This window comes from Nicotiana tabacum, chromosome 7 (assembly GCF_000715075.1).
Source record: "Nicotiana tabacum cultivar K326 chromosome 7, ASM71507v2, whole genome shotgun sequence".
Lineage (NCBI taxonomy): Eukaryota > Viridiplantae > Streptophyta > Magnoliopsida > Solanales > Solanaceae > Nicotiana > Nicotiana tabacum.
This window is the reverse complement of record NC_134086.1, coordinates 166,484,065-166,556,153: the sequence shown is the minus strand read 5'-3', so window position 1 is coordinate 166,556,153 and position 72,089 is coordinate 166,484,065. Positions and strand designations below refer to the sequence as shown.

Sequence of the window (72,089 nt, the reverse complement as noted above, 5' to 3'; positions counted from 1 at the left end):
ATTTGGAGTCTGGTCCTAGCCTCGTCACTACTTTGCCGAGGTTAGTCTGGACTCTTACCAGCACTTGGGGTCGGTTGTGCTGATATTACACTCTGTGCTCTTTTGCACAGATCCAGGTCTTGGACAACAGCAGTAGCACGGGAGCCAGCCTTCAGTCCAGTGAGACACCGAGGTAGCCTTGCAGGCGTCCGCAGGACCGACGTCTCCTCTATCTTTTATTTCAGTCTGTTTTTTCATGTTTCCGAGACAAACAGTTTATATTTTTCTTTTAAATGGTTGTATTTAGTACTCCTAAAAGTTCGTGAGTAATGTGACACTAGTCTTGGGTAGAGGCATATGTTGATTTCCGCATTATTGTTCAGTTTCTTTAATTTACGTCTTCAGCTTATTTATTTAATTCCGCCATTTTCATGCTATCACTGACAATTGTTAAAAGAAGTAATTTGTTAATGAAGTAGCAGTTAAGAATTGGCTTGCCTAGCTCACATTAGTAGGCGTCATCACGACTCCCGAGGGTGGAAAATTCGGGTCGTGACAACAAAATTTACAAGTGCATCATTTTGGGGCTGCATGATTCCTTCTGCATCCTCGTCATTGAAAGATAAAGTTCCTTCCGGTACGTAATTTCGAGTCTGTTTCTCCCTCGTGATTGATACTTTGGTGCGCTTTAACATTGGACCTTAAAGAACATCGACCCCTCCGATAATCATATAAATAGTGTGTTGAGGTTCTTCTTGCTCGTTTTGTTGACTGGAATCCCTGTTTCTAAAATAATTCTTGGCTAGGTCATTCATAAACTCCCGAAGATGGCCGTTGTTGAATAACCGAGCTACTTCTTCTCTCAATTGTCGACAGTTTTCCGTTCTGTGGCCATGGGTGCCATGATATTTGCACATTTGGTTGGGATCTCTTCGGGCTAGATCGATCTGTAGAGGTCGAGGCCATCTGGTATCTTTGATGTGTTTGATAGCTGACAATATGGCGGATGCATCAACATTAAAGTTGTATTCTGATAATCGATGTGCTTCTTTGGTTCCAATAGGCTTGTCGAAGTTGTTCTTGCTCATGAGCCCTCAAGAGCTCTAGCCTCGATCACTTCTCTTTTCATTTCGTACAGGATTTCGCCTAGATTCGATGCTCCTACAATCTCCACTATATGGCTGATATCGATCTCTGTTCGTCCTCGGTTCTCGGTCAATATCCCTCTTGATTCTATTGACAGGTCTAATAGGATAAACGGACCCAGAAGGAGCCCCAAGTTGATCGTCTTCGATTGATACCGATTATGCACATCGGCCCAAGTAACAGCCGGGTACTCTATCAAATTTTGCTTCAACTGCTATGAAGCCACCGAGCTTCGAACATTGAGTCCTTGGGCGAAAGATTGAACAATCCAATCATCGACGACCGGTGGCAGGTCCATCCGTTCCATTTGGAAACGAGACCCAAATTCTCGGAGTATTTTGTTATCTTTCTGCCTTACCTTGAAAAGGTTTGATTTTCTGGTTTTAACCTTGATGGCTCCGGCATGTGCCTTTTTGAAGGAATCTGCAAACATAGCAAATGAGTCAATAAAATTAGGTGGTAAATTGTGGTATCATATCATAGTCTCCTTTGACAGGGTCTCTCCGAATCTTTTTAGCAAGACTGATTCGATCTCCTCATCCTCTAGATCATTCCCTTTGATAGCACATGTGTAAGAGGTGACATGCTTGTTCAGATCGCCGTTGTATTTAGGAATCTCGGGAATTCGGATCTTCGAGATCGGCTTGGGATCCGCGCTCGGGGGGAAGGCTTTTGCACGAACTTTTTGGTATCCAAACCCTTCAATATCGGTGGTGCCCCTGGATTTGATCGACCCTCGAGTTATAAGTTTCCACTTTCTTATCGTTTGCCTCGATCTTCTTTTCCCCTAACTCGATTCGTTTTGTCAACTCTTCGAGCATTTTTATGATTGCAGGGTCAATCCCCGATTCTTTCTCGTTCGATTTCCTTGAAGCTGATTCAACCCTGTGGACAACTTCCTGGAATGGCTCGTGCTCGATCCTTCCTAGTGGGCGATTCTAGTTTTGGAGCTGGGCTATCGCTGCCGGTTGAGCCTACAACATTTTGAAGATTACCCGCAGACTGATCCTGCCCTCTTCACCACTATGTATGCTTTGAGCGGCTGATCAAACATCCCTACGGATGCTTCCCTCGGGATCGACGATCAAATTTGCATTGATGGCTATGTGTGAGCTGATGTCAACTGGATCTATAGCCGGAACTCCACCGAGATCAACCACGGGTATGTCATTCCCTGGTGCTATGTTATCATTCTTGCCGTGGTGGCCGAAATCATTGTCAACGTGAAGGGGCTCCGACTGTGAGTTCGACAATTTGGTCCTGGAATCAAAGATACTCCAAAGAACAAGCGTAAAATAGTATGTGTTATGAAAGTTTGTACAAAATAATCACTATTATCCTTAGCCCCACGGTGGGCGCCAAACTATTTACCCTAAAATCGAATAACAATTGAATTTATACATGGTTTTAAGGATACGTGATATAACTTGGTACAAATTAAGAGAACAGATTAATATTGAAATTGACGATAAAAGAATAAATGCAAATCACACGAAAGAATAACCTTGGCCCTCGAGTTCGATCACCCTTGAACCAAAGATGTTTCAACGACGTATTGCTTTATATTGCGTAAATGTGATGATTTTACAAATGATCAGACCCCCTTTAGGGAAGTCCTACTCTTGATACAGTTCTATATGAAGTAAGAAATCTCATGATTAGCTAATTAATCGGCCCATCCTTGATGCATGCCGAGATTTTCGCCATGATCTATAACCGATCGTGGATATCTCATCCTTTTTATTTGGCTTGGCAAATTTCCCTCGATCTCGTCTGATCTCTATTTAGTTTGGTCCTGGGGTCGATATAACCTCGCACCTTGGTTCGGTATAATTCGAGGTCGAACCTTAACCTATCATATTCCAGTCTCGATTAGTCACATAAGAGGCGAGCTCGATTTTGACCGTATATAATAATGAATGAGTTCATTATTGAGATGGTCACTCAACTATTCAAAATTAGCTAGCAAAGTCATGTTTCCTTTGTTTATAATAGAAAAACTTAATTGTTCTACAACACTCACAAGGTCACTCAACAAGATTTCTCAAACTTTTGGTGGCCAAAAATATTTTCTACCCATTAAATTTATAAACCTTTATTTTTTTCTAATACTTTCTTAATATTATAATTTTTTTCTCTTTTACTCTCTCTCTCTTTCTTATATATATATATATATATATATATATATATATATATGTTATATACTTACCTATAGAATAATTAAATCTTTAATATAAAGTAAAAAAATGAGAAAATAATATTCATGCCTATATAATGTTGGAACAAAATAATTAAGCAAAATTTTCAAGCACATATAATGTATATTATAAACATACCTCTATCCTAAATAATTATATTTTTATAACATACATGAACTATGTCCTTTAAAAGCTTTTATTCTCTTTCATTCTTAATTATGTATATAAAATTTTGCATTTTTGTTGTTATTATCAAAATTATTGATACAAAAATTTATTCTAATTAAATTTCTTACTGTGCTCAAATACTTTATTTATCAATTTCATGTGCTTAAATTCTTATTTTACAGCTCAAACAAAAATTTTAATATAATATTTGTATGGCTTCTTAAAAATTACTCATTGTAACATGGTACATGCGCAATACGTGTATGTTAAGACTAGTTAGATAATAATAATTTAAATAGAGAGTAAAGGGATTGAGTTAATTCAGTAGCATTTGACAGATTGGGCCTAATCTATATAAATATATATAGCTGCGCATAGTTGAGGTGACTCTCTATGACCAGCATTCCCATTTTTCGTTATCTCCTTTTTTTGACATTTTTCCTTTCATATGGTTCAAAATTCTCTTTTTACTGTCAACAGACTTTACATATTCCCACTGCTTTCAGCAATTGATATGATTTTTATTTGTAATAACCAGTTGAAGCCTCTATTAATTAGAATGTCACTCCCACTACGTTTCAGCAATCGAGAAGCATTTATTTGCCTTGAAGTTTAATAATTTATAAGTTACACATATTGAAACTCTATTTAGAATGTCAAAAGCATAAAGTGATAAACTCATTATAATTTCATAGACTGTCAATATGCTTGTGTTCAATATTCTTTGTTTTCATTCCTTTTGGGTTTTAATGTGTTTCTTATTCCTCCTTTCACTCCCTTTTGGATTTCACATACCGTAAAACATGACAAGAGCAAGTTCTCCACTTATCCCCCTTCTCTCTCTTTTAATATAATATATTCTATCTTTAATTTAATGTTTTTCCTTTGAATTCTATATCGAATCATGATTCATGCTGACGATATTTAGTTAGTTAGATGTCTATTATCATTATTATGGATTTCTTTTATTTTTATGATTTCCTTGGGCTTTTAGTGATAGTCGTACTGTATAGAATCTATATTTATATTTATATATATAATAAAGTTGGGAATAATAGTGATGACTTGGCACCTCTCTTAGGCCAAGAAATCTATTTATCTTTTTTCTCCTTTTTTACTTTTTTTTAATATCAAATTCAATTGTTTAGGCCTCTTTAATGACTTAATTCCATGTTCTAGCAACCTTAAGTATGCAAAACTGTACCAGTTATTATTTTCAGTTTTCTAATCATTAAATTGAATTGATTGTTGTAATAAAAGAAAAAGAACTGATTGATCCCTCATGTCTCTTATGTTACCAATTTGGCTATCTAATTCCTTTCAAGTATATATATATTGTGGAGTATGTTGTTTACAAATCTCAATCATTAGATTCATAAAAGATGGAGTATGCTGTTTACAAATCTCTTTTTCTTCACCTCTTGTGTTCTCCGTAGCTCTTTTTCTCGGGTTTGTTTTGCTCTAATAAACATGAATTTTTTTTTAGTTGTGTTTCCTGAATAATTTTGTATTGTTTCTCTTTATTTTAAATTTTACTTCGTGATTGCGCATTCTTCGGTCCTCAAGCACATCATTAGATTCATAAAAGATGGAGTACGCTGTTTACAAATCTCTTTTTTTTTCTCTTTTAGACGAGCCACCATTTCATATTGGTATTTTCTTGAAGCATAAATTTGGCATTGAGATAATATTGCTTGTGCTCTCAAGATTCTTAGAAAATATTATCTGAATGTAGGTGAAGCAAAAGCAGACAAGCAGATTTACAACATAAAGGTATGTTTGATAGATAGCTTGCATGCGAAAAACTTTCATCACTATGTTCTAAAAATCAGAAATGCATGTTATCTGAATTAACATTTTTTTCTATTTTTCTTTTAATTAACATTTTTTAGTCTACACGTTACAAAACTAATTTACGTATACTTTTGTAGATTTTTGAAGAATTTAGAATGTGCCTGTTTTTAGAAGTTTATAACAGTACTAAGAAAAGCTAAAGGTTACTTGAAATAATCTTCTGAAATAAATTACATATATATAAGTGTTTTTAAGAAATCAAACACGTGATGATTAATTTTGAGAATAAAATTTTGATAGGTAGTGTCATATTAAATGTGTCGCCAACTTTACGTTAAACATCTTATAATATGAATGTTCTTTGCTCATATACTATTTTGTATATCTATAATAACAGTTCTTCGTTTAAATTTAGTTAAAACAAATTTAGTTTTCAAACCAAGCAATATAGTTAATAGTTATTGAAGAACTTGCTCCAATCCAAACACAATTAAAGTGTATAAGTTTAAATATACATGTATAGAATTACATGTGCCTCCAGAAAATAATAATGTTGTTTTCATTTAGCTAACTCAATAAATAAAGAAATATATCCTTTAATGTTTTCAAATGACTTATTATGATTTATAAATACTTATGTTGGAATATCTTATAAAAATTACTATTATTATTATCGTGACCTAATATTGAAATAAAACACAAAAATACTTTTATCATAATTCTTTACAAATTTATCAAATAAAATAAATTAAAAATTAATTCTTTTGGTCTTTGAGAATATGTGATACAAAATTGATAGCGGAAATATAAAGTTTAAAGAATAACTAATGTTAAATAAATATTTGACAATAATTAACTTAATATTAAAAAATATACCGAGTTTATAGTACATATTTCCTTCTACTATTTTATTTCTAATTGCTTCAAATTTCTATTTTTTACCAATTTGAATCTTAATTTGAATTTCTTTCACCGCTAATCTTCTTATGAAAAAATATTATTTACCTTAAGGATTTTGTCAATGGAACAAATAGTTCTATTATACAATAAATTTGAAAAATATTTGAACTGGAGCATCTAATGAGTTCTATTATGTTGATTAATTTTTGGATATTAAAGTTCTATATAATTTTATATATCTTAAACAAATTATCTAATAGTTTTATGTGTTATTTTAACATTGCGTACTTATTGATACGGGTAAAATTATCTTTTCTTATAAAAAGCAACTTGTGAACGTTACTGAGTTAAAACAAAATTCAGGAAACTGTTAGAAGAATAAAGAAAGATATTAAATAGTAAAGAATCAGAAATATTCCGAGTCCACAATTTTCTTGTGCGTCCTTAAGGAATTTTAACCCCCTCACACGTTGCCAAGGTAATGGATTAAATCCTCCCAGGATAAAACGGAATAAACCTTCCTGCAACATTGGCAATACAAACTGCAGGATACCAACGAACTCAAAGAACGGAGCAAAATCACACTTACGAATTTGAGAGAGAGAGAGACTGCGAATTAGGATGCAGTATATTCAGAAAGAAAGAAGTTCTAGTGTCTTTTTCGTATTTGGAAGATGCAGCCTTGCCTCATAATTTATAGGCAAATATCAGAAGAGGTGTCTGGAAAGGTGCCTTTTCAGAAAATACGCGGCCTGCCGCGGTTCTACCGCGATCGCGGCCGAACCGCGGCCAGAGAGCTTCTCTGAATCTGACTGCCGCGATTCTACCGCGGTCGCGGCAGAACCGCGGTCGCGGCAGAACCGCGGCCAGTGAGGCCCTCTGAACCTTCAGCAGTGATTTGGCATTTAATTAATTATTAAATAATTAAATAAATTTTGTCCAAAAATAAAGCCGAAGCCGAGCGAGCGACGACGACGGCGCGAGGGTTCATTCTCTTCCCAAATCCGAATCTGAATCCGAAGCCGAAGCCGAAGCCGAAGCCGAAGCCGAAGCCGAGCCGAGCGAGCGACGACGGCGCGAGGGTTCATTCTCTTCAACTCCTTTTAAGAGCTTTAAGAAGTGAATCTATATATAAGCACATAAATGTGATTGTCCCTCACCAATGAGGGACAAAGTGCAAGACAAAAGTTCACTTCTTCAAATTTTCATTTTCCCTCCATTTTATTTCCCTCCATTTCCAATTCACACTTCTTCTCTTTTAAAGCCTAATGGCTTAAAGTCCAACAATCCCCCACATGAATGGGAATGGCTGTATCAAGAAAGATCATAGATGAAAGCTATGTGATTTTGCAAGTAAGGATTAATTGCATCTGGATAAGTAGGTTTCCCTTTGAACTTTCCGTAGTGAACATATGTCGGATATACTCGGTCAATAGGTAGATTTGATATCTTTGAACCGTCGAACTTTTAGTGTATACCTAGACAGCCATATGTCACACAACCAACCCTTAACCGTCTTTTGGTTCTCATTGTTGTGTTCGTTTTAGCCATGAACACTGCCTGGTTTCATAAGTGCGTAGAGAATTGGCCTTACAGAATTCTCATTAAAGCGGCTTCTTCTTCTCACTTACATAGGTGATTCCTAAACGTGTAATCCTTTAGATTGACATTATTTGATAAATACTTCATCAAACTTAGGTAATCATTAAAGAACGTGTAAAGTTCTATCCTTGTTACTGAACATTGTCTTCATCACGAGAATGGACCAAAGATTTTGTTTTGACAATGTTGAACCGGTCAATCACAACTTTGTTTGAGCTCCTTGAACCTAGATCTCGGAATATCCAAAATTTTAGGTAGAGTTACCGCCATGTTGACTTGTCATCGGCCATAGTCCCATTCCCTTAGATGATTTCTCAACTCCCTCTCTAGTTAAGCCTTTTGTAAGTGGATCCGCAACATTATCCTTTGATCTTGCATAATCAATAGTGATAATTCCACTAGAAAGTAGTTGTCTAACGGTATTATGTCTTCGTCGTATATGACGAGACTTTCCGTTATACATAACGCTCCATGCCCGTCCTATTGCAGCCTCACTATCGCAATGTATGCAAATAGGAGCTAAAGGTTTTGGCCAGAACGGAATGTCTTCTAAAAATTCCGAAGCCATTCAGCTTCTTCACCGGCTTTATCCAATGCTATAAACTCTGATTCCATTGTAGAGCGAGCGATACATGTCTGTTTGGAAGACTTCCAAGATACTGCTCCTCCACCAACAGTAAACACGTATCCACTTGTGGACTTTGTTTCTGATGAGCCGGTTATCCAATTAGCATCACTATATCCTTCAATAACCGCAGGATAGTTATTGTAGTGCAAAGCGTAGTCTTAGGTATACTCCAAATATCCCAGAACTCGTTTCATAGCCACCCAGTGATGCTTGTTGGGATTACTTGTGAATCGACTAAGTTTACGTATTGCACAAGCTATATCAGGTCGGGTACAGTTCATGATGTACATTAGACTTTCCAACACACGAGCATACTCCAATTGAGACGTACTTTCGCCTTTATTCTTCATAAGATGATGGTTTAAGTCAATTGGAGTCTTTGCACTTCTAAATTCCAAATGTTTGAATTTTTCAAGTACCATTTTCACGTAATGTGATTGAGACAAAGCTAGACCTTGAGGAGTCCTCTGGATTTTAATTCCTAGAATTACATCGGCAACTCCTAAGTCTTTCATATCAAACTTACTAGCAAGCATACGCTTAGTAGCTTGAATGTCGGCAATGTCTTTGCTCATTATTAGCATATCATCAACATATAAGCAAACAATGACTACATGATTTTGAACGTTCTTAATGTAAACACACTTATCACATTCATTAATCTTAAAACCATTTGACAACATTGTTTGGTCAAATTTCGCATGCCATTGTTTGGGTGCTTGTTTTAATCCATAAAGAGACTTAACAAGTCTACACACCTTCTTTTCTTCTCCCGGAACCACAAACCCTTCAGGTTGGTTCATGTAAATTTCTTCCTCAAGATCACCATTTAAGAAGGCTGTTTTTACATCCATTTGATGGATTTGAAGACCATACAAGGCGGCTAACGCTATTAGCATCCGAATAGATGTAATTCTTGTTACCGGCGAGTATGTGTCAAAATAGTCAAGACCTTCTCGTTGTCTAAAACCTTTGACAACAAGTCTTGCCTTGTATTTGTCAATAGTACCATCGTCTTTCATTTTCTTCTTGAAAATCCATTTAGAACCCAACGTTTTATTACCCGGAGAAAGATCAACCAACTCCCAGGTATGGTTGCTCAATATGGATTCTATTTCACTATTGACAGCTTCTTTCCAATATTGTGCTTCTGAGGAAGACATTGCTTCCTTGAAGGTACGAGGCTCATTTTCTAACAGAAAAGTCAGAAAATCTGGACCGAATGAAGTAGATATCCTTTGACGTTTACTTCTTCTTGGATTTTCTTCATTAGACATATCATCTGTTATTTCCTCCCGAGGTCGTTTTGACTTTTGGCAGGTCACTTCACTTTCCTTTTTATACGGATAAATAGTTTCAAAGAATTCAGCATTATCTGATTCTATTATCGTATTAATGTGAATCTCAGGATTTTCTGATTTATGAACCAGAAAACGATATGCCTTGCTATTGGTTACATATCCAATAAACACACAATCAACCGTTTTTGGACCTATCTTAACTCTTTTAGGTTTAGGAACTTGTACCTTAGCTAAACACCCCCACACTTTGAAGTATTTCAAGCTAGGCTTCCTTCCTTTCCACTTTTCATAAGGAATGGATTGTGTTTTACTATGAGGTACACGATTGATTATCCGGTTAGCTGTAAGTATAGCTTCCCCCCACAAGTTCGGTGGTAAGCCAGAACTTATTAGCAATGCATTCATCATCTCCTTCAATGTTCGATTCTTCCTCTCCGCAATTCCATTAGATTGTGGAGAGTAAGGGGCAGTTGTTTGGTGAATAATGCCATTTTCCAAACAAATTTCTTCAAAAGGAGATTCATATTCGCCACCCCTATCACTTCTTATCATTTTGATCTTTTTGTTTAATTGCGTTTCAACTTCACTCTTGTATTGTTTGAAAGCATTAATTGCCTCATCTTTACTACTAAGTAAATAAACATAGCAGTATCTCGTGCTATCGTCAATAAAAGTAATAAAATACTTTTTCCCACCGCGTGATGTTGTTGACTTCATGTCGCAAATATCTGTGTGAATTAAGTCTAAAGGATTTGAATTCCTTTCAACGGACTTATAAGGATGCTTAGCATACTTTGATTCCACACATATTTGACATTTGGAATTAATGCAATCAAATTTTGGCAATACTTCTAGATTTATCATCTTCCGCAATGTTTTGAAGTTTACGTGACCTAAACGCGAATGCCATAAAGTGTTTGACTCAAGTAAGTAAGAAGAAATATTCACTTTATTGATAGGAACTGCTATTACATTTAGCTTAAAAAGGCCCTCATTTAGGTAACCTTTTCCTACATATACATCGTTCTTACTAAGTACAACACTATTAGAAACAAAAATACATTTGAATCCATTCTTGACAAGAAGTGAGGTAGACACAAGATTCTTGCGAATTTCTGGAACATGGAGGACTTGATTTAGAGTCACTATTTTTCCCGACGTCATCTTCAACGCAATCTTGCCAACTCCTTCAATTTTGGCCGTAGATGAATTTCCCATGAAGATTGTCTCGTCGGGTCCTGCGGGGGCATAAGAAGAAAATAACTCCTTGTTAGCACAAACATGGCGGGTGGCTCCAGAATCTATCCACCATTCTTTTGGATTTCCTACCAAATTGCATTCAGACAACATGGCACATAAGTCTTCCATTTCATCTTCAACCATGTTAGCTTGATTCTTTTTCTTCTTATCATTCTTGGGCGCACGACAATTCACGGCCTTATGCCCAGATCTTCCACAGTTGTGGCAATTACCCTTGAACTTTTTCCTGCTTGGGTAATTCTTTGGTCCGGAAGCCTTCTTCCTCTTCTTATTTTGTGGCGCCTCCTCAACAACGTTTGCCCCCATTATTGTCGAGTTTCCACGTGACTTCTTTTCAGCATTTTTGTTGTCTTCTTCTATCCTCAGACGAACAATCAAGTCTTCTAGTGTCATCTCCTTCCGCTTGTGTTTAAGATAGTTCTTAAAATCCTTCCACAACGGAGGTAACTTTTCAATGAAAGCAGCAACTTGAAAGGCCTCATTTATGACCATACCTTCAATAATAAATTCATAATTAATAATAAGATAAATCTTATTAATAAAATTATTGATTCGGGTCATACCTTCAGCAAGGAGGTCATGCACAATGACTTGTAATTCTTGGACTTGAGTTATGACGGACCTAGTGTCAATCATCTTGAAATCCAAAAACCTTGCAGCCACGAATTTCTTAAGTCCGGCATCCTCAGTCTTGTACTTCTTCTCTAGTGCATTCCATAATGCTTTTGAAGTTTCCATGACACTATAGACATTGTACAAGCCATATTCCAAACAACTCAATATGTAGTTTTTGCACAAGAAATCAGAATGTTTCCATGCTTCAGTTACAACAAGTCGTTCATCATCCGGAGTATTTTCAGCCATGACCGGAGGATCCTCCTTGATGAAACGTTGCAAACTCAACGTAGTAAGATAGAAGAGCATCTTCATTTGCCAACGTTTGAAGTCAATCCCGGAAAACTTTCCGGGTTTTTCTGCCGGTGCCATAGCATGAGCAGGAGTAGAACGGCTTGTAACAGCAGCAACCGTTCCCGCAACACTTCCATTAGTTTGGTTTTCATTCGTCATATTTCTATAAAGTTGAAAACAATACAGAACTTGTTAATCAGTGAAGTTTATGATATCTTCAAACTGAATACCAAACCAACCATACAACACGTAACAATGGTGAAGTTTTTATATACTTCAAACTCGTACGTTTATTATTCCGGCAAAGTTTTTATGTACTTTAAACCGGACAGAAACAATTATAGGAGTAGAAAGCAACAAGGCTTTAGTCTCCAACAAAGTATAAAGAAAATAATTTAATAATCAACACAGAAACGTTAGTAAAAATAAAATTCCTTAAGCTTGTGAATGTTACTGAGTTAAAACAAAATTCAGGAAACTGTTAGAAGAATAAAGAAAGATATTAAATAGTAAAGAATCAGAAATATTCCGAGTCCACAATTTTCTTGTGCGTCCTTAAGGAATTTTAACCCCCTCACACGTTGCCAAGGTAATGGATTAAATCCTCCCAGGATAAAACGGAATAAACCTTCCTGCAACAGTGGCAATACAAACTGCAGGATACCAACGAACTCAAAGAACGGAGCAAAATCACACTTACGAATTTGAGAGAGAGAGAGACTGCGAATTAGGATGCAGTATATTCAGAAAGAAAGAAGTTCTAGTGTCTTTTTCGTATCTGGAAGATGCAGCCTTGCCTCATAATTTATAGGCAAATATCAGAAGAGGTGTCTGGAAAGGTGCCTTTTCAGAAAATACGCGGCCTGCCGCGGTTCTACCGCGATCGCGGCCGAACCGCGGCCAGAGAGCTTCTCTGAATCTGACTGCCGCGATTCTACCGCGGTCGCGGCAGAACCGCGGCCAGTGAGGCCCTCTGAACCTTCAGCAGTGATTTGGCATTTAATTAATTATTAAATAATTAAATAAATTTTCTCCAAAAATAATCTTATCGATCATTTGCCGAAGCCGAGCGAGCGACGACGACGGCGCGAGGGTTCATTCTCTTCAACTCCTTTTAAGAGCTTTAAGAAGTGAATCTATATATAAGCACATAAATGTGATTGTCCCTCACCAATGAGGGACAAAGTGCAAGACAAAAGTTCACTTCTTCAAATTTTCATTTTCCCTCCATTTTATTTCCCTTCATTTCCAATTCACACTTCTTCTCTTTTAAAGCCCAATGGCTTAAAGTCCAACACAATTTTTATTGTGGTGTATGACTTTTGAGAAGCAAATGAATAGTTACTGACTTTTTTATCCTAAAATAAAGAAAAGTAATTTTGCTAGGTAAATTCATCAAGTTGAATGACTATTTGAGAAATTAACTCCAGGTTTATGCAAATTTTATCTTGATACTGATTTTTTCTAGAAAGAACGTAATAATAATATTTTTCTATACTGCGCGAAGCGCGGACAAATTTAATAGTCATGAGAATCATTTCGGTCATCAATATGGTGGGCAAACAAATGTGAATGGCAAGAAATTTACAGGTAGAGGTTTCAAGTATCTTTCTTTGAGTTCTTTCTTTCATGTGATATATAACTATAGGGGTAGAAGTATCTCGAATTGAGAATTTCAATTTATTGATGTGCAGTGAGTTTATGTTAAACTTGAGTGAAATATTCAATGTGTTTTTAGGAATATCATTTGGGTTGCTTACAAATGGATTGTATTTGCAATAATGAGAGAAGAGTGTCACGTGAAGAGAGATTCTTCGGAATCAAAATATGACGTTTAATGACGAGGAACAAAATATAACAAAAGCTAAAAAACTACTTATATATAAATATTCATAATAACTCTAGAACTTTGATAATAATTAAAAACAAGTACATATAGATTTTGTGTCTATTCTAAAATCGCAAGCTCTTTAATTTGATCGAGGGAGAGATACAGGCTTTTTTGTTGTGCATTTGAAGTATTTTTTTCTAAGTTTTCCAATTTTTATTATTAGGAGTTTGCATTTTTAGCTTATTGATTGTATTTTTAGTTTATTTGGTTTATTTTACTGAAAAAATATTTATTTTATTGTAATTTACTATAATGTTAGAAAATTTTCTTTTCAATTGAGCATTATTGTTTGATAATACTTTCAAAATTATACTATAAGTCTATAACGGTAGTTCTGTTGCTTCCGCGTCATACATAGAAATTTGTATTTATTAATTATGGTTGGAATTATAATACGTCATAATAATAGGTATATTTAACTTAAATTTTCTAAAAAAATCATAGTACATGATCACTAATTAAATATTCTGGTTTAGAATGTGGAAACCAGTTACTGAAAAAGGTTTTATTCTTTTTATTCTATAAGATAGTAAATTCGTGAATATTTTCATTGGATACAAAAAGAGAATTGTTATTGTGGTACACTACTAGAAATCCGGAAAAAAAGCGACCAAAGTTGGTTGCTTACAGATCAAAAAGCGGCCAAAAAGCGTCCGAACAGGTCTGGTCGCTATTTTGCTGGTCCCTTTATATTAGGGACCAATGTTGGTCACTAATTTGGTCTCTAAGGTAAAAGGACCAAATATTCCGGGTAAACAATATACCGACCAACTTTGGTCGCTTTAATATTATAATAATATAAATTCAGCGACCAAAGTTGGTCTCTATATTTAAATTACGTTTTTTTATTTATTATTAATCAAAATATAGCGACTAACTTTGGTCTGTAAACCAAATATTATATTTTAAAATTTGGAAAATAGCGACCAAAATTGGTCGCTAATTTCTAGAATTTAATTATTTTTTAAACATAAGCGACCAAAATTGGTCGCTATTTTCCAGATTTTTTTTTTAATAGAATAGCAACCAAAGTTGGTCGCTTTTTAAGAAATCTGGGTTAATTAGCGACCAAAGTTGGTCGCTTTTTAAGAAATCTGGGTTAATTAGCGACCAACCTTGGTCGCTATTGCCCAGAAAATATTTTTTTTAAATAGAAAAGCGATCAACAAGCGACCAAAGTTGGTCGCTTTTCTGGGTTAATTCAGGTATTTTTCTTGCTTCCGTATTATAAATAGAAACTTATATAGTTATACGCCTATTTATTCATCACGCTTGGGATTATTCTTTCCATAATATACAATGAAGAATGTTATACTTGGGAGTTGGGATATTGAGTGCATTTAATTTTTTTCTGAGAGTTGTTTAGCTTTTTATGAGCTTTTCAAAGTTGTTTTGTTTATGGGTCAAAGTCATGAGAAACTTTTAAAGTGATTGTCTATGTGTAATTACCACAGATATTTCTTTGGAATTCTTTGTAAAACTTCCTAATCATTATAACCACATGTAATTTCTACATTTTCTTATGCATCTGGTGGTTTGTTTTGCTTTTTTGGTCCCCAATATGAGCTAAATAATATTGATATGCTTAAGGTATTAGATTTGCGAAAAATGGAATATGATTTTTAATTTTGAGTTAGCATATCATTACAGATGAGTGATTGTGATAACTAAATTTTACAAGATATAGAATTCGATCATTATAGGAAAAAAGGATTGGATAATTAGGTTAGGCGTAATTTTTTATAGATAAGAAGGAAACATAAGTATTTTTATGTTTCTTCTTTCTTTACATCTACAATTTTATAATACCATTTAACAAATTCATAGATATTTTCTAAACTCGCGCGAAGTACGGACAAATTTACTAGTTTGCTATAAATCAGCGGTCCAACTATAATTTATCCGGTTCAAGATTCAAATGATGACACACGAATCAAAAAATATCCTCCTACAATTTGCAATTTGAGATTGCAAACTATTTTTATATTTTTATTTATTTTTTAGTCGTGACTACTAATAATTTTTTTAAAAAAATGAGGTGTTAGCCATCAAGATTTAGCATATCCTGCCTTCATCTTAGTAAAATTTATATTTTCTTAATAATAATCTTATAGTTACTATAAAATGCATAATATAATAAAACAAACAAAATACAAAATGGTATTTCCTCAATAGATATTTATTTGTCTTAATCTGACTTGATCTATCAAGTTTTTGTCAGTTTCCTACTTAAACTATTCGGTGTTTCTAAAACTCCCTAAAGTACATTACCCTTTATATTAAAAGACTCCTCGTTGCATTCTTAGAGGTGCGTCTAATACACGCTCCTAATTGCCTAAAAGAGGTGCCATGTAGCATTATATGTAGCTATTTAACTCAGCCCAAAACCTGCCTAAACTATTATTTTTTTGTCAGTTACCTACTTAAACTATACGGTATTCCCAAAACCCCCTTGAACTATATTACCCTATATAATAAAACCTCGTATTAGACTTTTAAAGGTACGTCTGTCTAACTATATTAACTTATGGTTTGTAAAAAGATTTTTTTACACAGTTTACTCATGATGTATTGCTCTCGAATGATTGACTAATTCTAAGATTTTTGGCCAAAATAATATCTAATGTACTATGTTAATTTTAGGTTTAATTGTGATTGTGCTTTATGCTATACTCCAATTGGTAAGTCCTTATTTATAGCCGCTTTGTAGCACAGTTAAAATATAAATAAAGGCCTATATTGTTGTGTTTCTTAAAGTCATTTTGTATTACATAAAAAAAAATTACACAAAATAAATTTCACAAATAAAAAATCAATTGCCCAGCAATTACATTATCTAATTCCAGATTACATAAAGAAGACTCAAGAGATTCAACTTTATTCTTTACAAGGTGTTGAGTTTAATAAGAAAATTTAAATTGGTATTCTTTCAACAATATGTGTAAGACATAAAAGAAGACTAAAACAAGAAAGCGAATAAATAATTTCAAAGGAAATAATAGAGGGAAAATTTTTTCCAGAGGAAACTCATATGGAAAACTGAAGAAAAAAGGTTAAAAAATGAAGAATAAGGTGAAAAACAAAAAAGAAAGGTAAAAAAATAATAAAGAATGGTGAAAATGAGGAAGAGAGATGGATATAACTGAAATAAGGAGAATATTTATTAAAAAAATAAATTTGATAGAGGGTTAGGCTAATTACTCATTATTTTCTATTAGATGAACCATTTTGATGGCTTCTTTCAGCTACCACCCGCTTCCAAGTGAGTATCTACACATGTTATGCCAGGTGAGCAACAAGAGGTTTTTAATACGAGTGGTAATATAGTTCGGGGAATTTTGGGGACACCGAACAGTTTAAGTAGGAAACTGACAAAAATGTGATAGTTTAAGAGGGTTTTACAGCTTGTTTGGATGGTTGTTACGCATCGTTTCATAATGTTTCGTATTGTACTGTATCGTTTGATAAATATAATGTTTGGATAGATTGTGTCGTTTGCCATCGTTTCATGATATCACGCACCAGCAATATGAAGAATAAACTTGCAATATCATAAAGAAAAATTATGATACAAGGTAAAATTACTATATAAAAAAGTAGGGTAAATGATAAAATAAAATAATTTAATAATAATAAAGGGTGAGATTGAGAGAAAAAGACAAGGTAACGACGCGACCACACCAAATCGGTCGTTACATAAAGTGGCACATTTCGTCGTTATGTAACGACGGATTTAACGATACGATACAATAAAATTTAAGTAACAATTAAAACAAATATTGTATTTAAAGTAACAATACGATACGATACAATGAGTAACAACCATCCAAACAAGCTGTTAGGGTATTAACTCTTTTATTAATATTATTATATCGCATAAGTAGACGTGATCGGAAGAATTACACTGAGATATAGTGATTAAGAGACGCAAAGAAAAAGAGAAAAAAACTCTAAGCAAAATGTGAACCTCGCAAATCACTTGATTATGAATGAAATTACAACCACTGTGAAATTGTAACACTAATCTTACACTCCCTGAATATAATTAAACAAACAAAATACAAAAAATAATATTTCGTTAATACCTATTTGTTTGTCTTAATCTGACTTGATAGGACAGAAGTTTTAAAGTGATTTATATATTTTATTAAATATTATTATATTGCGTAAGTATACTTGATCGAGTGAATTACACTAGAATGTAGCGATGAAGAGACGCAAAAAAAAAAAAAAGACTAAAAAACTATAAGCAAAATGTGAACTTGCAAATCACTTGACTATGAATGAAATTACAACCACTTTGAAATTGTAACACTAATCTTACACTCCCTGTTTTATTAGAAGTATCTTTTTTTAATTCCTGGATTTATTAGGAGTATCTATTTATTTAATTTTAGATGAAATTATAAGGGGAAGAAGAGGAAAAAAATATAGTACTATATAGAAAAAGGACCGTTGCGAGCGAAAGGATCGGTTGTAACGGATAGTTTCCTTCAAAAGCTATACCAAGAGTCTCTGCCCAACAATTTCTTCACTCCCTCTTTCTTTAGAAATCAATTCATATTCAAGACACGCCCTAATTTCTCTGTCTCTGTGCTCTATAGATTTCAGCGCTTGATAATAGTGCAAATTCTCGCGGCCATTTGATCAATTACTTTGTTTACTTCTACAAGCATTGTAAAGATATTATTTCCATTAACTTAATTATTCTGGAGAATGGATTTGGGTTGTTTTGATATGGGTTGCATTGAAAAGAAGCCGATGAATCACACTGTTTCTACTTCGGAGAACAGTCCCTCCGCTTCTACAACGGCTACTTCCAAACTCGGAAAGGTACCACCCATTCCCATTTTTTTCCAGCTCTTAGAAATTAATTTATTTTCTCAAATTTCCTTTTTTTTTCTTTTTTTATAGTTGGGTCTTTTCTGATTTTGTGAGGTTTTCCATAACCCTTGTTCTAATTAGGAAGAAAGATTTAGTTTCCCCCCCCCCCCCCCCCAATGTTAATCTTGATTCTAATCTATCGTTAGCCACTTGGTTAAAAAATGTGATTTTGCATGTGGGTATAACGGTAATGACGAAACTTAACTCTTCGTTAGGATTGAGCATAAGTGGAAAAAAAGTCAATTGTTAAGTAGGATTCATGAAAATGTAAGTTTAGGCATAATGGCATATAGTATGATATATCAGGTCTTCACTTTAAAAGGTGTATTTTCCATTATTTCATTATGTTCTTGTTTTTGAGGAGTGCACAACAACAGAATCAAAGAAAGTGGCCAAATGAAAATATTTGCTTTAAAAACTTCATTATTAGATATCCACTTAGGTTGGTGTTTTCCAATTTTGGTTTTTTCATTTGGTTGTTTATGCATAGTGCAGATTAAGGCAATGAAAGAAACTGGTCAGTCAAATGTAGTTACTACTTTTAAACAAAATCACATGAATGGTCACTTTGATTGGTATATTTCCAACTTTGGTATTTTCATTTTCATGTTTTGGATAGTGCAGAACAAGGCAATCAAAGAGGGCTCCCTGTCGAATTTAGTTGCATTGAAATTTTTTCTCAGATGTTCGCTTTGTTTGGTGTTTGTTCAGTTTCGGTTTTTCATTTTTTTGTTTTGGAATTGTGCAGACTAAGACAACGAAAGAAGGTGGCCAATCAAATTTAGTTTCTTTAAACAAATCTGCATCACAAATTAGAAAGCCCCCTCATCGCAAAACTTCGCCTATAAATTGGTTCCCTCGCAAGAAAGTGGATTCCTATTTGAAGAGAAAAATAAAAATGCTCCAGGTATATTTATATGCCTATGCATTCTTTTTACCGTCAATATACAGATGTGTACTGATAGTGTTTTGGCCTGTTACGTAATTTCAGGAAGTGGATGGAATGAACTCAACCCTTGACGAGACTTTGGGGGATGCTAATCCCCACTATTGTAGAGTTTTGAGGGAAAAAATTGCAGTAAGAGAAGCTGCTCAAAGAGCTGTAGAAGCTCGTAAGGCTGCACTTGTGGAAGCATCATGGTGCCGAATACTTCAAGCAGCAAGGTGAGCTTTTTAATATTCACATACGCGTAGTTGTTGTTACACTTGCGTTAGATCCGGGGATTGAGGCTCCAAAAACGGTTCTTCCTGATACTATATCTGAAGTAGTTGTTTCAATTCCTTAAGGATATGCAACTGAAACAAGTTCTTGCTAATGGGAAAAAAGGGGGGGGTTAGAACATGGGGGCTATTCTTATTTTATCGGAGGGGTTAGTAGTGTTTTTGGTTAGTAGGTAATCGTGTGTTTTCCTTGTCCAACCCAGTAGTATTAGGATTAGTCTTGTACTTTCTTATTTTTCGAGATTTTCTATTACTGCATGTAGTTTCTTTCGCTTTGGTTTTCTTGTTATCTTGCTGATGTTATGGTCTGTTGCTACTGCTTCTTTTTGCATCTTTCCTTGTGCCGAGGGTCTATCGGAAACAACCTCTCTACCTTCTTAAAATAGTGTACGCAGACTCCACTCATGGGATTACACTTGGTTTGTTGTTGTTGTTGTTTGAATTAGCGACTCCTTATCGTATTTTATTCTGGTTAGAGATTTGTATATCTGTATGAGAATAAGTTGGAATTTCAGTAAATTGATTTGCTAATTATTTGGTATTGGAGTGAAATGTGCAAATTGGATACATAAAATTAATATAGCCAATCCTAACTTGTTTGTGATCGACGTTGTTGAATGATTGAAAAAGAACTTACCTTTTTGGTATCTGCCATACAGGATTGATTGTAAAGAAGCAGAACAACTGCTGATAAAGGCAGAAAAATTTTCTGCAGAAGCTTTTGAAGCTGCAACAGCTATTGGAGTAATCTTGTATGACATTCCTGATTGCTCACAGAAGCATTACAAAATAGAAAAGTCGCCGGCAAAAGGAGGAGGACCCACCACTCATACAGTTAGAACATCTTTTGAAACTGCATTTGAGGTAGATAAACAAGTAGCAACTGCACTTAAGGCTGCCCTTCTTAAACTTGCTAATTGCCCTTCCATGAACAAAGATGAAGTCAAGGAACTGCTGCACAGAATAAGTCAGAACCCTGAAACAGACGATAATCATCAAGAACTGTCTGAGTTCTCTTCAGAATGTGAATCAGATACAGCTTCTGAATTTGAGAGCCTTTGTTCTGAAGTCACAGATTCAGAGACAAAATCCGTGCAAAGGAAATATAAAAAGAGGCAGGCATGTGAAAAGTTTAATATGCCAAATCTTGTGGAAATGATGCTGGAAAGACTTAGATGTTTGCAAGAAGATGAACTTGCATCTCTTGCCACTATAGTTGCAACGTGTGGGTTGAACGCTGCTCTAGCTGAAGCAGAAAAGAGCAAACCGCATGTTTCAGGGTCCGCTGCTGATGACAAATCAGAATTATCCATTGGAGAAGGAGCAGTTGACGGGTATACTTTGGATGGGAAGACAAGCAGGACAAATGAGGAACTTCCGAGCCTCGATAAGTTTCTGGTGAAGCGGTTAACAAGACTTGAAAGGGAGGTATTAGAAGCCAAAAATGCTAGGAGTGAAGCTGCGGAAAAAAGTGAACAAACGCGAGATAAATCTGGTAATAAAGTGGTTCATGATTCAGGCCATGATCTGGCAAGTATTCTCAAGAAGCCTTCTTCAAAATTTAAAAAGGAAATTGAAGAGGCCAAGAACAACTCCGAAGTGTTGTTAAAAAGCAAGTGTAAAGCTTCAAATAGCAATGTGCATTCATCTGAGGTTCCTGACTTTGGCAGTGTGCTCGTTAAGCACTCCTCTAAGCTTGAGAAAGAGATTGAAGAGGCTAAGAGGAAAATTGGTGAAATAGAGGGCAATAATTCAAACAGATTGGGTACTGTGGCAATTGGTCGAAAAAAGGAACATGAAATGGAAGTTCCTAGACTAGAAGATTATCTGGTGAAACATATGACAAGACTTGAAAAGGAAGTTCAAGAAGCAAAAAATAGGAAAAACACTGCAGAACCGATTGCCAATGCGTCTGAAACTACCTCATTGGTAGGAAAAGAAAATGTTGACCAGAACGTAAATCATGATACCAATACAGATGGAAATCCTTGTAATGGAGAACAACCATTAAAGCCAGCAGGCACATTATCAATCGAAGATGAAAACAAAGAAGCAGCGGATAGTTTGGACAAGATCCTAGTAAAGCCAGTTCATCGTTTGCAAAGGCTTAAAATGCAAGAATCATCCACAAGAAGTGACTACGTTGCACAGAGGCGTCAAAGAAAGATTGAAGCTAATGGTGCAACAGATTGCGAAAGTTTGGATAAGATTTTAGTGAAGCACGTCTCGAAGCTTGAAAAAGAGAAAATGTCTCTTCATGCAAAGGAAGACAATTGGATGAATGTAAAGAAGAGGGACACGATTGGTAAACAAATGGAGAACAGTGAAGGCAGTTTGGATCAGATTTTGGTGAAACACAAGTCTAGACTTGAGAGAGAAAAGATGGCCGCTGTTAAGCAGGAGGATGATGATCAGATAAGACATTCAGTTACTCGGAAAGAGACGAGGGAGAGAGAGTTGCAAGAAGCTTGGGGAGGCTTAAGTCTTGGGAACTCTATGCGTCCTCATATGTCTAGACTTCAGCGGGACAAGGCAAGTGCACTGTTCTTTATTCATTATATAGTGCACTTTTATAATCAATCCAAAACTACTGCAAAATAATGTTCTTTTTTCTGCCTCCTATGACATTTTCATGTTCTTTCTGTAGGCTGCCTGGCAAAAGGCTGAAGAAGAGGAGAGGATGAGAACTGTGGAGGAAGTATGAAAATCTGAGCCATTTCACTTTCTTAGAATTATGCTTGTGCGACAGATTGAAGAATCTATGATCTGTTTTAGATTAGAAATTTCGTAAATTCTTTGTTTTTCTTCTCCCATGCTTTCGTACATTCTCGTATAGTGGTCTCGTGCTAGATCTTTTTTGGTTCTTTTTTGAGGTCAATGCAGTTAGAATGCTTACTTTGTTTTGCTTCAGAATGTGTCACTGAAGGTTACAATTTAAAGAAGAGTGGTGCAAATCTGTACAGAACTGATTTTGCCTAAATTCCTTTTCTGTTTTGTTTATGAATGAGCTGTAAAACCAGTAGAGATGTTTGTCTTCATCAGTTGGGAGTAACTAACCTGCTTTTATTGAATTTGTAAACTTGAATGAGTTGAACTTGGCTGAATTTGACGTGTGCCTTGCATCACCTTTTTTGTAACACTTGTTCACTTTCTATTGAGAATCAAGCCGTTATGTCCAGAGGCGGATGTCGTGCATCGTTGACGGGTTCAATTGAACTCATAACTTTTGACGCGGAGTAAAAAATTTATATGTAAAAGTTTATTAAAATTGTAAAAATAGTAGATACGACCTCATAACCTTAAATATATAATGAGTTCAAAGCTAAAAAGTTTAAAAGTTGAATCCATAGGATTTAAATCTTGGATGCGCCTCTGGCGTCAGCTTCCTCACCAGTGACATGTTAAGGCCTAATATCAGAAATTATTGCATTTTCCCGGATAGTGTAAGTAATTACACACATAAAGGATAAAAAGAAAAAAAAGGGCAGCTCGGTGCACTAAGCTCCCGCTATGCGCGGGGAAAAAAATTTGGCCGTATCTTATGTAGGCATTCTACTATAATAAAGTTGAAGTAAACCTAAAAATCATGTCTTGGAAAAAAAATCATGTAAAGGAAATTTTCTCAAAGAACCTGCAATACGAACTAGTGAGATTAAGTCTTAGTTGTTTATACACTTACGAAGTATGATGTTTGGCAAGAGCCATTTAGTCTAATTATACGCTTGTAGTTAGTGTAGGAAGAATGTCAGAATTCTTTTAACTTTTAATTTTTAGAGAACAAATATTGTGGAATAAATATAGAAGATTTATATAATCAAATCTAGCCAATTTGAAACTGAGACATCATTATTTGGTTTCATCAATTTGGGTCCAATAAAAGTTTGTACTAAAAGATTAAATTTCTACTTTAAGGAGTATCTTTTTTCCGAAATGATCATTAAATATAAATTACTTACTATAATAAAATCCAGCTTTTAACTTACTATACATTTTTCAGGGTGGAGAATTACATGATAAAGTTTAAAAAGAAGTCTTTTAGCTGGCACTCTGTTTTTTCCTCATCCTTTGCCTGTTAGTTCTTAATATTAATAAACCTTAAATGTTACAACAACAACTTAGTGTAATCTCACAAGTGGGGTCTGAGGAGGGTAGGATGTACGTAGCCTTACCCCTACCCTGATAGGACAGAGACTGTTTCCGATAGACTCTCGGCTAAAGAAGGTGAGAGAAGCCCTTGTAGCAAGTAATAGCAAAACAATAATTAGAAAACTAAATCGGAGATAGCAACAAATAATATGAAATGGGTACTGATAACAAGTAGTAGCAAGATAACATATTTAGAAAACTAATTCCAAGGCAGCAGACGAGAATATGAACGAAGTACTGCTAGCAAACTACGGAATTACCAATGGCAAATAACAACGAAACAAGACATGCGAATATAGAAAACTAAGGAAAAAAGGGGACCGTACTAGCGCTAATACTATCGAGCTAGAGAAAACAAAGGGAGATGCACGACTACCTACTAACCTTCTACTCTAATCTTCAACCTCCACACCCTTCTATGTAGAGTCATGTGTTAGCTCAAGTAGCGTCATGTCGTGCCTGATCACCTCTCCCCAAGACTTCTTTGGCCTACCTCTACCCCTCCTCTCACCTCCTAAGGCCAACCTCTCATATCTCCTAACAAGGGCATCTGCGGTTCTCCTCTTAACATACCCGAACCATCTCCATCTTGCCTCATGCATCTTTGCCTCCACAGGGGCCACTCCCACCTTGTCTCGAATAACTTCATTCCTAATTCTATCCAACCTAGTATGCCCACACATCCATCTCAACATCCTCATTTCCGCTACCTTCATCTGCTGGACATGTGAGCTTTTGACTGGCCAACACTCTGCCACATACAACATAGTCGGTCTAACCACTACCTTGTAGAACTTACCCTTAAGTCTCAACGACATATTCTTATCACACAAGACACCGGAAGCGAGCCTCCACTTCATCCACCCTGCTCTGATTCGGTGTGTGACATCCTCATCTATCTCCTCATCCTTGAATTATAGATCCCAGATACTTGAAACTCTCTCTCCTGGAAATGACTTGCGTATCGAGTTTCACATCCCCGTCCGCCTTCTGGGTAACATCGCTGAACTTGCACTCCAAGTATTCTGTCTTGGTCCTGCTCAACTTGAAACCCTTAGACTCCAGGGTATATCTCCAGACCTCCAGCCTCTCGCTGACGCCGCCTCGCGTCTCATTAATCAGGACTATGTCATCCGCAAATAACAAGCACCACGACAACTCCCCTTGAATGTGACGTGTCAAAGAATACATTGCCAGGGAAAACAAAAATGGGCTAGGTGTTGATCCCTAATGCAACCCCATCTCAACCAGAAAGTAATTCGAGTCTCCACCTGTTGTCCTAACCCGTGTCTTAGCTCCATCATACATGTCTTGAATCACTCTAATATATGCTACAGGCAATAAACCTTAAATGTTCAAACATAAAATTTTTTTAAAAAAAAAAAAAAAAAACTGCCTTATAGGGTAGAAACAAAAGTTTAAAATTAACTAAGAAATATTATTGAGCTTGAAATTTCAGTTGAGGCCTTGAGGGTTGAGAGTTTGTTACACACAAAAGCTCACAGTGAGAGTGTGAACACTCATCCACTTCCTCTCTTAATAACTCCTCCCCAGTACAAACAACACAACTCTCAACAGTAAGGACAGCTTCCAGATTTGACTTGACCTCTCGTATAACACACTCTTATTGGTTCTACTTCTACAGTTCTACTACTACCTGTACTTTTGCCTACTTCTTGACTTCTCACTTCCACCAATTTTCTCCTCTCAATGGATTTTCCTTCCTCCTTTCTCTTCTTCTTCTTCTTCCTCATCACCATCCTTCTATCTCTGTCCCCTGCTTTCTCCACGAATTCTGAAGGTAAATTCCCTAAAACTTAACTATCTACCCCATGTATTCCTTTTGTCATTCCTAGGGTTTAAAGCTTTTAGTTTTTTGTTACCATGTGAACCCCTCTTTGGTTTTCTTTTCTTTTCATTCATTAGTGTATACCCTTTTTCAGCTCAAAGGATTTGAGTTAAATCTTGAAATGAACATACTTATATAAAAGTAGAAAAAAGGTTAAATCTTGAAATGGACCCATCTTCCTAAAAAAATTTGTTGTGTTCATCTTATAGGAAATGCTCTACATGCTATGAGAAGCAGACTCTCTGACCCCACAAATGTTCTACAAAGCTGGGACCCAACACTTGTTAATCCTTGTACCTGGTTTCATATCACCTGCGACTCCAATAATCATGTTATTCGCCTGTAAGATGCTACAGCATTTTCTAATTTCTGTCGATTTTTTTCTTTTGTTTTGTTTTCCCCATTGGCAATTCATATAATTTTGTTTAATCTTTGAAAATTTTCAGGGATTTGGGCAATACTAATATTTCTGGAACATTAGGACCAGAGCTTGGTGAACTCAAGAATCTACAGTACCTGTATATTTTTTTTTTAACCTCTTTTTCTTGTTTTTTCTTCTTGTGTCAGCTTAGTATCTCCTGTTGGCTGAACTGAAACCGTGGAAAAAGAAACTGAAAAGGGGCTTTTGTTAGACAAAGAAATGTGTATAGATTATTTGTCACATGATTAATGTTGTTTCTGTCTTCAAGTTTCTTGTGTACTTCTTAAATTGCAAGTTTATTACTTTCTTGTGTGTCTTTAAGGTGACGGGCAAACATTTTTCCTGAATTGCAGGGAACTTTATAGGAATAATATTGGAGGCAAAATCCCAAAGGAATTGGGTAATTTGGAAAATCTTATTAGCATGGACCTATATGGCAATAGATTTGAAGGCAATATTCCCAAGTCTTTTGCTAAATTAAAGTCTCTTAGATTTTTGTAAGTATTTGGCATTCAATGATTCGTGAGGTTTACAAATTTTTAGCAGACATTGGTGTTACAAAGATTGATTTTTTTTCTTCATGTTATTACCACAGGCGGTTAAACGACAACAAACTAACTGGTCCGATTCCAAGGGAACTCACCACCCTCCCCAACCTTAAAGTTTTGTAAGTTCTGTTTTAAATGCAAACCTCAAGCCACGTGAAACCTGCTGTTAGTTTCATATTTTGCTAAGAAACAGGAAAAACAATCAAACAATGTGGTATTGATTTCTGGTCGAGTGAATCTTTTAAATATCATTGTTGCAGTGATGTTTCTAACAATGATCTTTGTGGAACAATCCCCGTTGATGGCCCCTTTGGAAGCTTTCCTATGGAAGGGTATTCACTCTTGTCATTCTCTCTTCCTTCTTGAATATTCACTTACAACATGTAACGTGCTCTAGTTATCCCTGGATTTGGAAGTGGTTCAGTAGATTATTGCCCATGTTATTGGTGAAAGTTATTTTAAGCTTCATTTTGTTAGCTGTTTTACACAGGGGGGGAACAATTCTATTGAAAGGCCAGTTGCTTCATGATATAATTGTGATTTATGGTTCATAGACACAGGTTGTAGATGCACAGCCTTGCATTATTAAGTTTAATCTAACCTATTGCAAAGATAATCTTCTGTCAAGTCATTAGTTAGTAGTTGGGTACTGACTTGGTGCAAGTGCAATTACATGACTTTATGGCACTGCCTAGCCTGTAAATCGCGTATCTACTATATGCCCTTGGATCGTTATGGGATCTTAGAGACTATTGGTTGGTCTAGTAAACTATTTCTATTCATGTACTTATGTTGTTGAATTAGGATGATACAAACGACACCAAGTGTACCGGTTCCTCAAATCTATCATTCTTGGATCGTGATAGATCATTGTAATAGGTAGGGATTTGATATTTGTGCCACAACCAGACTTATAAAATCAAAATCCAAACTCCAAACAGAAAAGTAGAGGAGCTGCCCTGGGTTACACATATTTTGGGATCTTTAACTTTGTAGTGTAATTTAATGGTAGATTCATAACTTTTATTTCTTAATGTTGTGAAATGTTTTATGTTCTACTACTTCTAGTGAAATGAGAAAATAAATGGCTCTGCTTTCTACAATGCAATTTTTTTTTTGAGATAACTGTGGTGCCCAAGGCAGCTTGCACCATTAATCCTCCGGGTATATGCTACCTCCTACTAGCACAAGTATCAGGTATCGAATAACTCTGTCCAACACAGTTTAGACAGACAGGAGAAACCACCCAAAGTTTTTTGCCTCTATTGGGATTTAAAACCTGGACTTCCATGATCTTCTGAAATGCAATATTTTTTTTTAAAGTGCAAAATAGTGAATTCCTCTCGGATGAGAGTCTGAACTGCCTTCTGATGTTCCCTTCTTATCTGATCATGATTCAAAATTTGTGATGTGAGACCTAAAAAGTGATAACATTTTCCTCTTGTTTCAGTTTTGCACACAACAGACTGAATGGACCTGAGCTGAAAGGACTAGCGCCCTATGACTTTGGATGCAAAGAGGTCAAACTATAGTTTGATAGCAGCCCCCGGAAGGTTGCTTTATGGTATCATAACATACCTACAATATTTTATGTATTGTATATGTGGTTTGACAGTGTTAAAACCCTGAAGTCCAATACAGGTCATGTTAGCTCCAGCTAGCATATAAGGTTCTTTAAAACCATCACTAAAGCTCAACTTCATCTGTAACTTGGCAGCAGAAAATGGCGGTGTCTTGCTGAGTTTTAAACTTGTTAAATTAAGTGGTAGATGGTTTTGAAATGAGTTTTCTTCTCAAAGTGTCGGATCAATGATCTCAAGTATAATTTATCTTTGTTTTGTGCCTGAGGTATAATGTAGCAGCTCAGTCCGCTAATGATATTGTCCGCTCTGGGCCTGTATGTAACACCCCAGATTTTAGACATAGTCTCACGTCGACAAAACACAAGAGGGATGTTAGGACGTATAAGTGAACAAGCCTTGGACTCTAGTGACGCGTTTTAAGCCGGTGAGGGCTTACATAGCATAAGAAGATTACAAGCAATGTTATGAAAGTTGTACAAATGAATGGATAAGTACTGTACAACTGAAGGGATAAATATTATCTATCTTGTTATATCCATCAACAAGCATAAGATGAGGTAGCCATAACGGTATCAGTCCTAGCAGAAAGAAGAAATTGAAGCTAAACATACAAATCATTTCTTCCCATTTAACTGAACCGTCAGACGACGAGAGTTAGAATATCATTTGTAAAAATTGGTAGTCTAAAGCGGATGGAAGAAATGTACTTTTTAAATTGTCAAATTGACTAATTTCCTAGGGAAATTTTGATGTAAATCAATCAAAATGTCTGACATAAAAGAACAGATTCCGCATTAGTTTGTAATCACAAAGTTGACCCATAAAAGTAACAAAGCTTATAAATCACAAAACAAGATTCCCATGTTAATAAGTACGTGACTACCAGGGTTGTTCGTCAGTCGGTACGGCACGGTATTTAAACATTTCGGTTCGATATTTTTGGTATTCGATTTCTTAAAATGCAATATCAATACCATACCTAATTAAATTCGGTATGGTTCGATTTTTCTCCTTTCGGTTTCGATTTATTCGGTTTGGTAACTTCGGTTTATTTGGTTTGAATACTAACTAGTGCATAGAGACATAAAATGTAATATTCTGAATTAAAGTACTCAAAAGTACAAAATTAAAAACATTTGTTGACCAAAGTTTTGTCCAAAACTAGCAAATGTCAACTTAAAGAGAGAAAACTATACATAAAAGAATAAATTTCGGTACGGTATTAGTATTTCGGTATTTCATTTTAAAATATCAAATATTAATTTTTAAAATTTAAACCAAATACCATACCGAATACCAAATATCAAAATTTTTGGTTTCGGTACGGTAATTTAATATTTACCAAATTATGCATAGCGCAAGTGACTACTATCAACAAGACAAAAGTAAAATAATTCTTGAACGCGGGGAACTACAATTTGGCACGTGAAGTGCAGCTAAGTTAAAGAACGGGGGTCGTCGTAGAAATATGCAAGACTTAGAGGACTCAGAAAGCAACGAATGAAGTGAGCTGGAAGTCCTAAACACGTGTTAAAAGGAGGATGGAAGTACGGAATCATGTCAACAAAAAGTTGTTGTTGACGTGGCTGTTACCTTAAATGCTGGAAACCCTTCAATGCGATTCGGCGTGTGAGCCGACTTTCTGTACTCGCTGTTCTAAACAAATTGTATACTCTCGGGTATTGCCTTTTTTTTTTTTTTTCTTCTTCTCTTTCTTTAAGTAATTGCATCAGCATACCAAATTGCTTGCTATTACTATAGAAATAACGAACGTGATTATATAGTTCATCATCCACCCAACTTCTTTCGCATAAGAGATAGGACAATGGACTTTTTCTCACTTTTAATTGGAGAAAAAAGGGAGTCAAATAATTTTGATAAAAGGTGTAAAAATTAATACAAACACATGTTTTTATTTTGCAAAAGAGATGGAAAATAGATTTTTTTTTTTCATATTTAAAGTTTCGCACTTTTAATTGGAGAAAATAGGGAGTCAACTAATTTGGACAAAAGGTGTCAAAAGTAATACAATGATATATGTGTATACATACACACATAATTAACAAATTATAGCGTGTGTAATACTACTTTTATTAGTGCATGTAGATGTGTTGTTTTAAATTTATATTTTCGTTGATTCACTTGTGTTTAAATTAGTCTACTACCATATAAAAGCTCAACAGTTTCTTTTAATCGGATAACGCCCAATTATGCCTTATAAAAAGAACTAAGCGGTCGTTGTAAATATAATCTAATTTACAAGTTCGGAGTCGAATCCCACAAATAACTAAGGCATAGCTATAGTTGTTCAATATTACTAAGAAACACAAGTTCAAACAATTTTCGAATTATAAAGATTATAATATTTATTTCTAACTAATTAACTAACAAATACTAGAAAGCAGTAAAACTATCAATTAACAAGGATAAGGATTTGAGACAAGATTAAGGAGGTCTAAAGTTATGATTTTCCCTATTGTCGGAATCCTTTCCGCTACATTTTCTATAAATTTGCCTAAGTTTTCTCTACTGATCATGAGCACTCTGAGTGTTGTAATCCTCTCTCGAGTAACTACCACAATTTACTAGACATATTCTCCCGAATTACGCTAGCTGGCGTTAAGTACGGCTCACTCGGATCGCACCAAAGTTTCGTTATCCCTAATCTCACCTTTAAACCCTCCGTATTGATCTCTCATATACATTAGGAGTGATGTTGTTCAACAACTACCTAAGTATGCACTCTCTCCCGAGTAATACATACTAAATAGGCACAGTCGATTGAGAGCTCTTCAATCAACCACAATAATAACGTAGTTGAACAAATAGAGAAAATACTACAACAAATCTATATTAACGTAATAGGAAAATCTATATTAACGTAATAGGGTCATCACTTATTTTTAAAATGAATTCTGCGTTCCAAGGCCTTAAAAACCTCTTTCTGGCTCACCTCAATTTGCATGCACAGTCCGGGCGCGTAGCCGAAAAGCCTAAATGTGAAAATGATAAATTTTTACTATAAAATGAATTAAATTGACTTCGGTCAATGTTTTGGGTAAACGGACTCGGACCTATAATTTGACGGTCCCGGAAGGTCCGTAGGGAAATATGGAACTTGAGCATGTGCCCGAAATTGAATTTTTAAAGAAAATTATTTTTTGAAATTATTTATAAGGTTTGGAAATGAATTTTGATTAAAACTTGATAGTATCGGGCCTGTATTTTGGTTTCGGCATCCGGTTCAGGTTCAATATGATTTATATGTGTTGTCAGTAAAGTTTGGTAAGAAACGGAGTTCATTTGACGTGATTCAGACCTTAAATGCAAAATTTGATGTTTAAAGAAGTTTTGAGAAATTTCATTGATTTTGAGGTTTAATTCGATGTTCATGATGTTATTTTGGTGATTTGATTACACGAATAAGTTCGTAGGATGTTTTTGAGGTTGTGTGTATGTTTGGTTTGGAGCCCCGAGGGCTTGGGTGAGTTTTGGATAGGCCACGAGGTGTATTTTGGACTTAGAAAAATTGCAGATTTTCAGATGTGCATAGCAGGCCTGCAGGCTTCGCATTTACGAAGCCTGGCTCGCAAATGCGAGTGGCTTGTCGCAATTGTGAAGGAAGCCCAGGACAGCTCCATCTCGCAAATGCGAGGAAATCCAACGCAAATGCGATGCCCCTTCTCCCAGCCTGTAGTCGCAAATGCGACGCCCCTTTCGCAATTCCCAACTCGCAAATGTGAGAGTCTTTTCGCAATTCCCAACGTATCAGAGGTCGGGGTTCGCAATTCGTATTTCCCACATCTGCAACCTACAACTTTTATACTTAGACGAATTTTTAACCCATTTTCACATCTTTTCAAAACACAAACTCCCAAGGACAATTTTTCAAGAACAACTCTTCTTCCAAATCGGTTGTAAGTTGATTTTAACTCATTTCCTTCAATAATTAACATCTTTTAACATGATTTCAACTCAAAATCAATGATTTTCATGGGAGAAATTGGGTGTTTTGGGTAGAACCTAGTTTTTTTCAAAAAATTGAGGATTTGGACCTCGATTTGAGGTCCGATTTCAAAATAAATTATATATTTGGGTTTGTGGGGGAATGAGTAATCGAGTTTTGGTTCGAACCTCGGGTTTTGACCATATGGGCCCGGGGGCGATTTTTGACTTTTTGGGTAAAACTTTGGGATATTCATTTTCATACATTCGAATTGATTCATTTAACATTTATTAATGTAATTAAGTAACTTGTGACTAGATACGATCGAATTGGTGGTGGAACCAAGGGGTAAAACTATAATTGAAACGTGAATTGTGTTCGTGGCATCGAGGTAAGTGTTTGGTCTAACCTTAGCTTGAGGGATTAGGAGTCGAGTCCTATTTTCTATGTGGTAATTGTTGAGTACGACATATAGGCATGGTGGCGAGTATCTATACATTGGTGTCTAGCATGCCCGTGAGTCTTTATATTGTGATTATCATGACTTCGTTGTATTTTGTTTCATGCCTTGGTGATGGTTTCTATGTGTTGTGTAAAGTTTGTGGAAGGAATTGTGACATATGAACATCGAGGAGCGTTGACTCAAGTTGTATAACGAATTATAAAGGTATAAGTGATAATTGAACCTTTAGAGCATTGGCTCGAGTTGTGAAGTGAATTGTGAAGTAAAAGTGAGAAAGAGAAGAGATCTTTATGTTGTCTCCCTTGCTGGGACATTGTTTCTTTATTTGTATCTCCCTTGCCGGGATGTTGATGTTGTTCCCTCGTCGGGACTTAATTGTTGAATTGTTGTTCCCTTGTCGGGACTCTTATTGTAATTTCATTTATCCCTTTCCCTATTGTTTATGATTGTTGTTTGGGTGAGGAAGAGAGTTAAAACACGAAGGGTGATGCCGTGTATTATTTTTGTGAGGAAAGAGTGTAAAGTACGAAGGGTGATGCCGTGTATGATTTGTGAGGAAAGAGTGTAAAGCATGAAGGGTGATGCCGTGCTGCACGATGTACCATTCCGTGCCGATTATATTGGTTATATGGTGAGGAAAGAGAGTAAAAACACGAAGGTGATGCCGTGCGCATTTCTTATTATATGATTGCTTTGGTGAGGATAGAGTAAAAGCACGAAGGGTGATACCGTGCATTTATTGAATTCTGGTCCTTTTGTTGATATCCGAGATATATTGCTTCTTTCATTTACCTGTTGTCTTTCTATTCAGAATTGATATCTCCCCGCAGCATGCTCCCCCTCCCATACTTGACTGTATATTTCTGTATTTCTTTTCCGTTGTATATATTTGAACTGCATAGGTTTATTTGGTAGTCTGGTCCTAGCCTCGTCACTACTTCGCCGAGGTTAGGCTAGGCATTTACCAGCACATGAGGTCAGTTGTGCTGATACTACACTCTGCACTATGTGCAGATCCCGGGTCAGCTCTTGGACTGTAGTTCGGAGGCTACCTTCAGTCCACGCGGAGATCCAAGGTAGACCTGCAGGCGTCCGCAGGCCCTGGCGTCTCCCTCTATCCCTTATCCCCTGTTTCATTTTCCTTAATTCAGAAACAGTGTATTGATATTTTCTTCAGACTTTGTATGTAGTAAATCTTAGACCGTCTGTGACACTGTGTCACCAGTTATGGGTGATTAAGGTTTAAGCAGTTGTAATGGACACAGATTTCAGATATTTTATTATTTTCTTCTGCTTAAATTTAAATTTCCGTTGTTTATACGTTATCGCTTCATGTTTGTTAAAGAGAAATAAAATTGTAAAAAGGTAATTGTTGATAACTGGCTTGCCTAGCTCCCATTAGTAGGCGCAATCACGACTCCCGAGGGTAGGAAATCCGGGTCGTGACAAATAGGTTCCATAAAAAATCCTAAATAACAAATTAACTATTCATAATAGTATGCATAACTACAATACTAGAATTCATAACCAATAATGGAAATAGGAAGAAGGAAGTGAAAAATCCGTAGAAGAATTCTCCGCTTTGCTCCTAGTGTGTTCTTGCCTTCTTAGGTCGAATCCCCTCGTCTAATGTTCGTCCCTTTCTGTCCAATCCCCCTCAAAAGTGGCATTTTTAGGTCTATTTATATGTATAGAAAAAGACCTAAATGTGTAGGTCAAATCCTAGTCAAACTGGGAGATGAACTAAGTCTTCAAAACTCGAATTGGATCTCGCCCCAGGCCTGGCATCACTAGGCATATCGCTTGGTGGACCTGGCCCCAGGCCTGGCGTCGCCAAGCATAACGCTTGGTTAAGCTTGGCCTCTGCCTTGCCTCGCCAAGTTCAAGCCTAGTGTCGCCAGGGATATTGCCAGCTTCAAACCTGGCGTTGCTGCCAGGTTCTCTCATTCACTGCTCCCGCGCACGCTTTCGACTTATAAGTGTCCTTTTTTCTCTACTTTCATCTCCAATTCACCTACACACAAAATGAACTTTATTACGCTCAAATAAAGTGTAATTTATCATTAAAGCTTATAAAATGCAAGGCAAATAATGTACGAAACTATGAAATTATAGCCACACATCATATATATTATATCTTAGGTCATTATTAACAATCTAAAAGTAAGAGCAAAAACGTAAGTTTGTGTAATACTATCAGGTGAACACAACAAAATGAAATCACTATTATTTTTGATGTCTAGAGAATTATAACCTTATAAAATATTTTAAAATAAGTATATTGAAATTAAAGTCTAAGTTAGAAGTTACTTCCTTATCTCAATTTGTAATTACTCTTCAATTTTCGATTCTTTTAAGATAATATTTGTAATTTCTAATAAACAAATAAATTCCTCCTAAGTCATAATCACTCACTCATTGAGAAAATCAAAATGTTACTCATTGTTCAAGCGCCATTGTAATAGATAAAAAATTTAAAAAGTATAGTCCAAGCTAAAAATACTCCTTTATCTCAAATTCGATCCAATTACTCGTATATAGAGGTGGACCTAGGATTTGAAAGTGGCGAGTACCACTATCGAATAAAAATTTGAGTAAATGCTGAAGTAAAAATCGAACCCAGACAGCGCACTAAAAGTCAAGTTATGTCCCAAATCAACCAATGCAGTTGCCTAAACTTAGAGTCTTAGGGTGCAATCAAAATATATGCATATTATTTAAGATATATACTCATATATACATATATCTTTCTGAAATTATCAGGGGCTGGTGACCCTCTACCCTAAGGTAGAACCGCCTTTGCTCGTATATATTGAGAAAATCAAAAGATCATTTATTTTAATTTATATGACGATACATTTGTATAGACACAAAATGTAAGAAAAAAATAAAAATATCTCAAACTTGTAATTATATATATATCATATTGTGTGTATGTAACTTTTGAAATTTTTGATTTTGAATTTGCAATAGTAATATTTATATGTTATAAAAGTTAAATTAAAGGGATTTTTTTTATTCTTATACACTATTTGAAATTTTATTATCCTAAATGTTCATGTTTAGTAAATTACCCTACCTACACAAGTTTTGTTTACAAAATATATACATTCCACTTTAAAAGGCTCTCAATACATTATTAGTGCCTTCTATTAAGGGATTTAGTTCCACCTTAAATCACTTCTAGAATTATTCCACATGTCCACTGTTATCCACGAAAGGTTTCTTGAGTTTCGATCAGTATATATTTTTTTTTTTTTGGAATTAATTTCTGAGGAACTCCAGCCACCAGAAGAATTAGACTTTCAAATTTGCTCTTTCCTTTCTTTGCTGTATCGTAGAAAGAAACTACTCTATAGACAATTTTGGAGTAGTGTGTTTTCTATTAATAATCATATTAATTTTCTTTTGTTTATCAAAGAAAAAGCTTTTCTTACTGAATTTGGAGTTACTGAATTGGCTATGTCAAAATTTACTCTCAAGTCATTTTGCCTCATAAATTGATTTTGGTCATAATTGTTTAGATCACTGGATACTCATTTAAAATTTGCATACTGCATATATTTTCCTCTTTTTTTGATAATAATCAACATTTTTTGGTATAACGTTACAAGCTCGGATGTTCAGTCTTTTTACTGTATATCTCTACCACTAGAAACGAAGAAGCCAATGAATGGAAGGATGTCAGCAATTAAAGGCTCCCCAGTCAGACCCCTGTTCCAAAATGTTAATAATCCAACTCTGAACATGATTGTATGATTTTAAGGTAGTAGAACTATCTTCACTAACAAAATAATCTCTTAGCTATGGTTTTGCATTTGAAAAAATTTCAGTATATGGATTAAGATTTCAAGCTAAAGAAGAGAAGATAATTAAATGACAAAAGAACCCTAAAAGTGAATAAAGCTGCATAGAAACGAACTAATTCGACCACCCAAAAAAAAACCCTGATAAACTTGCACAATAAGCAAAATCCTCTGACAACTTGCACACTAGTAGTTTTAATACTTGAAACAACAGAAGCAAAGACTTATATTGCATGTACTCGATTTTGAGTTTTGCAGATTGGCTGTGGCTTACAGGGTTACATTCAACTATCCACTTAAACACAAATTTTATACAAAATTTATACAATATGTCTTTTATATATTTTGTATCTGATTTATACATAATAAAAATAACTTTCATACAACTAATTATATATTATATAATTTATCTACAACTTTCACACATTATTTCTACCCCAGTTAAATACAGTTGCAATAACATACAACTTAAATACAAATTTTATACAATATGTCTTTTGTATATTTTGTATTTGATTTACGCATAGTAAAAATAAATTTCATACAACTAATCATATATTAAACAACTTATCTACAATTTTCATATATTATTTCTACTCAGTTATATACAACTATAATATCATACAACTTAAATATAATTTTTATACAATGTTGTTCAACTTTCATATAATAGTTAAATAAATAAAAGAAATATATATAAACAATAGAATACAAATTTTCTATAATTTTTCTATAATTTTACTACAATTTCGTAAATATAATGTATATCATGTCTTCTTCTTCTTCTTCTTCTTCTTCTTCTTCTTCTTCTTCTTCTTCTTCTTCTTCTTCTTCTTCTTCTTCTTCGTCTTCTTCTTCTTCTTCTAGTTTCAATCTGAAATTCAGCCAAAATCAAGTCTAATCTTCACCAAAACCCCTCAAAATTGAGATATAAACTCCAAACCGCATTCCCAATTGTTTGCAACAATACACAATCCAAACAAATAATGATTTTTGGAAACCCAAATTCGAATTCAAAGTTTTAAAGCTTTTTAATGGCTATCAATGGTGGAATTGCTGCTCTCTTTTCCTTTGCTTTACATTACTGAAATTAGGGATTGAGAGATAGAGAGACGTAGAGAGAATTCCCAATTCTTTGCAACAACATCCAATTCAAACAAATAATGTTTTTTGAAAATTCAAATTCGAATTCAAAGCTTCAAAGCTTCAAAGCTTTTTAATGGTTGTCAATGGTGTAATCGTGAGTGGGTGCAAGATACGTGGGGAGGGGAGGGGATGTGAAGAGAGGAACGTGGGGGAGTGAAATATATGTTAGAGTAATTTTAGGACACTAATTATTATCATTAATTCCCTTAAAATATACATAAATAGTAGTTGGGAATATAAAATATAATTATAGTAAAATTTGAATAGAGAAAGTAATATAGTTTCATATAGTGTATAAGAATGTAAAAATTACTAAATTAAAATGTCATTTGAGCACTAATGGTAAGAGCGAGTGGGGATGTATATGTGAATGTGAATGTAAATAAGGGAAGTGCTAGGTAAACGACGATGACCTTACCTTATTTTGTCTTCTACACTTTGCTCCTATTTGTTGGCGGCCATCTTTGTAGCAAAATTGCTAACTAGTTCCTTCCTCTGCTACACATCTGACCACTGACCGCTCCCCTTCTCTTTCCTACTACGAAAAATAGACCCTTTTTCAATTACTCAGCTTTTTCTCTTAAATATAAACCACAAAATACACCTGGGGTTTCTCCATTCTTCTACACAAGTACAAAGATGTGTGCTTTTTTCCTCAGAAATGGTTCTAAAACCCTCCACCATCTCTGTAAAAACCCTTCCGTTGAACCTTTGAATTTCAAGAATCATATTGTTCATCGCCAACTTCAACATTCTAAAGTCTATTCAAGATTACCTCAATCTTTTTACAGGAAAAATAAGGAACTTGTTGATTTGTCAAATCCTAGTTTTCTGGCTTTCTTTTCAGGGATTTCAGCCTCTGCTTCAAAAGTTGGGTTCGTGGGTTGGTACTTAGAAAAGCATAAACTCTCGACCCATTCTCACCAAGAGTATTACTTGTGGCCTTATTCTCACTGCCGCTGATTTCTCCTCACAGGTACTTTATTCTCAGCAAAGCATAAAGAAATTAAACAAAAAAAAAGATTCTTTATTTCAATGGATGTTTCTTGTTCTGGTTTGGCATAATGCTTCTGTTCTTGTTTACTTTATATATAGGTTTTAAGATTCTTTGGAAGTTACTTTGTTGAAAAAAGCATTATTAGGATTAAGAATCATGTATGCTGTATGAAAATAATTTTTGTCATGCCAAAAGCACCAAAATCGTCCAATTGTTGTGGTTTAGTGACAAAGGGTTTACAATTGCAGAGGGTTATGAAATAGTTGTTGCACATAATTTGTGTGTTCTTTCTTTTTAACTTCTTAATCAAACGAGAAAAATGATCTTCCTCCTCCGGGTACTTTTTTCACCTTAGTTAAGCATAGAGCTGAGATAGGGCAAACCGTCGTTCAACCAGAAAAAATAGCTAGGTTATGCTAAGTTCCCGATAGAGTTACTCTTAGTATTAGGTGTAGGATAAGTGATCTTAAACCTATGAGTAAGGACTTATCCCAGCAGCTCTTAGATGTCTCTTCTGCTTCTCAAATTTAATTCATTTCTTTCATTTAGAGAATAGTGCGCTGTAGCAGCTACGGTCTATGTCTATCCATACTGAGCATACCTTTATTGAATCTTTCACCTATAAAGTTCAGAACTAACTTGCAATTGCTTCCTAGTATTTTTCGGTTTCTTTACATTCCGAACTGTTATAGTCTCACGCAAATCCACTCTACCTAACATATGCACTATTCAAAGTCAGTTGTGGCTTCTGATTCATCTTCATCTAGAAGTTCGAACTATAGGACATACACTATTCTTCCTGTTTGTGACCCGTCTCCACTGTGGATCCAAGTGATAAACGCATCTATAAGAATAGGACTTCTTGAATAAATTCATGAGGTCCAACTGCAGCATGGGCTATCATAGAGGAGTCGACTTAGGAAATGACTTAACTTAAATGTCAGATGTCACACTGCGAGATGAGGATGTGACTTGTCTGGTCTTGGAGTGTGCTCATCTTGTTACTAGAATGAAACCCCAACTTGACTCGTGATGAAGACTCCTTCGACTCGCTCGGCCAATGTGAACGTTAATATTAGAAAAAGATGCCTTAAAACATGTTATTGAATTGAGTTAGAGGTCCCTTTCTTTCCTACTACTTGACCTAGAAGTTTATAGATTCTTTCGCCTGGGATTCCCCAAGTAACCAAACCAAAACCTTGTCATTTCACACAGAAAACGGTTTGTGTAGTGTTTGACACAGACGAACAATCAGAGTACATAATTGAGCTTTTTGCCATTATGTCTTTCTGTCCAGCATCACTGGAAACCGCTCTTATGCATCTTGGTCGGTGGTGGACAAGAAAACCCGCCTAAAATTGGAGATTCTATTTTCCTTAGTGTTGAAGGAGCATGGGCTTCTAATCTGCTTCATCTCCTTGCTGATTAGCTATCTTCTAGGAGTAGCTGGAATAAGTACATTAAGCACAAAACCAGCTAGTTTCCCTTATAGGCGTAGTTGTTGTATCATGTATGGTGTAGTACTAGTACCTATAAATCTCACTTGTCAAAAAAGAACCGGTAAATCTTGTTTAACAACACGGCAAAATATCAAAATCTGTTAGTTCTCTGTCATTTTGCTCAACATATAAATATTTAATTTGCATCTCACCTGTCTTGTGCATCATCTGCTCCCCTTTTAGTTTCTCTCTCTATTCTGGTTCACCCGTGGAATAAATCCTTACACGTTCCTAATCGTTTTCCCCGTGTTCTTTGCACTCTCTATTCTGCAGACAATTGCTGGGTCATTGATGACGCAGTATGATCTCGCGCGAACATTGAGGATGGCTGGTTATGGAGCACTAATTGTTGGACCTTCACTTCATTTCTGGTTCAATTTTCTGTCAAGGTGCTTTCCGAAGCGTGACGTCATCACAACATTTAAGAAAATAGCTTTGGGACAGACAGTCTATGGCCCTGCAATTAACTCTATTTTCTTCTCCATGAATGCTGCAGCACAAGGTACAAATGAGTCCTGCTTTTAGATGTTCTGCGTTGCTTTAGTTAAAATATTTAATCAAAGGGTGTACCTTACTGTCATCAACTAAATAAAGTATCAATGGAGTGCTCTAGACATTTGGCAATTTATCACACTCTTGAACCCTCAAAATGAAAGATAAAACTTGTACCAAACTTGTGTGAGAGTGTCGGAGAGGAGGGCGTAGGTTTAGTGACATGAGAGAAACCAACTGCTAACATCTGGGTTTGAGAGATAGTGTACCAAACTCTGTATCACAATTATCTCAGAGGTCATGGACCAAAAGAAGCTACTACGAAAACCAGAAAAAGAAATTTAAAATTAACTAGGAAGAACTGTTTGTTAAAATTGATACAGCATAAGATCTCAGACAGTTCATTGGCAAGCCTTCTTATGCTTCTTTCCCTATTTCCCTTTTTTATTCTTATTTGTCCCTGTCAATTTTTATAGGCAAATGGCGATCCATCATTCATGGTGATTTGGAATTTGAATGTGTTGTCAGTTTTCTTTATTTGCTGAATGGATATGAACGAACTAGCAATAATTGTCAACATCTATTTGAACTCTTTGACTTTTCCTTTTTTTTTTTCCTGATTGGGCATAGACTTCAAATGTTTTTGTCACTAATTCTAATTATTATTGGATGCTACACCAGGTGAAAGTAGTTCAGAGATTGTTGCCAGACTCAAGCGCGACTTGGTTCCCACTGTTGTCAATGGTCTTATGTACTGGCCAATATGTGATTTCATTACATTCAAATTTGTCCCCGTTCATTTACAGGTATGCCCAAGGTCTCATCATGTCTTTTTTCTGTCATTAGGTTCAAATCCCTCAACTCCCAATTTGTAGAAAATGTTCTTTTTTTACCTTCATTTTCAGCAAAGGGCAGAACTCTATCCTCTCTATAAATAATATATATATATATATATATATATGTGTGTGTGTGTGTGTGTGTGTGTGTGTGTGTGTGTGTGTGTGTGTGTGTATGTCTTTGAATGCATGTAACGAGATGTTATTACTACATTGACAGCCGCTTGTAAGCAACACATTTTCGTACGTATGGAATGTGTACCTAACGTACATGGCAAGCCAAGAGAAAGTCTCTACGACGTGATCCTGTATAAGCAGCTGTATCATCTCTTCTCTGCTAACAATTCAGATATTCTTCTTGCTAACAAACTGGCTGGAGGCATACCGTTGGAGTGATTTTCATTCCGTTGACACGTTAGTGTGGTGGAGAAAAACTTCAGCAGAGGCTGTAGAATGTGTTATTTAATAGTTACTTCGTCCATCATGATTCTTTGTGTAAAATTCAAGTTCTAGTTAGAAATCACATATTCTATATTAGCTATCAGAAAGAGCAATATCTACTGCAACTGGCAGGCATAGTTTTAGAAGATCTAATGAAGATTTTGCGATTGTAGTATCATTCTCTACTGGATTGTAGTAACAATTTTCGATTAAAAGTTCCTCGATTACAATTTACTATTGTACCAAATTGTTCTGAATATCAATGATGCATCTATATATATATATTTTTAAAATCCTTTTTTATTCCCTTTCCCTTTGATTCCCCTTTGTTGGAGTTATTGCTCCTTTGGTGACTCGAACCCACAACTCTGGAGTTATAAGTGGGGACGCTGGCCATTTGAGCAACCCCTCTTATCACGATGCATCTATATCATGCACATGATTCTCTAGTCTTGCTAACTATCCAACTGGAGTAATCAAGATTGTCACCAAGCATTCAAAGCCCCCCCCCCCCCCCCCTGGCTTTCTATTACTATGAGTTATGTCAATGTTAACTACTTTTTGGTATGCTTCTTTGTTTTTTCAGATATATAATTTTGTTTTCTGTTTTATTTGAATTAATTTGTCATCAGAAAATGCCTCCCACTTAGTACTGACCAAGTCTTTATTTGGACTTTGCTCTCCTCTTAGTGGGTTACCATGAGGCCATTTTATCAATGTCAAGAAAGATGTCACATTTCTGTATAAAAACCAGAGCTCCCTTCTCAACTCTGCAATACAAGTTTTCTAAGTTATCTCCTTCTCTTCTCCAATTACAGTTGGTTTGCAGATCAAAATGAGAAGCTTAATGAATCTGCGGCAATGGCCTCTTCTTGCTGTTGCTTTGGTAATTTGCTTAGCAGCCAGCACTGTTTTTGCTGATTACTCTTATGGGTATGCTTCTCCCTCACCTTCTAAGAAGTACTACAAATCACCATCTCCATCTAAGTATGTTGTACCCACCATTCCTTACTACAAGAAACCAGAAAAATCTGCTGAAAGCTACAAATTGCCTGTACCTTCAAAGCACAAATATTACAAGTCGTCATCACCAGTAAAATATTACAAATCTCCTTTACCGGCAAAATATTACAAGTCGCCTGCTCCATCGAAGCAATACTACAAGTCACCATCGCCGGTAAAATACTACAAATCACCATTGCCAGTTAAGTACTACAAGTCACCTGCTCCTTCAAAGTACTACTACAAGTCACCATCACCAGTAAAGTACTACAAGTCGCCTGCTCCTTCAAAGCAATACTATAAGTCACCATCACCGGTAAAGTACTACAAATCACCATCGCCAGTAAAGTACTACAAATCACCATCCCAAACAAAATATTATAAATCACATGCTCCTTCTAAATACTACAACTCACCGCCACCAACAAAATATTACAAGTCACCAGTTTATTACAAGCCTCCACCACCACCAGCGTATTACGTAAAGTTACCTTCATACGACAAATCACCTCCACCTCCTCCTAAATACTACGAGCAATCACCATCTTCTTACAAATCTCCACCACCTCCACCAAAATACAATGAGCAACCATCTTCATACTACTCTCCGCCGCCACCAGCACCATCAAAATACTACGAGCAACCACCAATTAATTATAAGTCCCCACCTCTACCTTATTATGAATCACCACCACCTCCACCAAAGACCTATGAACAATCGCCATCATACTACTCACCTCCACTTCCAACAAACTACGTTAAACAAATTCCCAACTTTGTCTCACCTCCAACACCTAAAAAGTACGAGCAATCTGCCACCTATGTTTCACCTCCACCCCCACCAACCTACTACTAATATTCAAATTGTTCACTTCCATAATTTTCCACAACTTCCTTGACGATTAACTCATTTTCATCCTCCTATTTGGAGCAATTCCATTGCCTCTGCCAATTGTTTTTTGTATGCTTCCGAAGTGATCGGCTTTGCTTGCTTTCTGTTCTTTTCTTGTAATAATTTGTATCTGTATTATTTGAGATTTAAGTAAGATCCTCGAGATCTCCATCTGTTTGGCTCGTTTAGTCAAAAGATTCTTTTGGTGTATTTCTTGAGAATTATATTAATGATTACTACTATCTTCTCCTTTGTCTAATGTTATTTGTGCTAATCGACTGAATTCTTTCCTTTGTCTATAAATATACCTCCTACACATTTATTCCCAACTCTTCGGAAGTATTAATGAACCTTTTATATTAAACCTTGTTAGTCCCGAAAGGTTCATTCACTTAATTGATTTGGTTTTCACTAAACAGATTTTGGTAAATTAATAAACCAAGTTATTAAGTATCAGCTGGTCTAAGTTAAAATTCAATCAAAGAAAACTTATTTGTGGTGACTTTAATTCAAGGAAAGATTCTTGTTATTAAAGAAATCAAAGTCTTTGATGGCAATTAGAAGAAGAGATGCTGCAATATTTCAAGAAAGAATGTGCTGAAAAATCAGTTAAAAGCTGCAGGATGTGAGAAAGAATTCCAATGAAAATTTTCCACGATCGTGACAACACAAAATTCACAAGAATTCCAATATGTCTTTGAAGTTTCTTTATCAGATCTCTGAGGTTGAGAGACATCATCCCTCGTTGACCAGAACAGAGATTTACACATCAAGTAGTTAGGACGAATGGTTCTACATTATATTTAGGAGTCTTAAGATCTATGCACTGACTGTAAAAAGAGTTACGCTATCAATCACTTATAAGGAAATTACAAGTAAATCTCTGATAAACATCAATTTGTAACATGATAAAATAAGTAACATGCCATCACACGTTAAACTACACGCATATGCAAATAATCGTTATACTGTCCGTCTATAGTAACTTTTTTTTATGTATCAAGATGGAGGTGTTGGTCAATGTACTAAAGGAGTACAATTGCACCAATATGTACAATGTTTAAGTTTATCAAAAAATGAGAGAGAAATCCCAATAGTCCCATAGAGTGTGAAGGAACTCAAAAATGCAATTGAAGTACAAGCATTTATATACAGGTGTGTGTATAACTGTTACTGTGTTCTCAAAACAACGAGTGTTTCTTTCCTTCCACATTACCCATAGGATGCGAGCAGGCATGGTGCATCAGAATATCTTGAGCTTTTATCCGTTTTTTCCTCCCCAACCAGCTAATGAGAGCTTGCCTTAGTTCTCCTGGTATAGTTGATTTAACCTCAAAGAGACAGGATCCGTAGCAATACCTGAGTATTTATTGAGCAGTGCAAAAAGTGATCATTGATATCCCCCACGAGTTACAGGAGCAAAAGTTAACATCTGCTGCACAATGTAAAACCTCTTCTGTGCAGATCAACTAAGCCAGGCAACTGACGATGAACGGACAACCTTGAGGGGAGCTATACAACAATAACAACAACTTCGTGTTAGTCCCAAGCAAGTTGTGGTTGGCAATATGAATCCTTGTTGACCATGTCACTACATTTACAGCTGAGCCTCCACTCTCACTGCTCCTCGTATAGCTATCCTCCTATGCGGTTTTTACATCTACAATATTAAACACGCAACAATAATCAGCTATTAGATGGATGCATAAACATAGATAGAAGAAAGCTCATCTTCATGTTGTGGAGGAATTATGAAGACGGAAGAGATGAGTCTGATATTTAATGTGCTTACCTTATGGAGCGTGTTTCTATTACTTTTGAGTTCAAATTTATTCGTGTACACAGAGAATTTCTTAGATTGCCTTTGTTGCAAGGCAACACAGAGTTTCACTTGTGCGTGGGTGTGCAGAATTCTGAAGCTGCAACAAGGCTGTCAGAATATGTGCATACATACCGCAATAAATGTTTAGAGCAAGTTGATGTAGAGAAGTGTTAACAGTAAACGTTTAAAGCCACTTCTTCTACAATCCGACGGTAGCCAACAGGAAACTTTCAAAGTGCTGACAACAAGGTGAGATTGAAAATAAATAAATAAGAAACTATACCATAGCTTGAAGAATGAATATAGACTTACAGAAGACTGCCAGAAGCAGCCAATCATTGAACTGCGATGTTACCTTTTGAAGCCAATACTGGAATCATATCACGTGAAGGCTTGAAGCCATCAATCAGGCATCGCATTGGCCAAACTCAGTTCAAACTCAAGAATTTAAGGGCAAGAAGTGCATACCTTGACCTCAAACATTTAAACGGCTTTGTCATTTAGATGGACTAGAATGAAGGATGAAAAAGAAAAAAAGCCCCACCAACATACAGAAATGCACTAACAAGCAAACAACCAAGAAAGAGTAACAATTTGATATGCTAGCGACAGAAGACTGCCAAAAGAAAATCATTCTTTGAAACATGATGCTAGAAAGCAGCCAATAATGGAAGTGTCACTTGAAGCCACTGATCAGGCATCACATTGGACAAACGTCAGATCAACCTCAAGAACTTTAAGGGCAAGAGTGCATGTCTCTCATATTTTTTCGTCTGTACAGGAGGAATGCACTTAACACTTCAACCCAGGAACAAGAAATACAATGTCCTCTTGACTTGACATAGGAAAAACAATCGTTGCCTTTATGTCGCAAAAGTTGATTCACGAAGAGACAGAAAACAGGAAAAAGCTTTGGGAAAGCACTCATTAATGGTTAGAATTTGGGTCACTAGCTAACTTCTCAGTCTTACAATAGCACAAAGCTGTTGGAACTATATGCTTTATTTCATGAAAAAGTTTCATAGAAAACCCGATCTGTAAAATGAAAAATAACTTAAGACCAAAAGCTCATTAAACAATATCTATGAGTAATTTATGTAAACATGTCCCTCAAAGGACAAATCCTCCTAGAATACAAATCTCACCCCACGCATATCCGACAACTTCCTACAATATTCACATGCTTATTCCTTTGACAATTCTAACGGATTCTTAATTTCATGAGAAATCATGACAAGGACCTCATCATCAAATTAGACGCAAAAAGCCTGAAATCTCCACTTATCCATCAGGTAACAAGTTGATAGCGATGAGCTGTTTATTCAGAAGCGCAAGCACAGACCTTCTCAAGTAGTGTGGACCAATCTCCCCCAAGTATACGAGGATTTCTCTCCATTGCCACTCGAAAATCCAACATCCTTGCACATGAGGATTTTATTTGTCTTTCTGTATGATTCCCAGGATATTGACCATACCATCCAGGCAGTATTTGGGCATTACTACGATGTCTGAGTTCATTTCTATGTTGTGAGCCAGCCAGTCCTATGCAAGGTTCAATCAGTCTTTTCAAGAATGCATCTAAACTATTATTTAGCAGGTTAGCACAGTCCAATGATATGCCAAGCCCCTCCGCCTCTAACTTCCGCTCCAAACGGCTTCTTAGTGATCTACTACCAGGCAATTCTCCACGGTATTGACAAGTCTCCAAACTAAAGTTATATATAGATCCACTATGGAGAGCTTTTCGAGCACCACCTGCATTCACAGAAATTCCAAAAGGGGCAGTGACAGGGCTTCTGCTTTGTATGCTTGGACTTCCAGCATATTGTTCAACTTCTTCCCCATCTTCTACAGACGCAACTTCAACTGGAGGTCTGCTACCAAGAGAATGCAATTCTGTGGCACTTTCCTGTTCTTGTATCCGAGGCGTTGCTTCTTCACAAGTAATAGTAGAACTCTTCCCAAGTGGTCCAAGAGGACTAGGACGGTCCCGGAACCTTTTGTCTCTACTAACCGGAGACCTGGTTTTGCGAGGTGATGAGGGAAATGCATCACCATAGAGAGACTGCAGACAACTCCTCTGATAACCATTCCCGACTTTGATGCTGAGAGATTCTTCAACCTTTTTAGGTTTCGGTGGAGGAACCTTAGCCAAAGAGGCATTCTTCAATATGGATAGAAGAAGACGATTATGTAGGTGGATATTCTCTCTTCCAATAGTTCGAATGCAAGACTTGTCGAAGTCAACCTTGCTCAGTTTTGAACTAAAAAATCTTCTAAGCTCACTGAAGTACTTTTCAGCTCTCTGCTGTCCAATCTTCCTACATATTAGATTTCTGAGCTCTAAGGTATCAACTCGAGTATAATGGTGGTTGGTCACCATTTTCACTTGAAACTCCTAACACACAAAATGCCAAGACCTTGGTGAATTTCAGCAAAGAACAGAAATCATTTACTACCAGATACCCAATAATGCATTTTCCTAGTTTACATTTGTAAAAAATTCAACTTTTCAGGACAGATCAAAGGAAGGTAATTAAGCTTGAAAGTCCATATTTAATTACCAATTAACAGAATCTATGAATTAACTAGACCAAGACAATGTCGGCAATCTTTGCTAGCTCCAAATTAATATATGAAACCAATATGCATTCAAGATGAAGTTTTTACCCAAATTTAGTAATTTCAAAGTACAATTAACCTCTATGAACAAAATTAAGATTAACCATTTGAGATTACTATCAAACGAAGTAAATTTATAAGAGAAAAGGAAGCTGAACCCAAATTCAGATTAAGCGATCGAGGATCATAAAGAGCGAAAGCAGAGAAGGATTAAGCAAAGAATAAAAGAATCTAACTAAAACTAAAGACAATTTTAACATTTAAAAAGAACTAAAAGAAACCCTTTGATGATTAAACGAGAAGATTAAAACTCAATTAACGAAATTGAATTGAATTAATGGCAGGAATGAAACAGAAACAGAGAATAGGAATTGACCTGCGTGGGTCAAAACGACGTTCAAGGTGTTCACTCAAAGCTGTCTTTTATTTTATTTTAATATCTGTTTGAGGTATGCTTTTGCGATCTTGTCTGTCTTTTGTACTACTAATTTTTGGTTTATTTGTTAATGAACATAAGGCAAACACGAACTATTTTCTTATGTATAAGCCTCAATTTCGCACGTGCGGTTTTCTTACGTCATGTCTGTAAAATGAAAGTGAATGATCACGTCTCATTAGGCCGTGTTTGGCTGTTTTGTGTAAAGATCAACACGGTCCCGTTTTCTTCCTCAACTAAATGGCGGCAAGTTTAATGGGGGTTTTATGTATATTTGGAGAAGTTTTTATATTAATACCCCTTAATAACTAATTTTAAATAAACTACTTTGCTTCCATTTGATCCCAAAGTAGTATCTATATGTTGTTTACTTGCTTCAAATATATCTCTAATTCTAGCATTTCTCTACAACTCTAGCCTATCACATGGTAAATGGTTCGCCATTTGTTGACACGTTTCTTTTAAAATATCTGCGTAAATCACATTTCAAAGCCATATCGAAATACGGTTAAAGAAAAGGGAAATAGTCCAAATAATGTGCTTCTTACTTGTGTCAGAGAAAAAACCCTTTATTTTTATATAGTAGTATAATTGATCAATGCTGTTGACCTTCTTCAACATGTATGATTTGCTAAAATTGTTTTCTGTAAGTAGTAATACAAAATAAATTATCTGATGTTAATATTCTTATTCAACAGTTTATACATTTCACAGATACCTAATTAGGTAACGTACTGAGTTAAATAGATACGTCTTCACCATATGCAAATTAATGATGAGTCTTCTTTCTTTTATGGCATATATCTTAGTTAGCTTGAACTTTCTCTGAATCCCTTCTGATCCAATTGTAAAATATATGAATGTCTTCTACACTAGTTCTGAACTTTCTATTGTCGATGTTTCAGAATCTTGAATTTTTTTCGACTCCGCAAGTAGGCTAAGAAATGCTTCATCAGAAACACCTTGCTCATGCGCTTAAGGTCCTCCATATCATTAGGTGACAAGTTTGTTTCTTCTGGTCCAAGTTATTGCTCTTCGCAAACAAGAAAAGATGCCAATAACTATGGTTTAGCATGTGATACTCTACATACTGCATACAACTCGCAAGAGCAAACATCTCTTTGAAATACATTTTGGTCTGTAGCTAAGATGAAGTGGAACTCTACTATTCTTCTAGGTTTAGTGGAAACTTGAAGCTCTAACATCCATGAAAAGGTCTTGTGAACTACAAGTGCTTAAGCATTAAAATTGTCGTACAATATGTGAAGGATCGATCAATGGTAAATCTGTCAAACCTTGAATCAAATATAGAAGGAAGCATTCCCATTTCACTCATTCCAAGAAGCTGGAAGGCATCACTGCTCGTTTCAGCTTTAAATAACTCCATATTAGTCATTGCAGCAGCAGCCTGGATCCACCATTTGGCGAGAAGCCAACAATCAGCATTCAACTTCTGCAAAACCATCAGTCCACTCACTAGGAATTGAATCCAAAGCTCCTGTTGCTGAAACAAGTGAAATAAGATATGAAGAAACCACAAAAACAACTGGCCTAAGCAGTGCCTGTGGAAACATTCCACCAGGGTAGTCTACCTCCCCTGCTACAGCACTGGCCTTCCCAACACATGGTATTGATGTATCCCCTCAATTCCACCTTCTTGAAATCCACAATAGACCACTGACTTAGCTTAATCCCAGGAATTGAGAGAATTGCCATTACAGGAAATCAAAAAAGTGAAAAACTTGCAATAAAATAGCTGAAAACCTAAGAATATGCAGGCCTCTATCATTCAACTATTGCAGAGATTGTAAATCTCAATATGGATGGAATTCTTCCGATGTAAGTGATTAAAGATGGGAATTGAATGTTTCAGGTGATCCAGGAACAATATCGGGTAAATAGCATAATCTGTGACACCATTAAGTCATTTCCAAAAGCCTTCTTAAAACCCCCAGAAAGGGCCCAAGCTGATGAAATCCAAATACATATCCACCGTTTTCAGGAAAGCAGCTGTAACTAGAGCTTCAGATATGCTCAAAAATAAAGGAAGAATCAAGAAGCCAAGCAAAGATAGCACCAAAGGGCCAACAATGATCTCACCGAATCTTCAACACCTGAAACTTCATAGAGAATCAAAGCATAAAAGGCAACAAAGTTAACTTTGGATTTGTCATATTACTTGCATTGTTCTTGGTATCATTCACTGTTCCCTCCTCATCTATCCACTGATAATCTGAAATGGGAAGTTGAAGTCTATGAAGAAGCTCCACTTGCCATGGATGTGGATCTACTTCAGAGGAATTATGAATGGATAAACTGCATGTCTCAAACTAACTAAGGTTTGCAAGCTGCAGCTGTTGAAGTTTGGCAAAATGCCAAAGTCCCACATTGGTTGGGAGTTAAGTTTGGGGGGATTTTTCCCCTATAAAAGAAGGCCTAATGTTTAGGATTGAAACACACCTCTCATTTGCCTTCTCATCTGTTTAAGGCATTTGTATCTTCTCTCTTTAGTATTATTTCACTTGTATTTTTGGAGTGGAATAAAATATTTGGTTGTGTCCGAGGAGTAGGCAAAATTAGCCGAACCTCGTAAATTCTGGTGTTCCCTTTATTATTGCTTTATTGTCTTATTTATTATTTGGTGGTTGTCATAATTTTTGGTATAGTAGTTGTGACTTATTCACACTCTATACATTTGGCTTCCGCAACAGCAGCATCCTTTCAAATGATTCAGAAAACTGTTTTAAGTACTATATATTGGTCCCCCAGGATTCAAATTCAATAATATGAAATGGTTGCTCTGATGATGAAACAATTTGATCATGGAGCATATGAGTTGAAATGAATTAAGTTCTGAGTGCCAACAATATGTATAGAACAATAGAACATCAAGTATTTTTTTTTCTTCTTTTTCTTTCCCATCCGCAGAGAAATCGGACAAAAAATTATTTATTTGGTTAACAACTTGAATATATAACAGATTTTAGAGAGAGAAAAACATCATTGGTGACAGTCACAACAGAATCCGAAACAACATAACAGGAACAGCCGTTCGTTACTTAAAGTTAAAAGTAAGCTCCACATTTCCAGCCCAACTACAAAATCTATTGAGATAACACTGTATTTATTTTCTTTCTTTGTATTCCTCCAGTAGTTTAGGTGTAGCTTAGTTTGTTAATCAGTTAGTTAGTTAGTTAACAGTAGCTTAGCTGTCAAAGTAGTTAAAGTTAGTTAGTGGAGTAGTATCCACGTGTATATATACATCCCTTTGGGATATCAGAAATACACGATTTCATTCTCTCATATCTGAGAATCAAGTCCCCATTCTCTCTTAGCTCATGCGAAGCTTCTGGAGTTCATCAATGGAGTCTCTAGTCGAGAGTGAGATTCGATGTCCAAATCCGCAAATTGACAAAATCAATACCTGCCCACAACTTCAGACTCATATAAATCCCAGTGCAGATTAGGTATATGCCTCATATTGGAAAAATGTGTCCTAGTCGAAAATGCCAAAAAGTATCCTGAGAATATAAAGGATTTTAAGAAGAGACAGTACTCAGAAACAATTTTATTTATGCACAAATCTGATTGTACATTGGTGGAGGTAACGACAAACTTATCTATATACAAATTCTTGGTATACTGGAATGAACAGAAGATGTAAACGCTGAAGTGGAAAGGCAGGCATCATGAGGCAACTGCAACACGTATAGTCCATTTGTAGCTTCACTTTTTCTTATTAAAATGTGCAGGAAATCCATGGATCTTGTAGCATTTATCAATAGTGTGACCTCGTTTCTTACCGTAATTGCACTCAACATTCATTTCTCTAGCACCATTCTTCATTTTCTGCCCAGATTCCACTTCCCTTTGCAAGCTCTCTTCTTGAAGAAGCAGAGAGTACGCTTGATAGAGCGATGGCAAGGGGCTCATCATCAAAATTCTTCCTCTAACCCTATCGTAAAACTGATTTAGCCCCATAATTGATTGAAACAATTTTTTATCTTTTTCGGCCATGTAAAAGTGCAACTTAGCACCACATTTGCACTCACGGATACATTTCATGTGTATATTCAAACTATATAATTCACTCCAGATACTACTCAATTTTGTGAAATATGTAGCTATGCCGCTGCTTCCCTGTTTCAGTCCTACTAACTCCTTATATAATCGGAACATTTTGAGTCCATATGGTTCGTCAAACCTCAATTCCAACTTATGCCACGTATCCTTAGCAGTTTCTGAATATATCACACTAGTTGCTATTTCATTAGATAGAGAATTTGATACGGAGTGAAACAGAGAAGCTTGCGGAAGTTGTACACGGTCATTTAGTTAGGATTTCTGAGTTTTAGAAATGTTTATTTCAGTCCCTTACCTTTTAAATTAGAAGTTTCCTATATTACGCATTGACCCCTTAATTCCCTTTGTCCTATACCAATTAGGTCTTGCCCAAAGCTGTACTGAGATGACAGATTTAGCATATTATCCGGCTGTAATTCTTAGGTCATTCTCATGAGTTTATACTCTATATAGGTTGTAATTATCCTCTTTAAGGTTATGAATGAAAAACCTCTTTACTTTTTGCCCTATTTTATCTTGTATTCTCTTTTCTTTTCTTTTTTTCTTTTCTTTTCCATTTCTGTCACTGTTTCTTTGCCCTGCGTATCAGAGCATTTTCTTGGCTCTGTGAACAACCATGGCTGATAATAATAGTAACGTTATGGAGGTGCTCAAGAAAATTTCACTTGATATGTCAAGCTTCACAGCTAGACAAGATCTGTTGGAAGCAAACCAAGAGCAGAGTAACAGGAATCAGGAGGAAGCTTTGAGTGAGCTTAGAGAAGTGCTCAACGGAGTTATTCATGGAGGTAAGAGGCCAGAATGTGACAAATCTGTAACTCAAAGTGGAGGTGAGATCTACTCTCCGAATGATAACCCTTTGGTTTTGATGATTTGGCTTCCCCTAGTTTCCATGGAGCTAGTACATCTGCAATGGTTGTGAACCTCCTTGCTACTAGCTCAGCCCCTCTTAGCACTCAAGCTCACTCGACCCCCCAACCTAACAACCTCAGCTCCTCCGGTCTCCATAAACCCTAACCCTCCTCTGCACATTTAGCATCCCAGAACCTCTCAGATACAGTTTTCTCTTTCCCCAGCTATGGGGTTACAAACCTTCTAAAACCCCTTCCCTAGAATAATTGTTCCATTAGCACCTCACTTCCCTAATCATCAGGGGAGGTATTATCCAACTCCACAACCTCAAGGCTCACCACTATTACCACCACCTCTATACAACCAGACCTATAATCAACCCAGCCAATTTCCCTCTGCATATTATAATCCAAACATACATATGCCACCACCCTTATATCACTAGTCCCCATATGTATCCACTCCCTACCGTTATCAGACTGTTCCTACCACCAACCAATTCCACAACTCAAACACTCACAATGTGACATTACCCAACATCCCTTTTACCAAGTACCACAAAGTTGAATTTTCCAAGTTCAATGGTGAGGATCTCAGGACATGGCTGTATAAAGTAGAGAAGTTTTTCTCTTATGAAGATCTTACTATACAGCAAAAAATGAAGCTAGTTTCTATGCATTTTGAAGGGGACGCTCTACAATGACACTTAGGTTATATGAGGAGTAGAGGACAAATGCCACTCCCTACTTGGGATGAATATTTGTGGGCTTTGTGTGATAGTTTTGGAGCTGAATACTCTGATCCTATGACTAAGGTTATGAACATCAAGCATACTGGGAGTGTGAAGGATTACCAAATGGCTTTCAACAGTGTCATGACTAGGATGAATATGTTAGTTGAACATGCTGTTAGTATATTCCTGAACAACCTCAAACCTGAAATCAGCAATGCTGTGAGAATTGGGAATCCTACCAGCTTACCGCAAGCTTACTACCATGCAGCCTAGCTTTATTGCACAAAGTAAGGCAATCAAGGCAGCATCTGCAGTGCATCAACACTCTGTTGTAAGGACACCTCAAAGACAAGTCTCCATTGGGTGGACAAAGGCTGCTGCCCTACTTACAGACCACCTGTCACTGCCAACTTAGATGGTTTCAGGAAGAGAAGACTGACTCCAGCTGAGATGGATGAGAAAAGGGCCCAGGGTCTATGCTTTTTCTGTGATGACAAGTTCACACCAGGGCATAAGTGCAAGGCAAAAAGGCATCTATACTACATGGAAATAAGTCCTGAAGAACTGAAAGATAGTGAGGAGACAGAGGTAGAATTGGAGGGTACTGAGGAACCTTAGGAAGTAGTAGACCCTGTTGAGAATTGTGAGATTTCTCTACAAGCCTTGAATGGCACTAAAGGATAAGAACCCTCAGAATACAAGGTTTCTCTGAACAAAATCCTATCAATGTTCTCATTGATTATGGTTCCACCCACAATTTCATCAATGAGAAAGCTGCCAAGGGAATAGGTTGTACAATCAACCAAATACACCCTCAGGATGTATCTGTAGCTGATGGCAGGATCATTCAGTTTGTTAAGGGAAGTAAAGGCTTCAAATGGCTCATGCAATGGGTCCTTTTCCAAGATGGTGCTCCCTATAGGCAGCTGTGATGTTGTGTTGGGAATTCAATGGTTGCGCAAGTTAGGAGACATTAAGGTCAACTTTGAGAAGCTTTTCATGCACTTTCTCTATCATGGGAAGGTTGTCACTTTGCAGGGCATTTATACTTCATTTAAAACTGTTGATACAAAGTCTTTGCATAATATCTCTGTTGATACTGCCCAGATCTTCATGGTCAAGGTCTGTTCTGTTCCCATATCCCTAACCGCAAACTCTCAGCAACAAGAAGAAATTGTTGCCCCCATCCATACCCTACTCACTGAATATAGCCTACTCTTCCAAGAGCCTAAACACTTGCCTCCTTCAAGAGGGGTGTTTGACCATCACATTTCCTTGGTTGAAGGCGGTGCTCCTGTCAATTATAGACCATATAGATACTCCCCAATACAAAATTATGTGATAGAAGACATGGTAAAAGAGATGATGGCCCAAGGGTCATCCAGTATAGCTCTAGCTTTTATGCCTCACCCGTGGTCTTAGTTGGGAAAAATGATGGTTTCATGGAGGTTGTGTGTGGATTATAGGGCTTTAAACAAGGTTACTATAAAGGATAAATTTCTCATACCTATCATTGAGGAGTTATTGGATGAACTTGGAGGGTCAGAAATTTATTCAAAGATAGATCTCAGGGCAGGCTATCACCAAATCAGAATGGCACCTTCTTATGTGCACAAGACAACTTTTAAGACACACTCAGGGCACTATGAATACTTGGTCATGCCCTTTGGATTGACCAATGCTCCCTCTAGTTTTCAAGGGCTCATGAACCATATTTTTTAGGAATATTTAAGAAAGTTTATCTTAGTATCCTTTGATGATATTCTAGTGTTTAGCAAAACATTAGATGAGTATGAACACCACCTTAGACTTACCTTTGAGTTGTTGAACTTTTTGCAAAAGAGAGTAAGTGTGTGTTTGCAGCAACCAGGATTGAGTACTTGGGACATTATATTTTTGTTGAAGGAGTGACAACTGACCCCAAGAAAATTGAGGCAATACAAGGATGGCCTAAACCTACTAACATCAAACAGCTAAGGGTTTTTTTAGGCCTAGCTAGGTACTATAGAAGGTTCATCAAGGGTTATGGAGTTATTAGCAAACCACTCACTGATTTACTCAAGAAGGACAACTTTAAGTGGTCTCCCCAAGCTACTTCAGCCTTTGAAAATCTAAAAGGAGCTCTCACTTATGCACCAATGCTAGTATTACCTGATTTTTCTACACCTTTTGTAGTGGAACCTGATGTTTGCAGCAATGGTATTGGTGCAGTTTTAATGCAAAAGGGTCAACCAATAGCTTACTTGAGTAAGGGTCTCTCACCTCCGCTGTCAGTGTATGACAAAGAGCTCTTGGCATTGGTTATGGCTGTAATCAAATGGGCTCAATACCTGACTGGCAGGCCTTTTACAGTGAAGACTGACCAAAAGGCTTTAAAGTTCCTCCTTGAACAGAAATTGCATACAGGATCACAATTGAAATGGATAGCACAGCTGATGCAATATGATTTCATCATTGAATACAAGAAGGGTAAGGAAAACAAGGTGGCTAATGCCTTGTCTAGATTGCCTGCAGCTGAGCTAGCTGCCCTTACCTTATCTTCTGTTCAAACTAACTTGCTTAGCTTGATCACCCAGAGTTGGAACTTAGACCCAGACTTGTCTACTTTAATTCAGTCCTTGAAGGGATTACAGATGTACAAGGCTACACCTTCATCCATGAGCAACTTAGGAGGCATGGCAAGTTGGTGATTGGTCCAGACCCTACCTTGAAGAAGAACATTTTGCAGCTGTGGCATGACTCTCCCATGGGAGGACACTCTGGGATTGAACAAACTTACAGGAGGGTAGCATCAGTATTCTACTGGAAGGGTTTGAGAGAAGATGTTCATACTTATGTCAATGGTTGTGACATTTGTCAAAGGCATAAGTATGATAGGTCCCCCTACCCAGGACTCCTACAGCCTTTGAAATTGCTAGTCACGGCCTGAAGTAGCATCAGCATGGACTTCATTGAGGGACTACCTATATCAAAAGGCAAAACTGTGATCCTAGTAGTAGTTGATAGACTCACTAAATCTACTCATTTCCTGTTACACCTTGTGTATTCGGCGTTATCATGCTGTAAATGGGATAATTCGATAGGAAGATAATTTCTATGAGATATTTAAATGATGCGATAGTTATACGTTAAGATTGGAAGTCATTTGAGTTGTGATTAAAAATTCGAGAAAGATCGCGCGCAAGTTACGGGTTTAAATTTCACTGGAATTTGGATAAAATGTTGATGACCTTTTCTCTCAATATACTGGGAGTTATGGTGTGTTCTACCTACCGAATCGAAGGTCTATGAGTCTAGTTTTCAACGCAATAAACCGTTTGTTAATACGACTTCGGAGTAGAGAGATATTAACATTTTCGTACAGGGGTGCACACTATTACGGGAACAGTGTGCCTAGTCGGGTTTAGTCAAAATTTCTTTATTTAAGTCAATTTTTAAAACAGAACCCCTGCGTTTTATCCTCTCAAAAACAGAACCAAAAACCTAGGGATTTCCTCTCAAACTTCTCCCATCCATCTAGCCAAGCATAACAATAATTTAGTCATCCTCAAGATGAAGAACACCATGGTAGCTTCGGAATCGTGAATTCTTCGGTGTTTCACTTTTCATAGCAAGACTCCGCCTTGAAGTAATTTCGAATTTTGAGTAATTCTGGTCACATAAGGTATGATTTAACTTCCTCTTTGATATTTGTAAACTTCTACCATAAGAACAAGTTTCTTGCAACATGGGACCTAATCTGCGTCAGATTATCAACTGAATCTATCCGTTTTCTAGTCCCAATAATAGGATTAGTCTTATTACAACTCATCCTTTGAAGACATGAAACATTCATTAACTATATTTGTTTACTTGTGCAGATTAATAAATTAGTAAACCACATGTTTCTTTTTGCTCATAAAATTATAAAATTTTCCCCATCTAAGAACTACTTATTAAAATGTTCATACTTGGAATGTACTACTTACTACTGTTTTGTTGGGGCTGTTCTATATGGATTTATTGTGTTGTTTGGATATGTGAAGACATGCATGGAATCATGTCAATGAGGAGATGTAGTAAAGTAAAATTTGGTGGTGTGTTGGGGGAAATTAATCTACAAAAGAGTCTACAAATTCATGGCCACAAGTTGTTCGCGTAAATGTCTAAATGAAGAATTATTTAAGCTATGAGCTTGAATTTGATTTTGAATGGTTTGTATTATGTAGGAAATCATTCCTAAGGCTTTTGAGGTCTTGGAAACAGTATATAACTCCATCGACAAGGTATGTAGGGCTTTCGCTATACTTTTCGGCATGACTAGAATTCGAATAAACGTTTATCGAATTGTCTCGTCGGATTCGAGTTATTTCACCTTCAACTTATAAAGATGCTTAGACCTGATCTTTTCTCATAGATTTCTTACTCTAGAGGATATCTATGAATTCTCGGATTTCCTTGTTCCTTGCTTAAAAAGAACTAGAGCCTTTTTATTCGTTCTCCTTTCGACGTTCATATAAATCATGAATAAGTAACATTTACTTCAAAGGTGCTCATAATACACAACTCTCATGTTCTTAGTACTTGTTGGCTCGTAGTTGAAAATTAAATATTTTTAGCCACAACCATGATAGTCGGGGAATAATGAGGATATGCCACTTCGACTCTTCTTAGAATACGTCTTTTAAGGTTGGTTTCGCATTGCACCTATATAATTTATGATTTAGTATATGTATGTATTTACTTTCATTACCGAGCCGCATTATAGACGGCCGGGTATGACACATATTGTGTAACCACTGATCAGTTGGGATTACCGAGCTTCACGTGGCCGGGTACGATTCTACCGAGCCTTTATTATGGCCGGGTATGTTATGGATATTATAGCCCCACAGAGGGATTTATTATTATATAATGTGATATATTATAAGTAGCGATAGTGAACGACGGTGTCACGAGCATACATTTATATCCATGTTGAATTTTAGTTTCCTACCGAGGCTAGTTTCAGAATTCAAATTATCTCTATGTCTCTTCTCTTGTTAATTACATTTTTCATGTTACACTTGTCGCCCTACATATTCAGTACATATTTCGTACTGACGCATTTTTATGCGCTGTATTCATGCCCACAGGCTTGAATAGACAGAGTGGTGTGCCTCCCCAGTAGGACCCCCAGGAGTTGCTGGGTTTCGCACTCCACTTCTTTGGAGTTGCTGACTTTGAGTCCATAGGTACTATTACAAATGTATATGTGTGGTTTTGGGCATGTCGAGGGCTTTGTCCCGCCCTGTTGAGATTGTCTTACACTCTTAGAGGCTTGCAGACTAGCGGTCATTGTATATATATATTTTTCGTATCGCCCTATCGGCCTTCTGGATAGCTGTTATACTGTTGTTACAGCCTTGTTGGCCTAGTTTATATATATATATATATATAGATGTCGTGTTGGGCTCTTCTGCCTGCAGGTTATTATATTTCGGATCATATCTCATGGTTGGTTCGCTCGGGCCTTCAGGCATCGGGTGCCAGCCACACCTCCTAAGGTTGGGTGTGACAAACTTGGTATCAGAGCAGGTCAGTCCTAGGGAGTCTACAAGCCGTGTCTAGTAGAGTATTGTTTATGGTGTGTTGTGCACCACACTTATAAACATGAGGCTATTGGGCATTTAGGATTATTACTTTCTTCTTGATCTAGATCGTGCAATAGAGCCTAATCATAAGTGTTCATTCCTAATTCTCTTTTTGTTTACCTTCTCAGTGATGCCTAACACTAGGAGACGACAAGTGGCTATGAAATTTATTCAGAGGTTGGATGAGGAGGCGGGAGAGGGCACAAGTCAGGTGCCACCTGCTAATGTAGATCAACATGAGCCACAGAATGAGGCTGATTCTCAGGCTTCCGGGGCAGTACCCCCACCACCCCCGGAAGGGCGTAGAGGAGCTAACATACCTCCAGTCCCTCTCCCAGTTGTTCCTGATCAGGACCTAGACATGCGGAGTGTTGTACAATTACTGACTCGAATAGTGGCCTCCCAGGCCCAACACCAGACCTTCGGTATTGCTGATAGGTCCGTGAGTGCGAGAGTTCGAGACTTTATCAACTTGGATCCTCCAGTATTTACAGGGGTTGATCCTAATGCTGACCCACAGGATTTTCTGGATCTTATGCAACGGACCTTACAAATTATACATGCCACGGATGTTGAGTCAGTGGAGTTTACTTCTTATAGACTACGTGATGTTGCTGTGACATGGTATGAGACTTGGAAGCAAACTCGGGGGCCTAATGTGCCACCAGTGACATGGAAGGAGTTCTCTGAGGCATTTTTACAGCAATATTTGCCAATCGAGCTTCGAAGAGCCCGACGAGATAGGTTCTTACACTTAGAACAGGGTAATATGAGCGTTCGGGAATATAGCATGCAGTTCAACTCTTTGGCTAGGTATGCTCCTACGATTGTTGCTGATATGAGTGATCGGGTACACCAGTTTGTTAGTGGTTTGGGGGCACACTTGATAAATGAGTGCACTACAGCTTCTCTAAACCAAGGAATGGATATTGCCCGTATTCAAGCATATGCACAGGGTCTAGAGGATCGCAAGAGGCAACAACGAGCCAATCGAGAGCATGATAGAGGGCAGTAGAAGAGGGTGCGGTTCGCAGGTAACATAGGAGAGTTTCAAGGTGGATTTAGGCCACAGTTTCCCCGGCGACAGTCTTATTCGGCAGCCGGTGCACCGTCACAGTTTCAGGGACAGCGCCAGGATCGGACCACTTATTCTGGTCCAGGTCAGAGTTCACGGACCCCAGGTCCACAGTTTAGAGGCGAGTTCAGTCAGATGAGGCCTCAGTTTCCTAGATATGATCGATGTGGCTGAAATCATTTTGGACCATGTTGCCAGGGTTCTGATGCATGTTATACATATGGACAGCCAGGTCATATTATGAGACATTGTCCGATACAGGTGGAGGGGGTATGGCTCAGCCGACGGCATCTGCAGGGGCTTCTTCTTCCTCGGTACGTCCTCCTAGACAGAGTATGCAGACATCAGCTGGTAGGGGTAGGGGAAGATTTGGAGCTTCTAGTTCAGGAGGTCAGCAGAATCACATATATGCTTTATCGAATCGTCAGGATTTAGAGTCATCTCCGAACGTGGTTACAGGTATACTATCTGTCTTTTCTATCGATATGTATGCCTTGATAGATCCTGGTTCTACATTGTCGTATATTTCCCCCTTCGTTGCTAGTAAATGGGATAGAGAGCCTGAATTGTTGCAAAAGTCCTTTGAGGTATCTACGCCAATGGGTGAGTCTGTTGTAGTTAGACGGGTATATCGAAGTTATGATGTGAAGATTCATGACCGCCATACGTTAGATGATTTGCATGAGCTAGAAATGGTTGATTTTGATATCATTATGGGTATGGATTGGTTGGCTTCTTGTTATGCCAATGTAGATTGCTGGACAAAGATTGTTCGTTTTAATTTTCCAAGTGAGCCTATTATTGAATGGAAAGGTGATGCTGCAGCGCCTAAGGGAAAGTTTATTTCTTACCTTAAAGCTCGAAGGATGATTTTGAAAGGGTACATCTATCATTTGGTACGAGTGCATGATATGGAGGTGAAATCTCCAACCCTTCAATCGGTTCCCGTCGTGAATGAATTTCCTGATGTATTTCCTGATGAACTTCCTGGTCTTCCTCCAGAAAGAGAAATCGACTTTGCTATTGATATGCTTCCAGATACTCAACCAATATCTATTCCTCCATACAGAATGGCTCCTGCTGAGTTAAAAGAATTGAAAGACCAGTTGAAGGATCTTTTGAATAAGGGCTTTATCAGGCCCAGCACATCTCCCTGGGGTGCACCAGTGTTGTTTGTTCATAAAAAGGATGGTTCGTTAAGAATGTGTATTGACTATCGCCAGCTCAACAAAGTGACTATCAAGAACAAGTACCCTTTACCCAGAATTGATGATTTGTTTGAGCAGTTGCAAGGTGCCAAATATTTCTCAAAGATTGACCTTCGATCCGGCTATCACCAATTGCGAGTTAAGGAGAGAGATATTCCGAAAACGGCTTTCCGGACTAGATATGGCCATTATGAATTTCTTGTGATGTCTTTCGGTCTTACTAATGCACCAGCAGCTTTTATGGATTTAATGAATCGGGTTTTCAAGCCATTTCTAGATATATTTGTAATTGTTTTCTTTGATGATATTCTGGTATATTCTCAATCAGAAGCAGAACATGAGGATCATTTGCGTGTGGTGTTGCAGACTTTGAAAAATCAGAAATTATATGCCAAATTCTCCAAATGTGAATTTTGGTTGAATTCAGTGGCTTTCCTTGGGCATATCGTTTCCGATAAAGGTATTAAGGTAAATGGTCAGAAAATTGAAGCAGTACAAAACTGGCCTAGACCTACAACTCCTACGGAAGTTCGTAGTTTCTTGGGCTTAGCTGGTTATTATCGGAGATTTGTTGAGAACTTCTCTTCTATTGCTGCTCCCATGACAAAATTGACATACAAAGCCGTTAAGTTCCAATGGTTTGATGCATGTGAATGGAGCTTTCATGAGTTGAAGAAACGCTTAACATCAGCACCTGTTCTAGCACTTCCGGAAGGATCTGAAGGTTATGTGGTATATTGTGATGCATCCAGGGTTGGATTGGGATGTGTTCTAATGCAGCATGGAAAAGTTATTGCATATGCTTCGAGGCAGTTGCGGAAGCACGAATACAATTATCCGACTCACGATATTGAGTTAGCAGCCGTTATATTTGCCTTGAAAATATGGCGTCATTATCTTTATGGTGTTCATGTGGATATCTATACAGATCACAAAAGTTTACAATATATATTTAAGCAGAAAGACTTGAACTTGAGACAAAGAAGATGGCTTGAATTGCTGAAGGACTATGATGTGGATATTTTGTACCATCCGGGCAAAGCGAATGTGGTAGCTGATGCATTGAGTCGCAAATCCATGGGCAGCTTGAAGCATGTAGAAGCTGGGAAATTAGAAATGACTAAAGAGATATCAATTGGCTAACCTGAGTGTACGGCTACATGATATAGGTGACCAGGGTGTAGTAGTCCAAAATATTGCGGGGTCATCACTGGTAGCTGAGGTAGAAATGCGTCAATTTGAGGATCCGGAGTTACTCAAAATTAAAGAGAGTATCCCTTTTCAGAAGAAGCAGTTGTTCGAGCAATCTGATGATGTAATTTTAAAATATAAAGGCCGATGGTGTGTACCTAATGTTGGGGAGCTTCGTAAGCAAATTATGACAGAGATGCACCAGTCTCGGTACTCAGTTCATCCTGGTTCAACCAAAATGTATCATGATCTTCGTCAGCTATACTAGTGGAACGGCATGAAGAAAGATATAGCCACATTTGTGGTTCAGTGTCCCAACTGCCAGCAGGTTAAAGCTGAACACCAGAAACCTGGAGGGCTACTTCAAAATATTGAGATTCCAGCTTGGAAATGGGAATCGATTAATATGGATTTCATTACAGGATTGCCCAATTCTCGCCGTAAGTTCAATTCTATTTGGGTCATTGTGGATAGGCTGACGAAATCAGCTCACTTTCTCCCAGTTAGGACCACCTATTCAGCTGAAGACTATGCGAGCCTGTATATCAAGGAAATAGTTCGGCTACATGGAGTTCCATTTTCTATTATATCTGACAGAGGTGCCCAATTTACAGCTAATTTCTGGAGGTCTTTTCAAGAAGGTTTGGGTACTCTTGTTAACCTTAGTACAGCATTTCATCCGCAGACCGACGGACAAGCCGAACGCACTATTCAGACACTCGAAGATATGTTGCGAGCTTGTGTCTTAGACTTCAAAGGAAGTTGGGAAGATCATTTACCGCTTATTGAGTTTGCCTACAATAACAGTTATCATGCAGGTATTCAGATGGCACCTTATGAGGCACTATATGGGAGGAAATGTAGATCTTCTATTGGCTGGTTTGATGTTGGCGAGACAAAGTTTCTAGGACCTGAATTGGTACAGCAAGCTGTAGAAAAGGTAAAGTTGATCCAGGAAAGGTTGCATACAACTCAAAGTCGACAGAAATCATATTCAGATAACCGACATCGAGACTTGGAATTTGCTGTAGGAGACTGGGTATTCTTGAAAGTGTCGCCTATGAAGGGTGTAATGAGATTTGGTAAGAAAGGAAAACTCAGCCCTAGATATGTTGGGTCATATCAGATTGTTCAGAGAATTGGGCGAGTAGCCTACAAACTTGACCTGCCACCAGAATTAGAAGCAATCCATCCGGTATTTCACATTTCCATGCTTCGGAATTCTTAGGTGATCCTTCTTGCATCAGCCCTATCGAGGATATTGAAGTTTCCGAGAACTTGTCATATGAAGAAATACCTGTTGTCATTCTTGACTGTCAAATCCGTAAGCTACGGACTAAAGAGGTAGCCTTAGTAAAAGTACTTTGGAGGAGCAATAATGTAGAGGAAATGACATGGGAGGCCGAGGAGGACATGAAGTCCAGATACCCTCATTTATTTGAGTCTTCAGGTGATATGCCTGAGACAAACATGGCAGGTGTTGCACATATATCAACCAGTGACAGTTAAGGTAATTAAGTTATGGCTAACCTTCTTATTATCATTATTGTATAAGTAAATGGTCGGGTGAGGCCAAGTTGATGTTATTATTATGATGTGTAGCCCTGTGTGGCCTTAGATATGTATGTTTGGGATGACAGGTTTTGGATATTCATATTTATAGGGGAAACTCTGGCGAAATTTAAAAAAAAAATTCAGAAGTTAGGTTAACCGTTAACATTCGAGGACGAATGTTCTTAAGGAGGGGAGAATGTTACACCTTGTGTATTCGGCGTTATCATGCTGTAAATGGGATAATTCGATAGAAAGATAATTTCTATGAGATATTTAAATGATGCGATAGTTATACGTTAAGATTGGAAGTCATTTGAGCTATGATTAAAAATTCGACAAAGATCGCGCGTAAGTTACGGGTTTAAATTTCACTGGAATTTGGATAAAACGTTGATGACCTTTTCTCTCAATATACTGGGAGTTATGGTGTGTTCTACCTACCGAATCGAAGGTCTATGAGTCTAGTTTTCAACTCAATAAACCATTCGTTAATACGACTTCGGAGTAGAGAGATATTAACATTTTCGTACAGGGATACACACTGTTATGGGAACAGTGTGCCTAGTCGGGTTTAGTCAAAATTTCTTTATTTAAGTCAATTTTTAAAACAGAACCCCTGCGTTTTATCCTCTCAAAAACAGAACCAAAAACCTAGGGATTTCCTCTCAAACTTCTCCCATCCATCTAGCCAAGCATAACAATAATTTAGTCATCCTCAAGATGGAGAACACCATGGTAGCTTCGAAATCGTGAATTCTTCGGTGTTTCACTTTTCATAGCAAGACTCCGCCTTGAAGTAATTTCGAATTTTGAGTAATTCTGGTCACATAAGGTATGATTTAACTTCCTCTTTTATATTTGTAAACTTCTACCATAAGAACAAGTTTCTTGCAACATGGGACCTAATCTGCGTCAGATTATCAACTGAATCTATCCGTTTTCTAGTCCCAATAATAGGATTAGTCTTATTACAACTCATCCTTTGAAGACATGAAACATTCATTAACTATGTTTGTTTATTTGTGCAGATTAATAAATTAGTAAACCACATGTTTCTTTTTGCTCATAAAATTATAAAACTTTCCCCATCTAAGAACTACTTATTAAAATGTTCATACTTGGAATGTACTACTTACTACTGTTTTGTTGGGGTTGTTCTATATGGATTTATTGTGTTGTTTGGATATGTGAAGACATGTATGGAATCATGTCAATGAGGAGATGTAGTAAAGAAAAAATTGGTGGTGTGTTGGGGGGAAATTAATCTACAAAAGAGTCTACAAATTCATGGCCACAAGTTGTTCGCGTAAATGTCTAAATGAAGAATTATTTAAGCTATGAGCTTGAATTTGATTTTGAATGGTTTGTATTATGTGTAAGCACGTGATTTTTGCTTCACGGACAAGCACTCCAAAAGAAAACAAAAATAGTGACCAGTGACCTCGCTGTACAAATTTTCCAATTTTTCATGACATGTACTGCTAGTCATTTGTGGTTCATCCCATTTTTTTGCATTTTTTGATCTTATCAGACAAAACACAAGGTATGTCTGTCATAGTAATCAAACCGTAATTCAGTAGTTAAAAGAAAATTCAAAAATATATGTGCATTGTTCGTTCTAGGTTGTGATTTAACTTACTTGAACATTTTAATTTGGTGTGATAATGGTGTTGAAGTGTTACATTGTTGTTTGTTTTAATTTCATTTGTTTTACTATTTATTTGTTATTTTTCATTTTTTGTTTTAAAATTAGAAGAAAAAAAAAGAGTTGAAAATCGGTTTGGGCCCAAAAATGAAACGAAATAGGCCCAAAATCGGCACTCAAGTCCAATCCAAATCCGGCCTGCCCAAGCACCAATTCAAACGACGCCGTTTCAGGCAAGTCGATCTGAGCCGTCTAAGCCTCTTGATCCAACGGTCCACATCCGCACCCGTGACCCGACCTGTTTAGCCGGTCCAACCCAATCCATCACTTAAACCCAAACGACCCCGTTTTAATACCAAACGACCTCGTCTCACCCCTCACCATCAGATCCAAGCCGTTGAGATCATCTGATCCAACGGCTCAGATCTAAACCCCTAGACCATATATAAGCTTTCTATCACACCCCACGCCCCCTAGTCGAACCCCCCCCCCTTCACTCATCTCCTTCCTCACCAAGCCCAGAAACCCCCCGAAACCCTAGCAACCGCCCTAGTTTCCCCTTCACCAGAACCCGGCGGCATGAACGCCGGTGACCACCTCCTGAACACCCTAGGACCCCCTCACTCTCCTGAACATGGATCTATTACCCCCTAGCCTCGAATCCCCTTCCTTCATCTCGAATCTTCATTTGAAGATTCGAGTCGAACCCGGACCTATACCAAACCTCACCATCTTCATACCAGACACTCCCCTGACCCCCTTCGTGACCAAACCAGGCTTGGTTTGGTCCGAATCTACCCACAACTTCTAAAAAAACCAGATCTGAAAATCCAGACCTTAGAACACATGAACCTGGGGAATCCGGCTAGCCTTAACGGGGGTTTGAGGTCTAATAGACCTTAATCAAGGTGTTCTCATGTGAGAACACCCTGATTAAAGTTTGTTCGGCCTCAAAGGGTCAGAGTTGAGTCAGATTTGGATCAATTTTGTTTGGACATTTCTCGGTAAGTTTTTCTTTTCCTTTTTGTTTTATTCAACTGCTAATTAAGTTGTCAGCATGTTTCGTTGTGTTTGTTTGTTATTTTTGTTATTTTTCATTCGGATTTCTTCCATCTCTGTCAAAGACCTTTTATTTGGTCGATTGTTTTCTGTGTGTGATTTGAACGTATCCTATGATAAACATGTCCGATTAGGATAGTCGTCGCATAAATAACTTATATAGTTTCCCAGTGATTGACCAAAGTTGTCTGAAGCCCTTCAGGTCCCTGTATGTATTGGTTTATATGAACGACTGATTGTTACCTATTATAATTAGTATAGTCGACTTGATAAATGTCGTCGATTAACTTCCTACGACTGAATGTTCAAATATTCTAATTCGTACAACTTCACGTAAGTGAATGAACCTGTTGATTGTTAATTGGATGCTTGACATTAGCTGTGACTACTAGCTTGTAACTGCATTGTAAACAAATTAAAAGAATCAGGCTAGGGCAGTCTTGAATTGAACTTTCAGAAGTTCAAAATGCCCTGATGCTGCAAGGGGTTTAGGGCAGTAATAATCAAGGTTAACAAGGGTAGTCTGGGGTTCGAGAAAAACAGGAAAAAGCTTAGTTTAAGTGAGCTGACAAGTAGGGTACTAATTTAGGATTAAACTAATGCAAATGGGGAACAAGACACAAGAGTATGGGGGTTTAAAATGAATACTTAAATGAACCCATAACTCTTGATTAAAGAATAAGGCCAAGCGTGGGGAACAAATGGCTGGCATCAAAAAGATGCTTAGGCGTGGGATTTAATAGGTATGGGCAGTCTGCAAATTGGCAGGATCCAGGCAGCTTGACTGCACTGGTTGTTTGGCTTATAAATAGGCCATTTCAGAACTTAAAAGGGGCGGAAAATTTTAGTCTTGAAGGGAGATCTTGTGAGTTGAAGAAAACTGAAAAAAAACAGAAAGAAATTTCCAGAAATACTGTAACTGAACACTGTCCAAAAAACTGCAAAAAGAAACCAAGTTGGTTATCCTAACTGGGATTGTTATTTGTTCCATTAAGAGAAGTCTATGTTCTTCTGCTGTGATTGTTACTACCGAGCTTTCTGTGTACTGTGGCTTGAGTTTTGATTGTCGAAACTGTGCTGGTTATTTGCTGAGCCTTGGTGGTTATTGAACTTTTGTGGCTATAGCCCAAAATACTCTGTTTCCTTTCTCGACTGGTTTTGTTGCCTATCCTGTTTTTCTGGGAGTATTAGTCTGTTGCTCGACCAACGTGTGAACTGCATCTTTGTGGCTGTTTGGTTGTTGCTGTGTTGTGCTATTTATCTGCTGCTGCTGTGCTTGCTGTGTACCACTCAGCTGATCATCTTTCTTTTTCTTTTGCTCCTCTATACCAGGTACACAAATATACTATCACTGTAACTTGAAAGGTTTGAGCATAAATGTAAAAGAGAAGATCTGCAGATGCTTATATATACATAGACTATTGTGTTAGGCCTCTTATAATGTATAATAGTTTACATTCTTGTTTTGGATGCTGGAGATAGTCTTCATGCCTAATAAATGTCAATGTATGGTAGTTGAATGTTAGACTGTGTATATAGGTTGGTGATAAGAGTATGCCCAAGGCAGTAGGTTGTATCTCAGATTTAGTTCAATGGTGTAGTATAAGTCTGTAATGTATGCCAAGCATGAAAATCGTACACTACTAGTTAAGTTCTTTCCTTTCTGATAAATTGCCATATATAACTGTTAAACCATGTTTTAAGAACAAAGAACACAGGGCTTGCAATCTCAACCTCACGAAGGTCGAGCCCAGGTCAAAACAGACCAAGCAGGCCTGCATCGGACAAACAATGGCCCAGGTCTGGCCCATCACGCATGGGCTGGATTTGGGCCTTTAATTTTTGCTCGGCTGACCGTGTACATGGCCGTGCTTCTGATTTTGCGCAAGCACTCGGAATTCTGTTATAGATAACTTGCAAACATGTAATTAATTAGGGCTATCTACTGTTTTCAATTAGTAGAGACAAACGCGACAAGAAACGTAGTTGTTATAGGATATCCTTTTAAAATAAGGACGAGATGAGCCTCGACAGAAATAAAGAAAAACGCACAAATTGCGGGGCCCTCGTTAAATGTATATATTGAAGCATTCAGTCCCTAAGGTGGGTCGTTTAGCAAATCTCACGACCTCCCGGAATAATAACGCGATAGCCTTTTCAAGCGCGTATTTAATAATTTTACCTTCTTAAATTCGGGTGCGCATTTATGTGACCCAAATCCAAATCTCGACGGATTCGAAATGTGTTTCTAATCACGGGTACATATATTGTGACGGGGTTCGAGATGCATGTCCATGACGTCGCAAATTCCTTTTAAAAATAGAACGAGACGAGCCTCGACAAACAAAATGTACAAAGCTGCGGGGCCCTCTAAATGTATGTATATATTAAAGTGTTTAGAATTCGGGATGTGCCGTTTAACGGATTTTTACGACCTTCCCCAAAATAACAAGACGCTAGTTGCTTTAGGCGCGCCTTTAACAATTTATTTTCCTAATTCGGGTGCACATTTATGTGACCCAAATCCAAATCTCAACCGAGTCGAGATATATCGATAACCACGGGTGCATTGATGTAACGTGGTTCGAGATATGTTTTCACGACGTTGCAATTCTTGTAAAATAATAATAACGACAAAAGTGGTTAGAAGTTAAAATTTGCACATAAGTTCATGTTTGTATAAAATCAGATAATCAAGCCGAATATAACAGTTGAACGACCGTGCTAGAACCATGGAACTCGGGAATGCCTAACACCTTCTCCCGGGTTAACAGAATTCCTTATCCGGATTTCTGGTACGCAGACTGTAATACAGAGTCATTCTTTTCCTCGATTCGGGATTAAAATTGGTGACTTGGGACACCCTAAATCTCCCAAGTGGCGACTCTGAAATAATTAAACCAATCCTGTTTCGATTGTCCTTTAATTAGAAAAAACTCCATTGCGCCCTATCGGGTATGTAAAAAGGAGTTGTGACAGCTCTGGCGACTCTGCTGGGGAAAAATGACCCAGAACCACTGGTTCAGGGTTAAGAATTCGAGCTTAAAATAATTGTTATTATTTGGCTTTATTTATTATCTGATTTTTACGTGTTCGCGCCTAATGTGCTAAATGCTGCTTTTATTGCTTTGATATTATTTGAACTGTACATATAAACTGTGTCGAAACCCTTCTCTTCTCTCTTGAGGGGCGCACGCTGGTCGTGGCTTCTTTCTGTTAGTGTCATATGCCAAAATAGAACGAGGATTCGGAGGAGTTGCAAAATCGGATGGCCTTTTGGTTATTGGTACACAGCTCCCATCCTTGGCTCGAGTTGTCCGCTCGGGTAAGCCAGGTCTAGAACAAACACCTAGGTTTTACAGCTTAGTATAACATAACTTCATGCCGGATCCCTAGTAGGAACTCTTATTTGCATCATGTGCATTTGACTTAGGGGACTCAGCACAGGGGCTGGGTCCGTCTAGGACAAGCAACCTGAGAATAAAGACCATCCTACTACATCCTGTTTGCTTTATGCATTTACTTGTTTCAAGGCTTGTATGCTGACCGACTTCTGAATATCGGGAATGTTTGAAAAAAAAAAGAGAAAAAAAAAGAGTAACGGTTAGGGAGTTAATTATTTATTCTTGAAAAATCAATACCCAGAAAACGGTTAAAGCTCTGCCAGAATTTTGAAAAAAAAAAAAAGAAAAATGTGTGCCTTATTAATTTGTTTTAAAAAGTAAGAGTCTTTGATTTATTTTTAAGAGAAAAATAGTGTGTCTCCAAAATTCGGCTTATGCCTGAACTACGTCAGTTTGATTCTCGCAGGGTGCGAGATACGTAGGCAACCCCCATCGGGCTCAACTTGTTTTTCAAAATATAAGTACAATCCAAAGAACTAAAGTTTTTAAGGTGACATCATACTTTTCAGAAACAACCAAATTTCGTTTTTCTAGGAAAAAAAGGGGTGTGTCAATTTGGTATTTGAGTCCAATGAGTCTGGATCTTTTCTTAATCACCCCAATAAACATGCAGAATGAGCATAAGTCCAAGTTTGCCGGTAACAGTTAGAAGCAAAATCCCTCTGGAAGTGCGATTATGGTGGGAGGATTTGGAAAAGTCAGAGCAAGACAAGATCAAACTGCACCTGGGAGGTCTGGTTAATTTGTTAAACGTCAGGCCTCGGTGCGACATCATAAAGGCTTTGGTTACATTTTGGGATCCGGCCCACAACGTGTTTCGCTTCTCGAATTTTGAACTCACCCCA

At 37.0% G+C, this 72,089-nt stretch overlaps 5 protein-coding genes and 1 pseudogene across 5 annotated transcripts; 4 read left to right on the top strand and 2 right to left on the bottom strand.

Moving 5' to 3' along the window:
* The first annotated feature begins 18,309 nt into the window (after positions 1–18,309).
* On the top strand, positions 18,310–22,861 carry LOC107792552 (uncharacterized). Its single transcript, XM_016614775.2, has 5 exons — positions 18,310–18,609; positions 19,409–19,567; positions 19,652–19,824; positions 20,541–22,413; positions 22,529–22,861. Exons 1-5 carry the CDS (start codon positions 18,493–18,495, stop codon positions 22,583–22,585), a joined length of 2,379 nt encoding a protein of 792 aa, XP_016470261.1. The 5' UTR covers positions 18,310–18,492; the 3' UTR covers positions 22,586–22,861.
* A 2,734-nt stretch (positions 22,862–25,595) lies between these two features.
* Positions 25,596–28,643, top strand: LOC107792553 (leucine-rich repeat protein 2). Its single transcript, XM_016614776.2, has 7 exons — positions 25,596–25,828; positions 26,086–26,218; positions 26,323–26,394; positions 26,651–26,794; positions 26,893–26,964; positions 27,106–27,177; positions 28,296–28,643. Exons 1-7 carry the CDS (start codon positions 25,738–25,740, stop codon positions 28,375–28,377), a joined length of 666 nt encoding a protein of 221 aa, XP_016470262.1. The 5' UTR covers positions 25,596–25,737; the 3' UTR covers positions 28,378–28,643.
* Positions 28,644–38,175: 9,532 nt separating this feature from the next.
* Positions 38,176–42,288, top strand: LOC107792554 (uncharacterized). Its single transcript, XM_016614777.2, is given in 5 exon segments — positions 38,176–38,689; positions 38,691–38,765; positions 40,559–40,787; positions 41,459–41,583; positions 41,834–42,288. Coding segments are annotated over 5 exon segments (774 nt in total). The 5' UTR covers positions 38,176–38,428; the 3' UTR covers positions 41,918–42,288.
* Positions 42,289–42,846: 558 nt separating this feature from the next.
* On the top strand, positions 42,847–44,164 carry LOC107792551 (uncharacterized). The gene has a single exon (XM_016614774.2). It carries the CDS (start codon positions 42,890–42,892, stop codon positions 43,910–43,912), a length of 1,023 nt encoding a protein of 340 aa, XP_016470260.2. The 5' UTR covers positions 42,847–42,889; the 3' UTR covers positions 43,913–44,164.
* Positions 44,165–46,754: 2,590 nt separating this feature from the next.
* Positions 46,755–48,906, bottom strand: LOC107792555 (uncharacterized). The gene is made up of 2 exons (XM_016614778.2): positions 48,769–48,906; positions 46,755–48,168 (listed from the first exon to the last, which is right to left on the bottom strand). Exon 2 carries the CDS (start codon positions 48,151–48,153, stop codon positions 47,089–47,091), a length of 1,065 nt encoding a protein of 354 aa, XP_016470264.2. The 5' UTR covers positions 48,154–48,168; positions 48,769–48,906; the 3' UTR covers positions 46,755–47,088.
* Positions 48,907–50,053: 1,147 nt separating this feature from the next.
* On the bottom strand, positions 50,054–52,809 carry LOC142162414 (putative polyamine transporter At3g19553; annotated as a pseudogene).
* Between the last annotated feature and the right edge of the window lie 19,280 nt (positions 52,810–72,089).

What these genes read in the sequence shown, in the direction of transcription:
- LOC107792553 (XM_016614776.2), top strand. Translation starts at nt 25,738, where the DNA reads ATGGATTTTCCTTCCTCCTTTCTCTTCTTCTTCTTCTTCCTCATCACC. An exon ending in TTTCTCCACGAATTCTGAAG is followed by an intron (nt 25,829 to 26,085) that starts GTAAATTCCCTA and finishes TTCATCTTATAG; the next exon opens with GAAATGCTCTACATGCTATG. An exon ending in CTCCCCAACCTTAAAGTTTT is followed by an intron (nt 26,965 to 27,105) that starts GTAAGTTCTGTT and finishes TCATTGTTGCAG; the next exon opens with TGATGTTTCTAACAATGATC.
- LOC107792551 (XM_016614774.2), top strand. Translation starts at nt 42,890, where the DNA reads ATGAGAAGCTTAATGAATCTGCGGCAATGGCCTCTTCTTGCTGTTGCT.
- LOC107792552 (XM_016614775.2), top strand. Translation starts at nt 18,493, where the DNA reads ATGGATTTGGGTTGTTTTGATATGGGTTGCATTGAAAAGAAGCCGATG. An exon ending in GAAAAATAAAAATGCTCCAG is followed by an intron (nt 19,568 to 19,651) that starts GTATATTTATAT and finishes ACGTAATTTCAG; the next exon opens with GAAGTGGATGGAATGAACTC. An exon ending in CTAGACTTCAGCGGGACAAG is followed by an intron (nt 22,414 to 22,528) that starts GCAAGTGCACTG and finishes TTCTTTCTGTAG; the next exon opens with GCTGCCTGGCAAAAGGCTGA.
- LOC107792555 (XM_016614778.2), bottom strand. Translation starts at nt 48,153, where the DNA reads ATGGTGACCAACCACCATTATACTCGAGTTGATACCTTAGAGCTCAGA.